The sequence below is a fragment of the Protopterus annectens genome, chromosome 6.part0 (genome assembly GCF_019279795.1).
Source record: "Protopterus annectens isolate FY-2018-M chromosome 6.part0, PAN1.0, whole genome shotgun sequence".
Lineage (NCBI taxonomy): Eukaryota > Metazoa > Chordata > Ceratodontiformes > Protopteridae > Protopterus > Protopterus annectens.
The window spans coordinates 163171561-163243649 of NC_056737.1; positions in this window are offsets into that span (position 1 = coordinate 163171561).

Below are 72089 nucleotides of genomic sequence, written 5' to 3' on the forward strand. Positions count from 1 at the left end.
TCCTAAACTCAATTAAGCCATTTAGAATAAAAGTACAGTCAAAGGAAAAACCATACACAACTTCAAGTTGCAAAGCCTAAAAAGTAAAATACTAGAAATTATACAAGCAAGAAAATATAAAATATTATGTGCATATATATATATATATGACATTGTACAGAAATGAAAGCTAATGTTTCAGTGGACGTGCTTTTAGAAATGGTTTGAGGCTAGATGCCCCATTTAAACCAGGTGGTTTCTCTGCATTAAACAGTAAAATCCATTTTTGTTCTGCAATTCCTGTACGGTTAACAACATCGCCCCCTCCAAACTTAAAATTATGTCCTGGGCCATGCTGAATTATGTCCTGTGCTAAAGCATTGGTCTCTCTTTTGTTTCTAATATCCCTGTAATATTCCAAAATTCTATCTTTCAAAGACCTATTAGTCATGTCTATATAAAAGGCATGACAAACCTGACAGCTACTAAAGTAAACGATGTTGGTAGTTTTGCAGTCAGCATAGAAGTCTAACTCAATTTTAAGATTCACATAGGGATTTATATAAACTGAACCTGTAAGAATATGCTTACACGCTGCACAAGACCTACAGGAAAAAGTGCCTTCCTGCTGGATCGAACAGTTCCATTGTGATGCATTGATCTATAACACAAATGATTCTTAAGTGACTTGTTGTTTTTAAAAGTAAAGTGTGGTGGAGTATCTAGGATGCCCTTCATTTCTTCTACCATATATAAAATATTCTAGTTTTTCTTATAATGTTGCAGTAATTATTAATGTCACTGGAATAGGGTAAGGATACCCTCAAAGTATCAGTCATAGCAGATAACGTCTGTGGACTATGGGGTGCCTCTGAATTATTATAATAGGTCTTACATCTCCTTTCCCTTTCTTGCCAAGCATTGATGATACAGGCATCAATGTCTTTCCTCTTATAACCTATGTGTAAGAAATCATTCTTAAGAGAGTCAAGCGCTATACGTAGTTAGGATTCATCATTGTGTAACCTCATCATTCGATAAACCTGGCCTTTCAGCACATTGCATTTAAAGTGCCTAGGGTGTATACTATTTTTATGCAAAAAGGTGTTTTTCCTAGTCGGTTTCCTAAATGCACTAGTACATAAGGTATTAAGTTCTGTTTTACTGACCTTCACATCTAAGAAATCTATCTCTACAGAGGAGTAATTGTAGGTAATTCTAAGGAAACTATTGGTACTATGCATGTAGGTCACAAACTCTTCCAGTTTTGACTGAGTGCCTTGCCAAAGCAAAAACATATCATCCACAAAACGCACATACACATAATATAGTCTAAAAAGGCATTATTGTGCAACAAAAATGTTTTCTCCCATTGAGACAGTGCCAGGCTGGCGTAGGTATTGGCATAGGCAGTGCCTATGTCCACGCCAATCTTCTGCAGAAAATGTTCATTTTCAAAAATGAAAACATTATTCTCTAATTCAATTTCAAGAAGCGTGCATAACAAGTTAACCTTGTCGTTGGTGAAACATTTCTTGTGGTTCAAAAATGCTCTAACGTTCTCAACACTCCATTCATTAGGAATAACAGTGAACAGCGATGCTATATCCAAAGTAACATATGATCAGTAGATACAGTAGAAACCTTATCAGCCAATCTAGATAGAAATGATTTAGTATCCTTTAGCACTGTTTCACATTCATCTAATAATGGGTGTAGATTTTTCTCGATAAAGATGGATAGTGGCTCCGTACTCCAGCCTTTACCTGATACAATTGGCCAGGAGGACACTAAAGGAGACTAAAACATCTTTTAGTAACATGACTTCAGAAGACAATGATGCTCTTGTTTAATTGAAAAGCATGTACTTAATAGAAGTTAGACCAGCTGATAAAGGTGGCAGTACTGTAGTGCTAGATAAAGATTTATATATAGCACATATGAGGAAGCTACTGTATGACAAGAATACTTATTCTTGTATTCGTAGAATTTATGTCATGGGTATTCTTGAGAAGTTTCTTTTTTGATTTTTGACTTATTAATGATGGGCCTTATTACTGAAAGTTTATTTAATTACTTTAATGTGGAACACCCCTTCATTCCCACAATCTACGGCCTTCCTAAAATTCATAAGAACTTACATTGTCCCCAATGAGGCCAACTGCATCAGGTAAAGGCTGGAGTACGGAGCCACTATCCAAGTTTATGGAGAAAAATCTACACCCATTATAAGATGAATGCGAAACAGTGCTAAAGTATACTAAATCATTTCTATCTAGATTGGCTGATAATATTTCTACTGTATCTACTGATTAAATGTTTGTTACATTGGATGTAGCATTGCTGTTCACTGTTATTCCTAATGAATGGGGTGTTGAGAACATTAGAGCATTTCTGAACCACAAGAAATGTTTCACCAATGACAAGGTTAATTTGTTATGCATGCTTCTTGAAATTGTATTAGAGAATAATGTTTTCATTTTTGAAAATTAACATTTTCTGCAGAAGGTTGGCGTAGCCATGGGCACTGCCTGTGCCAATACCTACTCCAACCTGGCACTGGTTCAATGGGAGAAAACATTTTTGTTGCACAATAATGCCTTTTCAGACTATATTATGTGGTATGTGCGTTTCATGGATGATATGTTTTTGCTTTGGCAAGGTACTCAGTCAAAACTGGAGGAGTGACCTACATGCATAGTACCACCAGTTTCCTTAGATTTACCTACAATTACTACCCTGTAGAGATAGAGTTCTTAGATGTGAAGGTCAGTAAAACAGAACTTAATACCCTATGTACTAGTGTATTTAGGAAATCGACTAGGAAGAACACCTTTTTGCATAAAAATAGTATGCACCCTAGGCACGTTACATGCAATGTGTTGAAAGGCCAGGTTTATCGAATAATGAGGTTACATAATGATGACTCTCAACTACATATAGCGCTTGACTCTCTTAAGAATGATTTCTTACACAGAGGTTATAAGGGGAAAGAAATTGATGCCTGTATCACCAATGCTTGGCAAGAAAGGGAAAGGAGATGTAAGCCTATTATAATAATTCAGACGCACCCCATAGTCAACAGGCATTATCTGCTATGACTGATACTTTGAGGGTATCCTTACCCTATTCCAGTGACATTAATAATTACTGCAACATTATAAAAGAGAACTGTAATATTTTACATACTGTAGAAAAACTGAAGGGTGTTCTAGATACTACACCACACTTTACTTTTAAAAACAACAAGTCACTTAAGAAGCATTTGTGTTATAGATCAATGCATCACAATGGAACTGTTTGATCCAGCAGGAAGGGCACTTTTGCCTGTAGGTCTTGTGCAGCATGTAAGCATATTCTTATAGGTTCAGTTGATATACATCCCTATGTGAATCTTAAAATTGAGTTAGACTTCTACGCTGACTGCAAAATTACCAACATCGTTTACTTTACTAGCTGTCAGGTTTGTCATGCCTTTTATATAGGCATGACTAACAGGTCTTTGAAAGATAGAATTTTGGAACATTACAGGGATATTAGAAACAAAAAAGAGACCAGTGCTTTAGCACAGGACATCATTCAGCATGGCCCAGGACAATTTTAAGTTCTTAGTTCTGCAGGTATTGGATGTGGGAATTAAGAGGGGGCAATGTTAACAGTACAGGAGTTGCAGAACAAAAATGGATTTTACTGTTTAATGCATAGAAACCACCTGGTTTAAACAGGGTATTTAGCCTCAAACCTTTTCTGAAAGCACGTCCACTGAAACATTAGCTTTCGTTTCTGTACAATGTCATATATATATATATATATATATATATATATATATATATATATATATATATATATATACACATATTTTATATTTTTCTTGCTTGTGTAATTTCCAGTATTTTACTTTTTAGGCTTTGCAACCTGAACTCGTGTGCAGTTTTTCCTGTGACTATACCTTTTATTCTAAATGGCTTAATTGATTTTAGGAATTCATTGATTAGTTTAATTTAAAATTAAGTACTGTTTCATTCAGTTTTCAGTCTGATGAAGTAATGTTGTCATCGCAAAAGTTCTTACTTTTAACTTTTTATTTTATTTTGAATAAACATGTTTCAGTACTCAGCCATGTCAGTGCAGTATTTGTTATTCTTATTTTTGTTATTTCAGATCATGCACCAGTAATTACCAAGAGAAAAATGCAGGGTAGTGAAGTCAAGATGAGACACTGGCATTTCCCCACCTACCTTTTAAATGTAAAGAAATTTAGTGAATGGGAAGTACAAATTATCAAGGAGTTATTAGGGAAGATAGAAAGTACTCCAGAAGTTATAGCTAGTGAGTGTGATAAAAGGAAAGTAATGTTTAAAACTGGATAGAATAAAAAAAAAGAAATCTGGTTAACAGTAAAAAAACAATTCAGAAGGGCTTACAAAGGTTAAAGTATTACAAAATAAGGGGAATCTCACAGAATAAGAAATGCAATTGCAGAGTATTAAAGAGAAAATAAGGGAGTATGTGGAAAATATGCATGAGTTTAGAATGATTGCTGTTAAACAATTGCTTTTGATAATAACTCCAGAGCACATAAACTTTTGGCACAAATACTTAGCAACAGAAAGTAGAAAGGGTTGTTGCCAAACTTTGGGAGCCTATAACAAGAAAAATAACCAGAGATCCTGTAGATGTATTAGAGACATTTTAGAAATTTTATGAAAATTAGTAAAAAAACACAGAATTGTGGAAATCAACAAAGAGCACAAATGGAAATAGTTATGGATGACTTAAATATGCCAAGGTTATAGGAAGGTGAGGCTCAACACCTAACAATTAAGACAGGAGGAAATGAGATAAAAATGGTGATATATAATCAATCTGCCAAAAATTCTCCAGGAATAGATAACATTCCGTTGGATGTTTTGAAGCTAGGAGGGAAGAAAGGGATAAAGAGTTGGAAGCTTTTGTTTAACAGTATTTTAAAAGGCAGGGAGGCAACAACATCCTGGAAAAAAGCTGTGCTGGCTGGAATCCATAAAGACTATAAAGACCCATCTGATCCAGCTTCATGCAGGTTAATTTCAATTTTCATGACTATAAAGAGTTTATGTCTATAATGGCTAAAAGAATGGCACAGGTGATGCCAAAATTGAAAGATATGGACCAATGTGGTTTAGTAGTGGGCTGGCGAACATTTGATAACATTTGATAACATTATTAGAACAATGATGATCCAGAGGGAAGCAGAATGTAAGAAAATGCTGCCGTTATTGGTGTTTGTTGATGCAGAGAAAGCATTAGATGGAGTATGCTTGGAGTTTTTGAGTAGGGTAATGGAAGTAAGATGCTTCAAAGTATTAGTTTAAGGGTGTGCACACTTATGCAACCAGCTTATTGTACGTTTTTTATTTTTTATATTTTTTCCCCTAACAGATTTTTGTTTTTCAATTCAGTTGTACAGGTTATAGGTCACATTAAAGGTGGGAAAGTTTTGAAATGATTTATTGTAGTTTCATTTTTTATATCACAAAAACCTGACATTTTAACAGGGGTGTGTACACTTTTTATATCCACTGTTGTGTACACTTTTTATATCCACTGTATCTATGTCACATTACTGAATATAATTCTTTATTTTGTTCATATAACGCAGGAGATTTATTCACTCTTGAGGGCATCCAGCTTAAGTTTACAAAAAGACTTTTGGATGTTAAAAAAAAGTTGTTCGTATTATTCCAAATTAGTGCATCTTGGACTTTTTTCTACGAGTTTTATATACTTGTGGGGATGAGATTTGTATACTTTACAGGGCCTTACTAAATAAATAACTTTTGTGAGATTTTTTGGGGTGAAAGCTAAAGCTTTTTTTTATTTTGCAGTCTGCATTTTAATTTGACCTTTGTGATAATACAGCTACCACCTGAACTATGAACTATGGTCTTGCCAAGCTGTTCAGGGAAAGCCAAGATGCTCGTGTAAAAAATTTCAACTAATGAGACATTATGGAACAGGACACAGAAATAGTGAATGTTCTCATGGAGTTTGCAGGAAAAGGTCTGCCATATTTTTTCTGACAGAAAGTCAATGCAGTTTGCTAACCCTCTGGAAAGGGTGGATTTGGCAACCTTAGTGCCCAGTGAAGGCTTTTGTGTTATCCGATTGCTTCAAGGCTTGCTGATTTAAAAATAGTTTCTATTTGTAAATTCTTGCATACACTGCTGGAAACTCCTGGTGTTCTAGCTGGTGTGATTCTCAAACAATCTGGAAATATATAGCTGACTGATAAGTATATTTCTTGGCTTTTTAACCTTTCAGAGTTCTGCATTGTCTTAATTTTGCTTGACTGAATTATTGTTTGCCTGACTGAATTATCTTATATATTTTCTGGAATTGTTTATGTTTCTCATTTGTCCTGAAACTGCTTACCCCCTATTTCTGAGGTGGAGTTTATAAAACTGGTCTAACAGCTTTTGTGTTATCTGATTGTTTCAAGGCTTGCTAATTTAAAAATAGTTTCTGTTTGTAAATTCTTGCATACGCTGTTGGAAACTCCTGGTGTTCTAGCTGGTGTGATTCTCAAACAATCCGGAAATATATCGCTGATTGATAAGTATATTTCTTGGCATTTTAACCTTTCAGAGTTCTGCATTGTTTTCATTTTGCCTGACTGAATTATTGTTTGCCTGACTGAATTATTTTATATATTTTCTGGCATTGTTTTATGTTTCTCATCTGTACTGAAACTGTTTTCCCCCTCTCTCCCACCCTGTTCTTGTAGAGTTGTTATAGTTGGTGGCTTTGCAGTTGCCTGCCCCCTACTGTAAATTTGATTTGGGACACCCCTCCCGGTTTGGTGTTCACTCTACTTAATACAGAGAGAACATCTGAGAAGGCCAACCCACTTAGGTTCTTAACCTCTACTCCTCCTTCCTCTCTCCTTGCACTTAATTAAAAAAAATTGCACTTTATTTTGTTTTTGCCTCTTCTTAAAAGTAGTTGTATTTATTCTGCTGCATTTATTACTGCTTAGTAGTAGCCTGATTAAATTGTAACTGTTATTCTAAGCCTTTCGGTTTAAGCACTTAGGCTTCAGGCCAGTTGTTTTACATTAAGAAGGTCTGTAGTCTGCACCGTTGTGGCAGGACAGGTAGCTTACACCCTTCTAAATTGGGAATTGCTGACTGAAGGCTCAGTGTCTGTTATTCTAAAAGTATATTAGTTCTTGTTTAAGCACTTGGGCTTCAGGCCAGTTATTTTACATTAGGAAGGTTTGTGGTCTGCTCTCTTGTGGGAGGAGAGGTTAGATTCTACCCTTCTGAGCTGTGAATTTCTGGTTAAAGGATTATTGTGCCTGCTAATTTGAACTGTTTCCTTCTGAAATTGGTGCGCCTTGTTTGCTGTAGCATAGACTAGATTCAGGCATGCTGAATCTAGCTTTGTTTGTATAACTACAGCACTAATCCAGGCTATCTTTTTGGAGAAGGTTCCCCTGCACCATAGTGGCAGGAGTGTGCAGTTAGAACTTGTCTGATTGAAGACTGCTGGACCAGGGCTCAGTTTTGAGCTTTTTTACTGGTTAATTGGGTAATTTGTTTAAATAAGTTTGCTTGTTTTCTATTGTTATATAAAAAAAATTGCACTTTATTAATCTGCTTTTACTGTATTTGTGTTTCTTCCTGTTTTATTGCATTTATTCTACTGCATTTTTTACTGCTTGTTAGTAGCCTGATTAAACTGTAACTGTTATTCTAAGCTTTTGGTTGAAGCACTTGGGCTTCAGACCAGTTGTTTTACATTAAGAAGGTTTGTGGTTTGCACTGCTGTGGCAGAATAGGTAGCTTACATTCTTCTAAGTTGGGAGTTGCTGACTGAAGGCTTAGTGTCTGCTATTCTAAGAGTGTATTAGTTCTGGTTTAAGCACTTGGGCTTCAGGCCAGTTATTTTACATTAAGAAGGTGTGGTCTGCACTCTTGTGGGAGGAGAGGGTAGATTCTGCCCTTCTAAGCTGGGAGTTTCTGGTTAAAGACTTATTGTGCCTGCTTATTTGAACTGTTTCTTTCTGAAATTGGTACACCTTGTTTGCTGTAGCATAGACTGAATTCAGACCTGCTGAATCTAGCTTTGTTTGTATAACCTAAGCAATAATCTAGACCATCTTCTTTTGGAGAAGGTTCCCCTGCACCCCAGTGGCAGGAGTGTGCAGTTAAAACTTGTCTGATCAAAGACTGCCTAAATGGGGCTCAGTGTTTAGCTTTTTATTGGTTAATTTGTTTAAATAATTTTACTCAATTGCTACTGTTATATTAAAAAAATATATATATATATATATATATATATATATATATATATATATATATATATATATATATATATATGTATATAGATATACTTTATGCATGGCCGCTTAGCTAGGGTTAAACTATTCCTGGTGCCATAAAGTCTGCTCTTCAAATTTTCCCTTTGAACTAGCCTTTTTTTTAGTTTTAGCACTCAAATATGTTTCTTTGAGCTCAGCACCTGTTTAGAACTCATTGTAAGCACTAAATAAGCTACAAATTACTACAGCACTCAACATTTCTCACTTGTCTAGAGGTAAACAGTTTTTAGTACTTAATAAATAAGCACCTATCCAGGCAGTCTAAGGGTCAGCTCCTGGTTCTCCTGTCTACCTGATGAATCTGGGCATCTTGGGGCAATGCAGCAATTGCCTCATGTACACTGACAACCCTCTCCTCCTACCACCCAACACTACAACCTGTGAGAGATGCACTTCTATAGACAAACTGGAAGCAAAGCTCTCTTTACCCAAGACTGGACTAGACAGTCAAGAGGAGAAGGTAAATACTTGCACCACACCACACTCATCACATAGTCCCTCAAAACCTATACCACCAAAACACACACATAGCAACACAAAACACACACCTACATTCGCAGAGGCTCTCAATAAAAATCTGCTTAAGCAATAGAGACCTCCAAAGCAGAAACGCATGCAACCTCCACCCCCCAACACAACCTAAATGACACATAGCCCACAAACACAGTGTGCCACTCAACCACAGCCCATAAAGCATAAAAATGTACCCAACACTCTAGTCATAGGTGACTCTATAGTCAGGCACACTGATGTTCCGCTCACCAGGCTAAACAAGGAGAAAGTTACTGTCAGCTGCCTGTCAGGTGCCAGGATCTGCCACATAATGCATGTACTCAGGTCACTCCACAACAAGTAAAAATATGACTCTGTCATTGTCCATGTCAGTGTGAATGACCTGAGACGTACCTTCCTGGACTACATGAAAAGAGACATGGAGGAGCTCTCCAATCTTATAGCCCAGGCAGGTATGACCCTAGCCCTGAGTAGCATCCTACCATCACCCAGAATGATACCACAGTACAAGGACAAAATGACTGACTTCAACAATTGGCTAAGCTTCTGGTGTAATTCTAAGGGGATCCAGTATCTGTCTGCCTGGGATGACATGATCGACAGACTACGATGCTTTGCCAGAGATGGCCTGCACCTGTCACCCTTGGGATTCCGGACACTGGCTAAGGCTCTTGACACCCCTTTAGTGCCTTTTTTAAGTAAGGTTCAAATGACAAATTCACCACCATAACAGGTACAAGCAAGCAAAATCTGAGGGTAATGCTACTCAATGTTACAAGTCTAAACCTCAAAATGCATTCACTCAAGGCACTCCTTAAAATGGAGAACATCGACATCTGTGCAGTGACAGAGAGCTGGTTCAAGGCTCCAGAGAGCAGCCCTACATTACCAGGCTATAATTCATACCACACCTTTCGGCCACCTAACCTGGATCGAAACACTAAAGGTGGATGCGTGTCCATATTCATTAAGGATATCCACATCTCGCCTCCACCCCCCATTAGGGAAAGCACCGTAAAAAATTTCTCCAAAGACAACTTCATGCTTCCTAAGACAGAAGTGGCAAACTTCATGACACCCATGCAGACGGGCAACAGAGGTACGACACAAATGCACTTTATAAGCACTTACACGAGTGCATGGATCGTGCTATCCCTAACAGAGCCAAGATGCTATCCTCCAAAAAAATGAAGCCAATCTGGTGGTCCCCTGCCATGAACAAACTCTACAACAGAAGAAAGAAACTGTTGAAAAAAAGAGTAAAATCCCATGACTGGAAGAACTCACTGGTTAGCCTCAGTAAGAAGCTGAGATTCCTCATAAAATCCTCCAAAGCTAGTTATGAAAACAAAATCGCCATTGATTCTAAAGAGAACCACAAAGCATTCTATAGCTATGTCAAGAATCTCAAAGGCAACACTCAGATCTGATCTGAGTTACAGCACAATGGCACTAAATATACAGAACCAACTGATATTGCAAACATCCTGGCAGATAGGTCCAGTGCTAACTAACCCTCTCACCCCCTAAAGGGCCCATCTCTATACCGGAAGAATGCAAAGTTCCTGTAATCACGGCTACACAGGTAAAAACCACACTCTCCAAAGCCAAGAACACAACATCCATGGGACCTGACAACATCAGAGGCTGTGTTCTACATGAACTACAGAATGAACTGGCACCCCATCTAAGCACCATGCTCAATCATAGCATCACCTCAGGCTTTGTGCCCACTGAATGGCACACAGAGATGGTTATCTCACTCCACAAAGGGGGAGCCACCACAGACCCCGGTAACTACTGCCCCATAAGTCTAACGAGCCTGGTCTGCAAGACCATGGAACGTATCATCATGGAACTTATAAACAATGACATTGGTAATCTCCAAACTCTGGACCCCACCCAGTTCAAGTTTGTAAAAGGTAGATCATGTCTCCTAAACCTGACTGACTTCTTTGAAGCAGTCAACAAAGCCGTAGATGAGGGTAAAGTGGTTCACACAGCCTATCTAGAACTTACCAAGGCTTTTGACACCATCCCCCACTCTGGAATTATAGATAAACTCACTAAACTAGGTATAAATCCCTATGAAACAAGATGGGTTGCCAACTGGTTCACTGACAGAACCCACACTGTAAAAGTAGCAGACTCCAAATCTGACTTCATACCAGTGACAAGTGGAGTACCACAGGGTTCAGTCCTGGGTCCTCTCCTGTTTGGTATCTATTTTTCTGAAGTACAGACTAACACAGAAGGTCTTTGGCTAACGAAGTTCGCAGATGACTGCAAACTAGGAGCCATAACTGAAACTCCTAACGATGTGGACATACTACAAAAGGGCCTCACTGAGACAGATGCCTGGTGTCAAAGGCATGGCCTCAAGCTCAATGCCAAGAAGTACACTGTCATCCCCTTTGGTAAAAAATCTGTACCCATGAGCTACCACATAGGTGGTAGTCTACTTAACACTGAAAGTGTGATAAAAGACCTTGGAACACAAGTGGACAGTAGTCTCTCCTTTGATCGCCAGGAAATCCTTCTATGTGGCACACATCATCACAAAAGGTTTCTCATCCAGGAAAAAAGACGTCATTGTTCCCCTCTACTCGTCACTCATTAGACCTATTATAGATTACAACGCCCCTTTTGGTATGTACCTCAAAAAACATCTACAACAACTGGAAAGGTCGCAGAAATACCTCACAAAGAGGATTACCGGCCTCAAACAGATGCCCTACGGTGACCGTCTCAAAAACCTCCAGCTTTACTCCGTCGCATATCGCCTACTCAGAGGCAATCTCTGCCTAACATACAAAGCTATGTCAAACCCAGAGCTGTTGGACATGCTCCATTTACAGAAATCCCAATCCCTCCGAGCTACATGCTCTAGGAACCTAAACCTTGTCACCACAACAAAACAGAACATGCTGGAGGGATACATTCCTGTCCCAGAGACTTCCCATACTCTGGAACAAACTACCTATCTATATCAAACAATGCTCATTAGCACTCTTCAAGAACAATATTGATGATTGGATGGGAATTAGGAAATTCACCCCAGGGATCACCTCTGTGGCTCTGCTCAACAGGGGCACAGGAAAATAATTTTCTTGGGTGGCGAAAGCCAGGGTACCTTTTTGGCTAGGCTTGTATAGGCCCTAGGGCAGATAGCCTAGTACCTACCTATGAACCTATATACAGTATCATTGTGGAAAGATTGGTTCTGTCAATCTTCCCACATAAAATCCAAGCTGACTGTTGATATCCATAAAATGAAACATACTAAAACCACAAAACAGTATCATATGGCACCACAGTAAAAAAAAAATAAATGTGAATGGGTGTTAAAAACTTTTTTTATTATATCACATAAAGATTAAGCACTTTAGTCCTCTAAACAGGACTTCTTCAGAATCAGTTACCCAAGATCAACAAGATATTTATTGCAAACTAATTAACAATATTAAAGACATATCATACAAAAAACATCCTATTCACGCCACAAAAACCAGCACGGACTATATCATACTTGAAATTCACTACAACTAAAGTAAAACATTCCTATATGACAAATGATAAAATTCCTATGTGACAAACAATAAAATAGTAATAAAATAGCCAATATAATTAACATCATTGCATAGGCATTAATGCTCTCGTGTTCAGAAAGTGTTGCAAAGAAATTTTATCATTCAAACTAGGGAAACTCCGTGCATTTAACTTGATCTGCCATGAAGCTTCTCTTACATCCAAAAAAGTTTGTAAATCTCCCCTCTTGGATTCACATTCACTTGTTCAAGAATGGCAAACTAATAGCCTTTATAACTAGGACACTCCAAAAAGTGTCTATATAAGGCAATATTTACATTTTGCCTAGAAATTTTATATAAATATTAGTAAATTCCTTTTCTTAGGCATCTTTCAGTTATGCCCACATAAAATGCATTGCAAGTGCAACATACAGCTAAATAAATCACATTTTTAGATTGACAGTTTCCTTTTACAGATCTAATTACTGACTTAGCATCATTACTGAAGACTATACTACCAGTCTCCAAAGTATACTGGCATTGGGAGCAAAATCCACATTTTGAGGTCTCTTTGTTCTTAGTGTTCCATTTACTATTATTAGTTGTACATTCAACCTTAGATTTCAAATTAGGGCCAGTCCCAAAGACAAATGTTGGTTCCTACCCAAATATATGAAATAACTGAGGGTTACTCCAGTTTTTACTAAATAATTATTTAATTCCCTTGGGCCATACTGCACCACAAATGCCCTCTTGAAATTCACTTCACCACTGTCTTCTTTGATAGCTGTAGTATCAGATCCCAGTGGAGGTTTATATTTATGGCCCCATTGTTCCAAAACATATACACAAGTGTTTTGGACCATTTCAGGGGAATATCCACGATCCAAAAACATGTTCCTTATATACAATAGTTAATTTACAACATCCTCAAACTGGGAAGTCATCCTTAATGTCCTAATACACTGTCCCTTTAATATACTCTTTTTTTGGGGCTAAAGGATGACAACTAGTGAAATCCAAATAACTATTACTAAATGTTGGGTTGGCCTCCTAAAAACTCTGGACTTAAACCCAGACTGGATATGCTCAATGAATGCATCCAGATAATTGACCCCATCTTTATTAAAATCAAATGTAAATTTCAGAAATTCAGAAGAACTGTTCAGGGAGTCAACAAAATTACTGATCTCACTCTCTGGACCATCCCATAAATTAAAAATGTCATCAAAAATTCTAGTATATAAGGTAATGTACTTGGAAAAATTACCACCAAAAACATACTGTAATTCTCAGTCGGCCAAAACTGGGTTGGTGTAAATGGGGGTGCAAGACGCCCCCATCGCCACACCTTTGGTTTGTCTATGAAATTCCACCTCAAAGTAATAAAAATTATAATCTAGAACCAAAGCCATTAATTCAACTAATATTTTAATCTCATCAGTTGGAAAAGAAGAATATTTAGATAAACTATTAGAAAAAAGCTTCAATCCTTCATTCTTAGGTATGGATGAAAATAAGTCTACCATATCAGTTGTGACAAATATTAGATCCCTGGAGCAGAGATCAGTCTTAAGTCTCCCTAGAACGTCCCAAGAGTCTTTAATTAGGTAGTGTACTTTATTAAGAGTAGATTTTTTCAAACATCTACATATATATATATATATATATATATTTTTTTTTTTTTATTTTTTATTTTTTTTTTATTTTACATTTGATGACCAGGAAAGTCCGACTGGACACAGGTCCATTTTCAGCGGAGGCCCGGAGAGAAAAGCTCCACTTAAACAATTGCTGAACAGATAAATTTACAAGCTACAGCACTGTATTCTTAATTCACACAATATAAACATGATATCTAATACTGCTTCACAGACTTATGTAAAGTACTTAGCTGTATTTATGAGACAAAACATATATATATGCCCCTATCAGACAGGTTTTAGAGCTCCTTCCTGAAACTATGGGTCTAAAAGGGGGACACTCTACGTTCTTATGGACTTTCGGGATTCCAAACATAGTCGCAATCATAGGATTTTTAACAATTAAAAAATTGTAGACTTCCATAGATACTCTTTGTTCCAATAAGTATTCATTTAAGTATGAATCAATTCTCTGGTAACTGATATGAATTTCATTAATAGAGAAAACAGAACATGTTGAACCATCATTTAGAATATCAAACATAGCCTTTACATAATCAAAGGTGTTAAATAAAACAATACCTCCACCCTTGTCTAGTTTCATTATTCTGATAGTGTTATCATTCTTTAATTGTGCCAACAAGGCCTTCTCACCTTAATTTAAATTAGAGTTATTAAAAATAATTCTTCCTGTACACAGTCTCTCTCTCTCCATTTTATATAATTCATCTGTTAGAACTTTTTCAAATACACCTAAAGTGGGATTCAAAGGTGGATCAAATATACTTTTCTTCTTTTTGACCCCAATGGCACTATCATTCTTCATTTCTATGTATTTGTTTTCACTAAAAATAGCCAAATTTCAATTTCCTAATAAATAATTTAACCAAGTAAAGTATCTATTAAATAAAATCTTTAATGGGAACAAAGGTCAAGCCCTTCAAAAATAAGGAAAAATGGTCTGGGGTAATCTACACTTCAGCATAACTGTATGTATTAAAACCCTTATATGAAAAATAATGTTGCCATGTACGTCTATTTGTGAGTGACCCTGTTCCAATTCATCTTTCCTTTCCCCCAAACCTGTTGGGGCTCTTGTTGTCATGAATCCTTTCCTCCTGTAATTCCCTCTTTGTTTCCCACTCCAAAAAAAATTATGTTTATCATTATTCCAATTACCAGACCTTGCCGGAACTGCATTAAAGCTAACCTGCTTATTAGTTTCAGACTGTTTAAAATTCATTTTTTTTGTGGGGTACCTGCTTATTACACACCAGAAACTGCCAAAGCAGAAAATGAAGAAAATGAAGAAAAAACACACTCCGGAGCCACAATTTACACTATCCAAATAGTTTACTGATGCTACTAGTACCTCGGCTGTAATGCCTTCCAGGGAACAATTACATCAAATGGATAGAGTTCTTATATAATCCTTTCAATTACAAAATCAACATTGATTAACATTAATTATTACAGTGAATTGATGAACCATCCAAAGATATACAACCTTTAAATAGACACCACTCATTGCACCATAAAATGCAAACATCATGTAATGTTATGCCTTTAAATCCATGTTAAACTTGTTCAGTGGCAAACTGTATTTAATAGCAAGGAAAATGACTTTGTATCACTAAAAAAAAAAATCACCATCCTAAATACATTAAATATACAAACATGTACTACATTTTAAACTGAAATTCGAAAAAAGGAAAAAAAATGAATACATAAGAGACAGAACAATGTGCTGTTTTTAAAAATTACACATTTAAATCCAGCCCTACATTCAAGCCCCTGGGCCTTAAAGTTTTATAACAAGAAGTTATGCAATCACCATAACGTTCTATGTTTGTTGTCCAACTTGCCTATATTCTTGCTGGTTAGGTTTGGAGTAATTCTCGGCACGGACTCGGACGAATACTAAAGCTCGAGAGCTTCCACTAGCTCGAGGCTAACCCCTAGCCCATGATGCTCTGGGCCAAATCCCCAGATCTTGTTTGCAAGTAAAAGACAATCACAGAAAATCTGTATATATATATATATATATATATATATATATATACATATACATATACTTTATAAGGACAGGAACAGAGGCTCCATACCATCAAAAAACTATGTGCATTGTATATAGTTATCCACTAGTTCCTTCAGGAATACAGGATGGGGGAAGGAGGGTGGGATGCAAGTATACAGGCGAGAGAAACAACAAACATAGAACGCTATGGTGAGTACATAACTTCTTAATGTTATGTTGTCCTATCTTGCCATAGTCCTTGCTGGTTGGGACAGCATTCCTAGCACCTTTATTCTAGGGTGGCTCAGGAAAAAAGACTCCTCAATACAGTGGATCCAAAGGAGGACCTGTTCCAGGAGGCCACATCTACTTTGTAATGAATGATAAAGGTATGAGGTCTCACCCATGTTGCGGCTACACAAATAGAATCAATAGGAAGTCTAACTTGAAAAGCAGATGTTGAGACTGCTCTAGTGGAATGTCCTCTTACCTTTCCTGGTAGATGCTTACCCTGCTTATTGTAGCAGAAAGAAATGCAATCAGTAAGCCATTTAGATAAGGTTACCTTGGAAACTGGCAATCCCTTCTTTTTGTCCGAAAAGGACACAAAAAGCTGGTCGGACTTCCTGAAATCTTTTGTCCTGTGCAGGTAAAAGCATAATTGTCTATGAACATCCAGTTGGTGCAATTTATATTCTGCCCTATCGCTATAGTTTGGAAAAAAGACTGGCAATTCAATAGAAAGGTTCAAATTATTCTCTGAACAGACTTTGGGAAGGAATGAGGGATTAGTTCTCAAGACGCTATCCTTGTGAAAAATGATATACGGAGGACAAGTAGAGAGAGCTTGTAACTCTGATACCCTTCTGGCAGAGGTTATGGCTACTAAAAAGTGAGTTTTCCTTGACAAATATTTCAAATCGCAAGATGATGCGGGCTCAGAGGGTGGTAAAATTAACAAAGTTACTGCAAGATTTAGATCCCAAGAGACTAGAGGTTTTCTGATTGGAGGTCTGAGTAAGAAGATACCTTTGAGGAAAGCCTTGCATAACCTATGAGACATAATCGGAACTCCCATTTCTCCAGTATGGAATTAGAAATGGCTGCCAGTTGAACCCTAATGGTAGCTGCAGCAGCTCCTTCTTCAAACAGTTCGGTAAGAAAGTCTAAAATTGCAGATATGGAAGCTGTAAAAAGCTCTATGTTCTGTTCTGCAGCCCAACATGAAAATCTTTTCCACTTACCGGAGTATAATTTCCTCACGGATGGTTTATGGGAAGAAATGAGAATATGACTCACTGCAGGGGGAAAAAGGGTAACACCTGGCTTTGAGTGGAATTGGAGCAGCTATGTTGTCAACTTGAGGGTTTGGAAAGATGGATGGAATTCCCCCAAATAATGGGTCAAGAAGTCTGGAATTGGATCCAGAATCCAAGGTTCCTCCAGCAGATGGGTCCAGAGAAAGGGGAACCAAACTTGACGAGGCCAGTAAGGAGCAATGAGGATCATAGTGCTTTTCAAAAGTCTGGCTTTCTGAATCACTTTGGGGATTACAGTGAAGGGGGGAAAGGCACAGAGTAATCCCGGGGGCCAATCGTGAACCAGTGCATCCCTTGGTGACTTCCCCGGAGTGGGGGAATGAGGGCAAAGTAGTTGCTGCATTTGGTATTCATGGAAGTGGCGAATAGGTCACAGCAAGGCTGGCCCCATTTCTGGAAGATCACTTCCACAATCTCTGGTTTCAGGGACCACTCGTGAGTCATTAGAATCGCTCTGCTGAGCTTGTCCTCTATCACTTTGGATTCCCCCAGGATGTGCGTTGCTATCAGAACATGTTGAGAAGCAATTGCCCATTGCCAAACTTGTTGTGCCTCCTGACATAGTGGGTAAGATTTTGTTCCTCCCTGCTTGTTTATATACCATACTACTGACATGTTGTTTGTCTGAATTGCAACCGTTCCCATCGGAAGAGAGTCTTGAAATGCCTGCAATGCAGAAAGCACAGCTCCCATCTCCAGAACGTTTATGTGCAAGTGGCTTTCATGATCTTGCCATAGGCCTTGGACTGCCATTCCCAGATAATGCCCCCCCACCCGATCTGGGAAGCATCCGTGGTCAGTACTGCGTTCTTTTAAGGAAAAACAAAGGGGTGGCCCTGATACAATTGATCTGTCTGCAGCCACCAAAGAAGATCTTTTTTGCATGACTCCGTGATGATAATCTGGTGTGACAGAGGAAGATCTTGAATTGACCACTGAGCAAAAGCAACCATTGTAGAACTCTCATGTGTAGAAGTGCAAGCGGGACTAGGAGGATAGCTTCTGCCATGGTACCCAGAACCTGCAGCACCAATCTGGCATGAACTTTTTTTCTTTGACAACAAAATCCTGATTTGCCGGTGAAGGGACTGAATTCTGTCTGGGCTATGTTTTGTTGTCATGCCTTTTGAAACCAGATCTGTGCCTAAGAAGGTAATATGTTGAGATGGCGACAAGGCAGATTTTTTTAAGTTTACTGTGATGCCTAGTCTGGCACAAAGTGTTTCGTCCCTCGTTTGAAATAGTAGATACCTGTTGGTGGCAGTGAGAAGCCAGTCGTCTACATATGGAAACATCCAGAATCCCTGACGTCTCAAGTGAGCCATGACCACTGCCATGCATTTGGTAAACACTCTGGGGGCTGTAGTGAGACCAAAAGGCAGGGCTCAAAATCGGTAATTACTGGCTCCCAGCCAAAAACGTGTCTCCTGGATTGCCTGTCCATCTTTATATGGTAGTACACATCCCGGAGATCCACTGAGTATATCCAATTGTCTTTCCTGATAAACGGGAAGATTGACTGCAGAGTTAACATCTGGAACTTTGACGTCTTCACTGATTTGTTTAGTTTGCTGAGATCTAGAATGGATCTCCAGTTCCCTGTCTTTTCTGGAACTAAAAAGAATCTTGAGTAATCCCGGATCCTATTTGGTCTGCGGGGACCTCTTGGATGACTCTTTTCTCTAGCAACGAGATTACCTCTTGTGTTGCATGGTCCTTTTGGCTGGGTGGGACATCCGGTAAGAACCAATTTTTTGGTGGGGAGGTAGAAAAAGGTATGTAATAACCTCTGAATATTATTGTTTGTACCCATTTGTCTCAGGAAACTTCTTGCCAGGCATTTGGGTACAGTGGCAATCAACCCCCGACTGCCTCCAGGGAAAAGCAGACAGGCCTCCTTTCAGGAGCACTGGAAGGGCCTGTCAGAGACTGTATCTCTCTCGCCCTGGTTTTGCAGACCTCCTCTGCCGCGAGGTCAGTGTCTTCCATTATAACTTCCCCCTCTGCTCCTGGGGGAAGAGTCACCATGTGCATCAGAAAAACCTTTTTAGGACTTGCAGAACCACATTTTACTGCCCTTTTGACCTTTGGGATAAGGTCTAGACAGGGCAGAAAAATGGACTCCCACGGCAGATAAGGTTTTCCCATCCTGCTCACACTTGGTTAAAGTATCTTTCACCTTTGGTCTAAAAAGGGGTGAACCATCAAAGGGGGTGTTGGTGAAGGAAGACCTAAAGGGTTTGGCAAAATTCCAAAGGTGCATCCAGGAATGTTTCCTGAGGGAAATTCCTGCTGCTGCCATCCTACTCACTCCATCTGCTGCAGAAGATATCAGTCTCAAGTAGGAGTTTGCAATGGAAGTGAGGGTGGAGAGCTGTGAAGACACTATCTCTGGACCCCAAAGCTACTGTACCCTGAAGGGAATCTCCTAGCTCCTGTTGGAGATCCCTTTGAAGTCTCGTAAAATGGGTAAGTTCAGCAACTGTAGGGTAAAGGCTGCTGAGGAGAAGGTACATTTTCCATATCTGTCCATAATCCTAGACTCTCTGTTAGGAGGATGAACAGATGAAGAGGTCTCCAAGAGTTCCTTCTTGGTGACCACCGCTTCCACCACCATGGCATCTACAGGGACACCCTTTCGTCAAAAATTCCTTATCCGAGGGGGGCGGTAATAAACTTGTTGGGCCTCCTCGCAACAGTCTCCATGGTATCAGGCGATGTCCAGGTCTTACAGGATATGACCCTAGCAGTTTGTCATACGGGGGAGTTACCCAAAAGTTGGAAGGGTGAGACCGAAAAGCCTCCAGGTATATTGATTCATCCTCCGAAGGGTTGATGGGCTGCCAGTCACCCCTCTGCTTCAGGATTTCCAGGATGTCAGCAAAGGATACATCCTCAGAAGGGGACTTTGGGGACCCTTCAGACTCATCCAAGTTGGTATCAGAGGTGACAGACTCAGGGGAGTCTATGCGCTTCCTCTTGCACAGTTTCTTCCAAGGGACTTCCTCGGAGGGGTAATCTGGGGAGGTTTCAGAAGAGACAACGCTGCCAACAGTGGCTCCATGAAGCTCTGGGTCTCTACGCCTAGGGAGAGGCAGAGGTGAAGAGATTATCACTGGCACCTGGGAGGGACGAGAGACTGGATCTGACAGCGGGGTGGTCTGGGGTGACAGCACCTTCTCCATCAACTCAAAAGCCTTCCCATCATTCCTATTTCTACTCTGACTGCCCTGCCTTGTTTTTCCTGGTACTCGCTGTTTCTGCAAAGTAGCTCTCCCACCTGATCACAGTGAACTACACCCTTGAACTCAGCTCTTTGAGAAGCCTACCCAGGAACACTGTATTCTGAAACTCTGTGTTCCTACTTCTACTCTGACTGCCCTGCCTTGTTTTTCCTGGTACTCGCTGTTTCTGCAAAGTAGCTCTCCCACCTGATCACAGTGAACTACACCCTTGAACTCAGCTCTTTGAGAAGCCTACCCAGGAACACTGTATTCTGAAACTCTGTGTTCCTACTTCTACTCTGACTGCCCTGCCTTGTTTTTCCTGGTACTCGCTGTTTCTGCAAAGTAGCTCTCCCACCTGATCACAGTGAACTACACCCTTGGACTCAGCTCTTTGAGAAGCCTACCCAGGAACACTGTATTCTGAAAGTATGTTTTCAAGAATTAACTAAACTCAGTACTCATTTTAATACTTATCTACTCTGCTAGGTTAGTAGAGTCTCCTGGGTTTGATACGACAGCAGCCTACCCCCCCCCTCCAGAGGTCTCTTATATCCCCTCTACCAGCCTAGCACCCACTCTATTTCTATCTGTATTGCAACCTGTCTGCCTAACTTTTCACTGGTTCCTCCCCTCCTGCTCTTATTTCTCCTCAACCTGGAGTATCTCAGTATTGGCTGACTCCATACTCTCAGGTGTCTGATGACTTGTTGGAGCTCTCTACTTGCTGGCCTACTTTTTCCTCTCTTTCTCTCATTATACTTCACTAACTACCCCTTTCTGTTCCCTACTACAGCTCTTCCTGCTTTGGGATACCTTACCAGACTCCTTCTTCTTGTTAAACCCTGTGTCTCTACAGCTCATCTGTCCCAAGGGTCTTTATTCCTACCTACCTCCTACACATCCTTTAGCTTCCCCTGGTAAACCCTTACCTCCCTCTTCACTCTCTCACCTACACACTTACTTGTTTCCTCTCTACCCTCTCTGCTTATCCAAATTAATACTAGGGCTCTGCTCTACCCAACCTGTATCCTTACCTTAATGCCTATCTTTTCTCCTTTCTACAGTCCTCTGCTCAACTTAGCAAAACCTGACTGCTTTTTTTAACTTTTATACTGTCTCCCTCCTCTATATATCTACTTCTTACTTCTTCACCTATCTCTCTGATTGTTTCCACTCCTCTCTCTCCTCTGTGGTTTCTACCCGCTCCGTTCGCCCTATGGGCTCACTCCACTCCCCTCCCTACCCCCAATTCCCACCCATCCCAGGGGTCCTAACCTTATAGCTCACTGGCCACACCCCCTATCCATACATTCTAATACTTCTCCTTCCTACTCTTTCTTCCCCCTCCTCCTCACACAACCCTTCTTCACCACACACTACCTCTTTACTTTTCCCATCCTCCTCTTTGTTGTCTTCCAGTTACCACTCCCACTATACCTACTCCTTTAATTTTACTCCTTTCACTCTTCTTTTTCCTTTATTTGTTTCTTTAATTTACTTAACAGTTGAATACCCCCTTTCTACTTCCTGCTCTCATACTTTTCTCATCCATCTCTATTACTCGCACTCCTCTTACTATGGCTCCCTACCTGCCAACCCAGCTTTCACTCTCAATCCTGCTTTTATCAGCCCTTTCTTTAGTTTACCTGCTGTCCTTCTATGAGAAATCACTTTATGTCCAACCTTTCCTTCCACACAAACACACTACAACATTTATCAACCCACTTAAATCACATCCATATATTTCTTCTACCCCTAACTATCAACAAGCTAAATTCCACAGACTCACACATCTCAACTATGTCTTGCCTTCTGATTACAAAGCTAAAATACTAACCCTTCTAAAATGTAACCTCATAAACAAACCCAGTAATCCTATCCTACAAGATGGTGATATCCACCCCAACCCTGGTCCAACTTTCACTTCTCCCCTAGTGTCTATACCCAAACTCAATAACACCTTCCTAATAGGACATCTTAACACTCAAAGCATAAACAACAAAGTACCTTACCTGCATGCCCTCCTTCACACACACTCATTTGATATTCTCTGCCTCTCAGAGACCTGGTTAAAACCTATCACTAAAGACACTGAGATTATTCCCCAAGGCTACAATATAGTAAGACTCGACCGTCCCAACCGCAAAGGAGGTGGAGTTGCAATCCTCTTTAAAAATCATCTGAATATCACTACCCTCCCAGCCTCTCCAACTCAAGATAGCAAGGTAGAAGCCATCATTACTAAACTCCTATTAAATTCCAAAAAATCCCTTTATATCATCTGTATGTACCTGCCACCTGGTAACAATATACCTATCCTAGAAAATTATCTTAGTTGGGTATCTGCCACTTACCCCCAAGAAACTATTATGCTAGGCGATCTGAACATAGACTGGAATACCATTAATGCTGAAAATCTGTCATCCCATATCAACCTGCATGGTTTTACCCAAACCATTACCTCAACTACTAGGCTCAACAAACATAGTAATAGAGAAAGCATATTAGACTGGATACTTACAAACAAAGTCAAAAATACTTACAAAGTAGGAACCTTACCAGATTATGTTAGTGATCACTCCTTAACATTCATAACGAGGGAAAAGGCTGATTGTATAAATCCAGGCATCACAAGAAAAATACGCACCATCAAACATTTTAATGTGGAACTGTTTCAATCTGAACTTAGTGCACGTAACTGGAACCCCTTAGAAACACTTCCTCTTGAAGATGCAGTATTTTACTTTAACACAACTTTTTTATCCATTCTTGACATACATGCTCCTGAACGTACTATTAGAATGAAATCTAACACAGCCCCTTGGCTCTCCCATGAAACCAAAAAACTTATCCTCAATAGAAATAAAGTCTGGGCCACTTGGAGAGCCCATAGAAAGAACCCTGATCTACTACATTTCCACCAGCTTAGAAATCTAACTAAAAAGGCAATAATAACTGACAAAAAAAATTCTACTGCGAACTACAACAAACTCATCTTAACAATTCTAAACTTTTCTGGTCATCAGTTAATAGACTCCTCTCCCCAGGAACTTCCAAAACACCTCCCCCACTTAATGCTGACCCTGATACCCCTCAACAAACTGCAGATGCTTTTAACTCTTTCTTCACTGAAACTATACAAGCTCTTGCTAAACAACTTAATGCCAACAACTTCCACCCAGCAAGTAACCTAACAAACTCTGCCTTTAAATTCTCTCTACAACCTATCTCTACATCTTACATATACAGACTCCTTCTCAAACTAAAACCTTGTACCCCCTCTGCTGATAAGCTCCCTTCACTTTTTCTTCAAAAGGCTGCCAAGGTTATCGCATACCCTATATCTATTCTCATAAATAGGACAATCAAAGAAGGAACCATCCCAGATATCTGGAAGGTCTCTCACATTATCCCACTTCATAAAGGTGGAAACTCCATTGACTACTCTAACTATAAACCTATTGCTCTCCTCTCTCCTCTAGCTAAAATTATGGAGAAATGTATCCATCATCAACTTGTACAATACCTCTCTCTTCACAACATAATTGCAAACTGTCAACATGGCTTTAGACCACATCACAGTACTACTACTGCCCTGCTGTCCTTTGTAGACACCATCAATCATAACCGTAACAACAACCTACTCTCTTCTGCCCTCTTCACTGACCTCTCTAAAGCATTCGATATGGTCAACCACTCTTTATTAATTAATACTCTTGAATCCCTCTCTTTTGATACCCCAGCCACTCAATGGTTTAGTTCCTATCTTACAAACAGAAAACAGGCAGTTCTCTGGGATAACCATATTTCTTCTCTTTTGCCTGTTTCTATTGGAGTTCCACAAGGCTCTATTCTTGGCCCACTTCTCTTTTCCCTCTTCATTAATGATCTCCAAACAATAATCCCTCAAGCAACCTGCATTCAATATGCAGATGATTCTACACTCATCTGCTCAGCATTCTCCACCCCAGAACTCATCTCTCTTACTCAAAAAACCTTTAACACTGTGGAAACATGGTTCTCCAGCCAGTTCCTCCTACTAAATGCTAAAAAAACCAAACTTCTCCTCTTCACACCCACTTCCAGGAAGTCCCCCTTAAACTTCACCATCTCTTCTAACAGTGCCACTGTCATCTCACCTGACTCCACAACTAAACTTTTAGGTATTACCATTGACAACAACCTCTCTTTCAACCAACACATTAACAACACCATAAAACTAGTCAACAGAAAAATAGGGTCCTTATATCGTATTAGACCATTTCTTACACCTACAACTAGAACTAGGATTGCTCACTTCCATCTTATATCTACTCTCCTTTATGCTTCACCCATTTTCACCAACCTCAAGAAAACCAACCTCAACAAACTGGCAACCTGTTATAATAACATTGCCCGTTTCGCTACCGGTAACCCCTACAGAACCCATCACTGTCTCAACTTGAAACTACTAGGCTGGCTAGAGCTTCAGAACTTTCTTGCAATCCCTCAACTCACTATTGCCCATAAAATATTGTACCAACCAAATAACACCCCTATACTCTCTCAACTCATAACCCTTTATAACAATCTTAACTCTCTCCGCTCTTCTAATAAATTCTTGGCTAGTTCTGTAAAAGCAAATAACACTTCTGGTGACTCTCTATTCACCATTTCAGTAGGTACAAAATGGAATTTGTTACCTAGGAACATAACAATGATCACATCATTGCCTCTCTTCAAAAAAAATATTAAACTGCACTTCCAAAATCACTGGCTTTGTCCCTGCAGTAAACCTGACTAACCTTTCACTCGGAATACGCAACTTTAATCCACCTCTTACTCATGTGTGACTCTTTCCTCCACTTACCTTTCTTTTCTTATCTCACTTCATCTTACCATAGCTTCTTTGTCTGTTAACAGTCTTAACTTGATCTAATTTTCAAAACTCTTCCCTTCTTAACTTCTCCTTTTCTTATTACTCTCTTTGTCTTCTCCTTCTTAGCTTCTTTCCTTTGTTACCTCTATCAAACTAGTATTTTTATCTTTGGGTAATTTTATTCTGGACTGTAACTGACTTTAGTAACTAATTCATGTAGTAATAATTTTAAATTGTAGAGTGTTAGTTTTTTACTATTTTTTTACTAATTCTAGTACTTTTACTTATGTTGGTTTTATGCCTTGGATTTACTTCTGTGGAGCTTTTCTCCCCGGGCCTCTACTGAAAATGGAAATATCTCCAGATAGACTAGCCCGGTCAACAAATGTAAAATAAATAAAAATAAAATAAAAAAAATCATGCCCCGAAGAGGCCCTCAGCTCAGACACAAGGCAGATGGCTCCAAAGCTGATGTGGGTGCCGAACTCAACTTAGCCAATGCACTGAGAGAAAGAGCCGGGTCGGACATCAGTCTGCACCGACTCTCCCCCTGTACTCGACTGGAGAGCATCGGCTCCCACACCCCTCGACTTCCAATGGAGCCAAGGAAGTTAGAGCAGTCTGCACCAAAGATTCTAATGGGGTTCTCAATGCCGACGGTTCCACTACTATCGGATCCACGCTCTTGGGCTCCAAAGACGCTGATGTGGTCGGAGGAGGAATCACAACGGGGCATGAAAGTATGGACAGCTCCAAAATCTTTGGGTCCGGAGACGATAAAATTTTTGCCAGGGCTGGTGTTTTGAGTAATCTCTTCACCACCTGCTCCACGTCTTTGTCAGATAAGCTCCTGGAGGAACAGGTGGATAAGGAAGGAGATGCTTCTGCCTGCTCCGAGTATAACGTTGGAATCGCAGAAGTAATGGTTGTGTCAGAACAGAGAGCCCTTGGTTCTGAAGTCACAATCTTTTTAGGTGGTTCAGTCAATGGAGCCGAAGAAGCCAGTCTTTTGGTAGACTGTGTCTTAGAGGAAGAAGGGGAGGAAGATTTGGAGCTCTGTCCTTTGTCTAAAGACTCCTGAAAAACCCTTTCATTAAACGCCTATCAATTAGTTTCCTCTTCCTTTCACGGAGCACCCTGCTACTGAAGGCATGACAGATAGTGCAGGGATCCTGTAAATCTACCTCACTGAGGCAGTAGATGCAGCTGTTATGGCTGTCAGTGATAGACAGTTTCCGAGTACATCTATCACATTTTTTAAACCCAAAAGGTCGATGCTCTTTTTCTCTTTCTTTAGACATTATTCAAAAAGGAACCACTACTGACAAGTAAAGTGAAAACAACTACTACCGCAGAAAAGTATCTTATAGGAAAGATGGTTTTTTTTTTTTTTTTTTGACAGAAGAAAAGAGGGAAGGGAGCGGCCCTCTAACTTAAACAGTGCTCTCTAAACTAGGAAAGAATAAAGACAAGACCAAATGCAGACTCATGATAACTGTTAGAGTGGAAGAGAGAGGAAAAATCAAAGAAATAACAGTGAAAAAATATAAATTTAGTCTTCTTAGCCAACAAGCCAGCCAAACAGCAACCTCGATGCGTGAGCGGCAAACGAGATCTGGGGATTTGGCCCAGAGCATCATGGGATATGGGTTAGCCTCGAGCCAGTGGAAGCTCTCAAGCTTTAGTATTCGGCTGAGTCAGAGCCGAGAATGGCTCTGAACCCAACCAGCAAGAAATACGGCGAGATATGACAACATAACATTTAATAATTTATTTGGTCTCCATCCTTAATACCATTTTAACCTGTTCTGTCCCCTGTGATACATTAGGTTTCACCAGAACACTAAAAAACAAACTGTTTGCCAAGCCCTCATGTACAGAATGGAAGTGTTGGGCAACAGGGTTATCTAATCTGCTATTTCTGATATCTCAAAAAATACCAAAGTTCACGAACTGTACAACCACAAACACAGCAAAGGAAGCAGTAAACCAGATAAATTTGTTGAAACTTGTTTAATCCACAATAACCACGTTAAGTGCTTTCTTCCCTCTAGGATACAAGGGACTTCATCAGAACAATGTTACACAAATCAACCCAGCCTTTTAAACTTATTTAATCCCATTACTAATTGGATAATTAAAATTAATTAAATCAATTGTATACTTAAAATCTGCAACTCATATTGCTAGGTAAAACAATAAATGCACAATTTAATAACAAATACACATAAAACATTAAACACCACTGTACTATAATTTCAAAATGTTTGAGTATGTGTGGTGAATAAAGAAATAACATTAATCTAAAATATTTTTTAACTTCAAAATACAGGAAATGTTAATAACTTTGTTTATTCCAGGATAAACTGTTGCATTGCATCGCAACTGCCATTTTAGTTCACACACGTCCAAATGTATATCTATACATTTCCCTTATGGGTCTATTCCAATGTGTTGCACTACCAACAATTTAAATTGGTGATCTTTTTTTTTTTTTTTATCCTTAACGTGCCTAGCAAGAGCATTTGTGGGCTTTTCATGTCTGATGTCTAACAAATGTTCCCCAATTCTATTTTTGAATAGCCTGCAAGTTTTTCCTATGTAAAATATAGGACATTGTTGACATTTGGCCAGATAAACAACATTCGACATATTACAATTATAATGCCCACCGATATTAATAGATCTCCCATTCAATAAAATTTTAAGTATACAATTGATTTAATTAATTTTAATTATCCAATTAGTAATGGGATTAAATAAGTATAAATGGCTGGGTCGATTTGTGTAACATTGTTCTGATGAAGTCCCTTGTATCCTAGAGGGAAGAAAGTGCTTAAATTGGTCATTGTGGAATAAACAAGTTTCAACAAATTAATCTAGTTTGCTGCTTCCTTCCCTGTGTTTGTGGTTATATATTTCTGATGTCTCCCAGATGTTCCATGATTCTTCTCTTAACTGCTCTCTTTGTCTGTCCAATATACCATTTAATGGGTTCACACCCACATCCTACGATATATATTACTCCACAAGTGTTACAGCTAAAAAAATTCTGGGCTTTGTATCTCTTACCATTAATTAAGATATCTGATAAATGTTTCACCCTATTGCACACCCTGCAGTTATCACAGGAAAAAAGTTCCAATTCTCCTCATTACTTTTCGATTAACCCTCAAATTCAATAACTCCTTTCATCCTGTTTAATCATCGGCCAAAACCTATACACCACTTCCTTAAGAATGTCAGTGAAAAGGGAAAACTTGTTAACAAAAAACAAGATCTCTTCCGATGACTCACCCTTTTTCTCTCTCATGCGATTCTCCTACTAACTTGTCTTCTACTTCTTGAATGTGAACTGTTTACAATGCAAATGTTCCATGCTTTCATCTCATCTTCCTTTAAAATCCTTGTTCCATACCCCCTACTAGTCAATTTGTTCATAACTTTAATAAACTCACTATCTAACTGTGTCTTGTCAGAAGTGTTGCTGCTAATGCGTTTGTATTCTCCATATGGTAGAGAATTAATCAAATGGGGTGAGTGCATACTATCTGCACTTAAAAAAGTTATTAACTGTTGTTTCCTTGAAATAAGGCTTAAAACCAACCTTCTCATCTACCCCCACAAAAAAATCAATGTCCAAAAACTGCATGACTTTTCTATGAGTTCTGTGTGTAAACTGTATCCCACATGCATTCAAATGTAAATCTTCCATTCATTTTTCAAATTGACTCTCTTCACCCCTGCAAATAAATATTAAATCATCTATGCAATGTCTGAAGACCACCACATGCTGAGAATAAAAACTGTTATTATAGATGAATAGACTTTCAAACAATCCCATGAAGATGGAGCAAATGATGCCCCCCATGGCCGTGCCTGCTATTTGCAAAAAATGTGAATTCTCAAATACAAAATAATTGTGGATGAGAGCAAATTCAAGTAATTGTAATACATATCCGATCTGGCACCCTCTCCCATCATCCTAGCTATTGCTTCCAAACCCCACTTTCTATCTATATTCATGCATAGAGATTTCACATCCGCAACTGCCCAGAAAAAATCGTTTTGCCACTGCATATCTCCAATAAGATCCGAAAACTCCTTCCCATTCTTAATATGTGAGGGAACTTTGCCTAAGAATGTCTTCAAATGAGTGTCCAAAAATATGCCTACATTCTGAAGATAAACACCTATACCAGGCACTATGGGCCTGCCCAGGGGATTCAGAAGATCTTTATGAACCTTAGGAATCAGAAAAAACTTTGCATTTCTGGGATTCTTGATATAAAGCTTTTTCACGTCCTGAGAGGAGGAAAAAGACCCATCTCTCCACTCTCTATAATAACTCCAACAGCATGTCATTATATTCCTTAGTAGGACTGTGTGATAGTTTTTGATACACACTTTCATCCTGCAGTAACATCTCAGCCATTTTATTCTAACTATGCCTTGACATAATGGCCCAATTGCCCCCTTTGTCAGCCTGAACAAATACATACTTATCATTCAAGGAACAAAGTTGTTGTAAAGCTTCCCATTCATTCCTATTTAAATTATAAACCCTTTTCTGACTACAAAAATTCTTCATACTTTTGTTCAATTTCTTTACACACTGCCTTTTCAAGCATATTAATGGCTGCAGATGTCCTGGGGGGGTTGAAAGAACTGCTATATGGCACAAATGGCACCTTTAACCTGCCATCACTGTTAACATCACTTTCATCATTACTAGCATAAATGTCCCCCAGTTCATTTTCATAGATAGATGCATCCAAAATTGACTCATCATTAGACATTGTATTGCAAGCATTTTCTGAGAATCTTTACAAAAAAATGCTCTAAGATGTAGTTTTCGACAAAAACAGCCTACTTCCAACAACACATCTGCAAGACTAGGAAAGTATGTAGGAACAAATTTCATCCCCTTTATCAATACACTGTGCATATTCCCATCAATCTGTAAATCAGACAAATTAACAATATTTAATTCAGTAACATTTTTACTACCATAAGAAACTTCTATAACATTTTCAACTTGTGCACTGCCCTCCACATACCTGAGAGCTTCAGAGCATCTATCTTGTGAAAGTCCCAACAAAACATCAGAATAGTCCAATTTTTCAAAGACTCTTTTATTTCCTTTTCGCCTGCCATTTTCTACCACGTTTCCTCGTTGTCTGCTGTGGACTTGACTGTGATGCTTGTTCCTCACCCCCTTTACTCAAGTCCTCAAACAAAATGCTTTTCCTTCCATTTGAATTGACCTCCATAAAAGAAAATGAAGAATCTCGCGAAGTACAACATCTCCCTTCCAAGCCTCTTAAGGTAGACCTGCTTTTTCTCAGTTTTCTTTGCCAGGAAAATATTAAATTGTTCTTGTAATCTTTTATGTCACGATCCAATTAACTTCTTTTCCTTTCAACAACTTCCCCTTCTATTTTGCTAATATGAGCATGAATGTCTTTCATCCTATTGGAAAATATGATCTCTGACGATTCCGCCTTAAGCTGCTCCTGTAGCTGTAAAATGGAGTTTCACACCTTCTCATGTGAGCGGTTATGTCTCTTAATCAGAACTTTTAACCACCCCAACGTACACTCCAGCGAAACATTCTTCCACTCATCAAATAAATCAGATTCCTCATCCAAGAAATCCGACACTGGTAATCTGCTCACCCTGGGAGTTAAATTCAAACTGACATACTTTTCCAGCAGCCTGGTATTGTAAAAAAGTGCAACCTCTTTCACCAGCAAACGTTCCAGCTGCTCATACCTGGCTGAAGACTGATCCCCCACCTCTTGGGACCAAGATCAAGTGATGCATATTTTTCTTCCCTCTCCTTCCAAAATTTAGCAAAAGTAAAATGATTCTGCTCCAAATGTAAACTGGGCACAACTGCAGAATTTGAGGCTCCAGAAACAGACATCTCTCAAAACAAACCAGAAACTGCCAAAGCAGAAAAATGAAGAAAATGAAGAAAAAACACACTCCAGAGCCACGACTCACACTATCCTACTGATGCTCCTAGTACCTCAGCTGTAATACCTTCCAAGGAACAATTACATCAAATGGATAGTGTTCTTATATAATCCTTTCAATTACAAAATTAACATTGATTAACATTAATTAACACACTGAATTGATGAACCATGCTAAAATATACAACTTTTAAATAGACACCACTTAATGCACTATAAAATGCAAACATCATGTCATTTTATGCCTTTAAATCCATGTTAAAATTGTTCAGTGACAAACTGTACTTAATACCTGCTTATTACCCATATACTGCCCAGTCAAACTGTTAACCTTAGGAGGGTAAGTTCAGCATATTGTTTTAAATCTCTATTTTCCTATGCATTTTAGAAAGAGTTTTAAGACATTGCCAATTAACCCTATCTAAATGCTTATTATAAAAAACTCCCGCTGTTTAACAATTAAATATTCGGTTATCTTGTTATTTAAAACATCGGCTTCCCTTTACAAATTATTAAACTTAATGATTTTGTTTTTTCATAAGGTCAAAACCATGCTTATTAAACATCTCAACAAACTCATGATACATCAGATCTGAATACATCAACCCAAATGGAAACTTAAAAACATGCAACCCTTCAGGCACAATATACAATATGTAGCTCCAAACATTTATATAAATAATCATTGTCCATTTACAAAGTTTTTAATCTAAGCAATTTCTTTTCCAAATTAAAATAAGCTCTTTCAAACTCCTGATACTGTCTCCGCTGTTCACTGCCACACCATTGTCCTGAAAACTAAATGTTTTACTTATAATGTCATAACATCTGTTAACTTGGTACGAACTGTTAACAGAGCGTTCAACATTAGCGGCATTGCAGTTGAAATCATTAGAACCGCTTTTCTGTTTATGAGTATTAAGCACTGAACTTGCACAATTTGAGGAATGAGTTTTTTTTAGTCACACTACCTTTGTGTTTGGATGTAATAGTAGAACAACCATTCAGCGCGGTACTAGTAAAAGCCGCTCCATTAGTTAAATTCTCCTCTCCTTCTCTGGCTATTTTATTGCTATTTTATTATTTCTCACATAGGAATTTTATAATTTGTCATACAGGAATTTTTTTACTTTAGTTGTAGTGAATTTCAAGTATGCTATAGTCCATGTTGGTTTTTGTGGAGTGAATATGATGTTTTTTGTATATGTCTTTAATATTGTTAATTGGTTTAATCATCAATTTATTAGTTTGCTATAAATATCTGGTTGATCTTGCATAATAACTGATTCTGAAAAGTGCTTAATCTTCATGTGGTATAATAAAAAAAGTTTTTAACTCCCATTTCCATTTATTTATTTTTTTACTGTGGTGCCATACAATACTGTTTTGTGGTTTTAGTGTGCTTGTTTCAGTATCGGAAATCAGTATTCAATAAAATAAAACAACATACATTCATCATAATTAAAGTACTTTGGAGAAAATGCAGAAAAGAAGCTGACATTAAAAAAGGAATAATTAGCAGAACATACAAAATATTGCATAACTATAAGAATCAATCAGAGGAGGTTATAAAGGATTGGGAAGAGAGACAAGATAAGCACTTCACAAAGAAAAAATGGGATGGCATATGTATGTGTCCCAAATATGCAACAAAATTCTAGAAGATTTAGAATTTTTGCTTAAATGTTTACATAGATATTTTTATTCCTCAAATAGACAGCAAGCGTTGGAGGTGTGATGGGAAAGAAAGAGGTAATTTGGAACATATTTTCTGGGAATGCGGTGATTTGATGGATTCTAAGGATTCCCTGCGGGATACACTGTTGGACATACTAGGTGGGCAGACTGGTGTGATGAGGGAGATGATTTTTCTGAGCTATGATACAGAACTGGAATTGCCTAGACATGGTAAGGCCTTGCTGTGTCTAACTATGGTGGCTGCCAAAAAAGCAATTACTAGAAAATGGAAATCAAATTCTAAACCAACTATACTAGAAGTAGTGAGTATATTAACACAGATAAAACAACTGGAACTGAGATCTTTAGAAAACGGTAGGAGCAAACTACATAGAAAAAAAATAGGAACTGTGGGAACACTACATACAGAGGAGGAATGAAATTTAAAAGAAGGCAGGACTTAAATGATCTATGTAATGCTTGAAAATGAATGAGTAGATTATAAGTGATGTATAATGTTTGCAACTGGGAGTGTGTCTGCATGGTTTCTTCTTCTTCTTCTTTCTGCTTTTTCCCAGTTAGGGGTTGCCACAGCGGATCATCTGTCCGCTCATGATTGGCAGTGGAGTTTTATGGTGTCGAGTTGCCAGCCCGGTGCCCAACCTTCCACAGAAGGCACACACATGCACACACTCACATCTAGGGCCACTTTAGAGTGTCCAATCCACCTACTGCATGTCTTTGGGATGTGGGAGGAAACCGGAGCACCCGGAGGAAACCCACGCGACCACAATGAGGACATGCAGACTCCACACAGAAGGCACCCCAGCCGAGAATCGAACCAGAGAACCTCTTGCTGTGAGGCGTGAGTGTGTCTGTATGGTTTGTGATGTAAAAATCTTGCAACTAGGATTGTGTCAGTGTGATTTGTTTTCATTTATATAAATGCATGACTGCCTATGCTATAAGTGATGGTTTAATAAAGATGTTTCTTGTTAAAAAAAAGGCAGGAATTGAATAATTCATGTAATATTGTTTAGGTTCATAGGTGTGTACTAGGCTAATGGCCCTGGGCCCTTTACAAGCCTAGCCATAGGATTACCCTGGCATACTGCCACCCAACCTTAGTTCCCAGTGCCTCTGTCGAGTAGAGCCACTGGAGTTATCCCTGGGGTGAATTTTCTGTTTCCCATCCACTCATCAAGGTTTCTCTTGAAGAGGGTCAGCGAGGTGCTCTGCTTGACATGTATGGGAAGTCTGTTCCATAGCATGGGCAGTTTCTGGGTTATGAACCTGTCCCTAAAGCATGTTCTGTTAATTGTGGTAATGAGGTTGAGGTCTCTGAAGCATGTGGTGCAGAGGATTGGCATTTCTTTAGATGTAGCATTTCTAATAAAGCTGGGTCAGACATGGCTTTGTAAGTCAAGCAGAGATCGCCTCAAAGTAGGCGATATGAGACAGAGAATAGTTGTAGTTTTTTGAGTCTGTCCATATAGGACAAGTGTTTAAGGCCTAGGATTCTCTTTGTGAGGTACTTTTGCAGCCTTGCCAGTTGTTGCGGGTGTCTAGTGAGGTACATGCCAAATGGGGCATTGTACTCGATGATTGGCCTAATGAGGAAAGAGTAGAGGAAGACAATGACCTCTTTCTTCCTGGATGCAAAACCCTTAGCAATGACATGTGCCACACAGAAGGACTTTCTGACCACAGTGGCAATGTGGTGATCAAAAGAGAGGTTGCTGTCAACCTGTGTTCCCAGATCTCTTATAACACCTTCTGTGTTCAGTGGACTACCATCAATGTGGTAATTCATGGGAACCAAGTTTTTCCCAAAGGGGATGACAACACATTTTTTGGCATTGAGCTTAAGACCATGGTTCTGACACCAGTTGTTGGTCTCAGTGAGGCCATTCTGTAGGATGTTAACATCACTTGGGGAGTTAATAATAGCTCCAAACTTGCAATCGTCTGCGAACTTTGTCAGCCAGAGTCCCTTCTTGTTGGCCTGGACTTCAGAGAAGTAGATACCAAACAGGAGAGGACCCAGGACTGAACCCTGTGAGACTCCACTCATGACTATTTGGCAGTCTGACTTGGAGTCAGCTACTTTCACACTGTGGGTTCTATCTTTGAGCCAGTTTTCATGGCTAGCTTTAGAGGATTTGATGAAGGATCTCAACTTTTTGTTGAGGCTGATAAGGGAGTTTTTCCAGTCTTGGGACTTCACCTTATTCCGCATCAGTTTCCTCCTACTGTTGGAGAGTTTGTTTATGGCAGGGGACCACCAGATTGGCTTCCTCTTTTTGGAGGAGAGCGTCTTGGTTCTATTGGGTATGGTGAGATTCATGCATTTGTGTACGTGTTCATACAGTGCCCTGGTGTATGATTTTGTGGTCACGCAACTATACTCCATTTGCATGGGTACCGTGAAGGGGTCTATATCACATTATCGAAATTACAAAAGATCGAACACCATAAGCAAGACCTTGGAATCTCGAAATGCGATATACTCGAATGCTCACAACAGCTAACCTTTTCCAAGGGAAAAAACTTGCTGTTCCAAGAATACACACACACAGCACAAGCACACCAAAATGCATAATCCACACATACACACTTCACAGAACCCTACACTAAACTGTACATACATTACTAGCAATCCACTTACCTTAACCAAACCCTAACCCTAAGGTCCCTAACTAACGCACTAACGCACACTCAACTTACCCGCTCCCTAACCCTAAGGTCCTAACTATCGCACTCAACTTACCTGCTCCCTAACCCTAAGGTCCCTAACTATTGCACAATCACCTTACCTGCTCCCTATCCCTAAGGTCCTTAACTATCACACACTCACCTTACTTCAGCCCATTCGCACACTTACCTTAACCCGGTCCGTGACCTTCGCACGACAGTCGAGGAAATAGCGAAGCTGCAGAAATGACCCACCGAATACTTTCCCTAGGAAAATATTTGGTGTTCTGCAGTTTTGCTATTTCAAGCGTTCGCTGAATAGGGGTCGATATTATAACATTCGAAGTTTTAAGACTTCGATGTTATAATATAGACCCGCCGTGAAGTTAGCCACCTCTGTTTTTAAGAGCTCAAAGTTAGCTTTGGAGTAGTTTTTCATGATGGTTACCTTTTTGGGGGGGGGGTGGATTTCCAAGGTGATTAGTTTGTGGTTGGATCTAACCAAGGAGGAGCTGACTACTGGTGTAGAGCAACGGTCGCCCATGTTAGTAATAACCAGGTCAAGGATGTTGCTACCTCTAGTGGGGGTAAGAACGAGCTGGTCCAGGGCACTGGAATTCATGAACTCCAGGAAACATTGGGCAAGTGTATTCATACATGAGTAGTTTACCCAGTTAATGGAGGGGTAGTTGAAGTTGCCTAGTAAGAGATTGTCAGGTTGGACCCTAATATTCTCCTGGGTGTTTAGGAATGTGGAGTGAGAGTCTTGGGACATGGTTGGGGACCTATAGCAGGCTAAGACCTAAATCTCTGTCCTACCCAATGTTAGCTACACCTGAAGTATCTCTGATGCATTATGTTGGGCTACCAGTCTGGAGGTGTGCAGATCCTTTATGAATATGGAAACACCACCGCCTTTGGAGCTTTGGTCCAAGTTCTGGGGCCAAAACGTGTGGAATGAGTTATAGCCTGGTAGTGCAGGGGTGCTTTCTGCTGCCTTGAACCAGGTCTCTGTTACAGCACAAATGTCGATGTTCTCCATTTTAAGGAGTGCCTCGAGCGAGTGCATTTTGAGATTTTGACTTCTAGCGTTGAGCAGCATGACCCTCAGAATATATTAGTTTGTAACTGTTATGGTGGTAATTTGGTCTCTGGAAGACTGCCTAAAAAAAGCACTATAGGGGTAGCAACAGCCTTGGTCAGTATCCAGAAGCCCAGGGGGTGACAGATGCAGGCCATCTCTGGCAAAGCATCAAGGTCTGTCAATCATGTCATTGCAGGCAGACAGATACTGGATCCCCTTAAAATGACACCAGAAACTTAGCCAATTGTTGAAATCAATCATTTTCTGCTTGTACTGTGGTATCATTTTGGGTGATGGTAGGATGCTGCTCCTGGCTAGGGTCATACCTGCCTGGGCTACATAATACAAGAGCTCCTCTGTGTCTCTTTTAATGTAGTCCAGGGAGGTACGTCTCAGGTCATTCACACCCACATGTACAATGACAGAGTCATACTTGTACCTGTTGTTGAGGGACCTGAGTGCATGCATTATGTGGCAGATCCTGGCACCTGACAGGCAGGTGACTGTTACTTTCTCCTTATTCAACCTAGTGAGTGGGACATGTCCCCCCCACTATCGAGTCACCTATGACTAGTATGTTGGGCATGCTGTTTTGCCTTAGGGGCTTTGTTTGAATGGTACACTGTTTAGGAGAGTTATGTGTCTCGTGATTAGTGTTGTGTTGTGGTAGTCAAGTGCATTTCTGCCTTGGAAGTCTCTGCTGCTTGGGTAGATTTTTATTGAGAGGCTCCGCGAAGGTGGGTGTTTGGTTTGTGTTTTTATGTGAAGGCAGTGCTGGTGTGTGTTTTGGAAGGCTACGTGTTCCATGTGGTGTGGTGCAATTGTTGACCTTTTCCTCTTCACCAGCTATTCCGGTCATGGCTGGAGAGTGTGTGGCTTCCAATTTGGATATATAAGTGCATCTCTCGCAAGTCTGAGTCTTGGAAGATAAGAGGAGAGGGCTGTCGGTGTACATGAGGCAGTTGCTGCATTGCCTCAGGGTGCCCAATTTCACCAGGTTAACAGGAGAAAGCATAGGGAACTGACCTTTAGACATGCCTGGAGGGGTGGGCATTGATAATAAGTACTGGATCTGTTTCCTTGTCGAACGTTTAGTGCTGGCAGCACTTTTGTGTGCTACAATAATTGCTACAAGAAGTCTGGTAAAGTGCTAGACTAATAAGCTAGTATACGTGCAGGAGATCAGAGAACTAGCAGATCTAAGGTAAACAGTGGGGTAAGCAGGCTGTACATGTGAAAGTAAAGTAATGATCAATGATGCAGCTTGTCAGTGGGAATGCAAGTTATATGTCTGACACTAACCATCTGAAATGCTTTGCCACTGCACTAGGTTATTTTCAACTCATCACAAACATCAAAAATGTTGATAAACTGTGGCAACTTTTGGGGGATTGATGGGGTAAATAATCTTTGTGTATAAAAGCAAGGGCAGTTATCACTTTTAAAACCATGATCTAGACGGCTTGTTGTGTGTGTGTGTGTGGGGGGGGGGGTTTCCAGGGCATGTGTTTGAGGGCAGTTAGTTGAAATACATTTACTGTAGCTGGAATGTTTTCCAGTGTAATCATAATCAAACATCAGAGAAAGTATGTCTACATTTTAGGGGGCTGTGGAGTAGACAGACTATGTGTATTAAAGCAAAGGCAGTTACAAGACCAATATTAAAATTACTATTGGTACAGACAACTGTGACTGGCTCTCCAATCATAAGCAAGTTGTTATGTGTTCAAGACATGATTGTCAAGAAATTCACCATGTCAGAGCAGTGAACAAAAGTTCAAGAGGTGAATTCAGTGACATTCATGTTGAGAACACAAAGCAATTGAGCCATCCAAGAGCCCCAGGCATAACTCTTTGTAGTACACTGGGCTTCAGCTGCTCTGATGTAGTGTTGTTTACTGAAAAAAAGAACTTCAGCAGGACATAGGCAGAAATCATTAATTGTGTGGGCTATGGTAAAAAAGCCCTCTTTCCATAAAGTGGTATTTTGCAATGCAGACACATTAGCTGCAATGAGGAAAGGCATCGCTCTTGATTAATCTGCATCTCTATGAATCACAGTTAACTAGCAGAAAGTGCATATCAGCACTTCCCATGATAGTTAACAGTAGTGGTCGCAGCATGTTAGCACAGGTAACCCTCACCCCTTAATCACTCACTCACACACAAACCAAGTAAAATAAATACAAACACACACAGACACACACACACACACACACACACACACACACACACACACACACACACACACACACACACACACACACACACACACACACACACACACCATGCCTATTCCTTTTGTCATAATGTCTACATTGTCTCCTTTTCTCCAGCCCTGGTAATTCACACATTATTACAAGCTGTCCTTAATGCCAACATTAAAATTTCACACTTCAAATCCTTTAGTAAATGCACGCTAGGGCAAATGCTATTTTCCTACAAGGTTGAGATATATACCTAATGTTTCTTGTTCCTCACTTCCTTGTCCTATCACACCACAAAAATGTTGCAAGCACTGCATAATGTACAAGATCTGTTAATATAATCCTGCTACAGTAGCTTATCAGTTACTGCAGTGGGCTAATGCAGAGATTTACTTTGTCAAGGGTGCATGGTTCAGATCACTCCCCCCTTGTATTTTGTTTTTTATTATTTTTTTTTTTTAATCTGTTTCTGGTGTCTTGTGGTAGTGCACATGACTAATATTATCTGTGAAAGGGTACAGGGTTTGAATTATGTTTTGTGCCTTTTAAGGCATGCTACTCATCCCTGTTGACTAGTGGTTCCCCACGTCTTTATTTTTAAATATATGCCTTGAAGGCACTCTATATTGAGTATTCTTAGTTTCTAGTATTCCTCCCATCCTCCAATCCCCATCCTGTTTACATGCTGATCAGGCACCCCTGTAAAGAGTTACCCCTGGTGTACAGTGGTTCCCCCAATCCCCGATCCCTATTCTGTTTGCGTGATGCTTAGGCACTCCTGTAAAGAGTTATCCTTGGTTCTCCCCATGCAATACTGCAGACTCTGTTCATTAGTCTAGGGGTGTACGGAAGTAAGACAGCCATCCTAATCCACACCCTACACACACACACACAAGTGCACGCGCGTGCTGTTGCACACACCTGCCTAAGTTACTCCCTAACACTCCTACCACTATCTCCCAGACACACACACACACACACACACACACACACACACACACACACACACACACACACACGCACACACACTCATAAATGAACTCAAACATGCTGTCCCTCATATATATTCTCACACACACACACACACACACACACACACACACACACACACACACACACACACACACACACACACACACCATCTAACCATAACGTATTACTAAACTCCCCAGCACTTACCTCTACTGCAATGAATGAATATGGCCTTTTGGTAGTGTTCACTACAAGAAGATATAACGAGTGGCCATGCTACTAACACCGGCTGAGCAATTCACAGTCACTTGGTGCTGAGATGCCTTCCAGAGACAGTTCCAAGGTAGTGGAGGGCATTTGGCTAATTAGCACATGCCTCTCCATAGACTACCTCATTAGTATCTAGCATTGCTGCGGAGACAGCCCATTGCAGTGTTGCATCTCTCTGTGCAAAAACCCTTTGGCAGGGTTGTTTATAAATTCAAGAAAATTACCTTGAAGTGTAGATATACTGTATACTTCACTGTAACCTTTATAAATTCCCATGATGTTTTATAGCTCTGGAAACAGTGTGGCACTTACTGCTGCCACACAGACAGCAGCCAAAAACTAAGTATTCGCTAATGAGCAAATGATTTTAAATGTTGTCAGACATGTCACTCTGCCACATTTCTGTCTGTGTGGCACCAAAGTGTATTACAGCTTTTAAATATATTTTAGCTTCCCTCTGCTATTCTGTGGTAGCTAGCACTAGGTATTGTTATGCTCTGATGCAAGACAACAGCTTAAAAGTGCTGTGAGGTGTTTAACAAAAGTATGATAAGCACCTTTCTTACATCAGAAATGGAATTAACAAAAGTTGTCTTTTTCCCAAATATGGAGCTTAATTGTGGAACTTCATGTAGTACATGGCTTGTCAATGTGTGTGTTTGAGAATTGCAAAACTAAAACACATTATCATTACACTATTTGATTTCATTTCAGCCAAATTTTAGAGGTGCACCTATCAAAGTGGTCAGATATCTGTTCTTGTTCTTGGACTGAGAAGCTACAGTACTTTTACTGCTGGCAAACAGCTCCCTATCTTAACTGCAAGTCACACAGCAGCTTCAGAAACTCTGTAACTGTAAAGCTGAGTAAAGCTCAAAAAAATTTAAAAAGGAACCCCTCAATCTGATGTTAGGGACTGTGCACCCCAAATCCCATATATGTATATGTATATATCTACATGTGGCTCTACTTTACAAGCTCAACGTTTAAAAACTTCGAACTGCAAATTGTCGAGACCTTAAGATCAAAGTTTTGAAACTTCAAAATTGTAAAAAAAAAAAAACATTTTTTACATGTTTTTACAAGGGGGCAAGCCCCCCTGCACACCCCACACTCCATGCTAAATAAATATATCAACTCCGAGATTGCACTACAGTGAGGAAAACGGCAAATTCCCCACTCCATGCTATCTGTCGATCTCCATTCAAAATGTTCGAAGTTTTAAAACTTTAATCTTACTGTCTTGACCATTTGCTGTTCAAAATTTTTAAACTTTGTGCCTGTGAAGGGAATCCCTACATGTATATACACACACATCCTAAACTCTAACACTGCTGTACTTGGAGTACACAGAAAAAGATCTGAGTTTCTTCAACCTGACTTTGAAAGTATTTTGACTAAACTATCATTTTTAATCTCAGTCTTTATGGACTTCAATTTCAGCCTTCAAAATATTGTCAGACACACATATAGAGCAGAGATGCAGTGAGCAAAGGAGGTTAGTATAATGGTTAAACTGTTTACCTCACAGACACAAGATACAGGTTTTGATTCACACCTTTGGTCACTGTCTGATTATTGGCTAGGTGTGTAATAGTCTGCAGATTACTTGCCTAGTATTTATCTATGAATGTGGTCCTTCAAACCTTCCCATGTATATGTGGCCCTGAAGCCACAAATGTTTGTCACACCTGAACTGTGCATTTTCCTGGGTAGTTCTGATTTAGAAGGCTCTCTTTGCAGGCTGGGAAAAGAAGGTCTTAGGAGGGGTCCTGGGTTCAGAAAATGGGTGTGGTCTGTAGACCATGCAGCCATGAAGTACATCAGGTGGACTGCAGGTGGTCTTTTACTGGCCTAAAAGCATTGCAGGAGGGACCTGTTAAGGAACCAAGAAAGACTTAAAGCAGGGGTAACAGACCAGGCCAAGTATTGCCTGCACTACTGGTTGAGAAAACTTAGTATACTGGTTCCCAATCACTGGAAGGCTGAACAGCAAGGCAAGTGATGAAGGAAATGCAGTCATTAAAAAAAAACAACAAAGGCATGGATGACTCAGGTTAGTACTGCACCACAAACACCAGCACTTGTAGAAAGGATGTCAAAGGTGGAGGGGCCGAAACCAGATGAAGGCAGCTAGAAATGGTAAGACAGGCACCATAAGGCTAAACAGTGCTGTATACATGGGTACTGAAAGGATTATTTTTCACAATTACTGAATTATATAAGAAATAACATATAAGGAATGTAGTATAAACTTACAACTTTATTTCTTCACTCCTGGTGGCTCAACTTTGCATGTGTCAAAACTGATTAGCAGATGAAACCACACTTAACAGCCCAATAACACAATCAATTCAGAAACAAAACACACTCAGTTTAGAAACACCAAAAAGAACACTTTAGTAACAAAGCTGATATTTTTCAGTGTAGCACTGCGCATACTAAAAACTTGCTCTTCTGCCCTGCCTCTTTGGCACAGATGTACAAGACCCTGACTGTGGACCAAATACAATAGTCTCAGGTGCTAGAGGAGACAGAAGGGGGACTGTGGGAGTGAGTGGCCAGTATCAGCTTGCAAATACTGAGCAAGGGAGATAGTCCAGCCTACTGCAATGCTGGCATCTACTGTTGAAGAGCTGCAGAACATAGAGCATATGGGATTAGGATATAATATAGGAAATATGTGCACTCAAACTGCAGCCTTCATAGGTTCATAGGTAGGTACTAGGTTATTGGCCCTAGGGCCTATATAAGCCTGGCCAAATGGTATCCTGGCTTTTGCCACCTAAGAAAATTATTTTCCTGTTCCCCTGTCAAGCAGAGCCACAGAAATGATCCCCGGGGTGGATTTCCTGTCTCCCATCCAGTCATCAAGATTTTTCTTGAAGAGTGTTAATGAGGAGCTTTGTTTGATATAGATAGGTAGTTTGTTCCAGAGTATGGGAAGTCTCTGGGACAAGAATATATCCCTCTAGCATGTTCTGTTTACTGTGGTGACATGGTTTAGGTCCCTAGAGCATGTAGCTCAGAGGGATTGGGATTTCTTTAAGTGGAGCATGTCCAACAGCTCTGGGTTTGACATAGCTTTGTATGTTAGGCAGAGATCGCCTCTGAGTAGGCAATATGCAACAGAGTAAAGTTGGAGTTTTTTGAGACCGTCTGCGTAGGGCATCTGTTTGAGGCCGGTAATCCTCTTTGTGATATATTTCTGTGGCCCTGCCAGTTTTTGTAGATGTCTTGTGAGGTACACACCAAAAGGGGCGTTGTACTCTATAATGGGTCTAATGAGTGATGAGTAGAGGGGAACAATGACCTCTTTTTTCCTGGATAAGAAACCTTTTGTGATGAGGTGTGCCATGTAGAAGGATTTCCTGACTACTGTGGCAATGTGATTATCAAAGGAGAGACTACTGTCCACCTGTGTCCCAAGGTCTCTTATCACACTTTCGGTGTTAAGTAGACTACCACCGATGTGGTAGTTCATGGGTACAGAGTTTTTGCCAAAAGGGATGACAATGCACTTTTTGGCATTGAGCTTGAGGCCATGGCTTTGACACCAGGCATCTGTCTCAGTGAGGCCCTTTTGCAGGATGTCCACATCGTTAGGAGTTTTGATTATGGCTCCTAGTTTGCAGTCATCTGCGAACTTTGTTAGCCAAAGACCTTCTGTGTTAGCCTGTACTTCAGAGAAGTAGATACCAAAAAGGAGAGGACCTAGGGCTGAACCATGTGGTACTCCACTTTTCACTGGTCTGAAGTTGGATTTAGAGTCTGCTACTTTCACAGTATGGGTTCTGTCAGTGAGCCAGTTGGCAACCCATCTTGTGACATAGAGATTTATACCTAGTTTAGTGAGTTTATCTATAATTTCAGAGTGCGGGATGGTGTCGAAAGCCTTGGCGAGATCTAGAAAGGCTGTGTAAACCATGTCACCCTCATCTACGGCTTTGGTGACTGCTTCAAAGAAGTCTATCAGGTTTAGGAGATATGATCTGCCTTTTACAAACCCGAACTGGGTAAGGTCCAGAGTCTGGAGAGTACCAGTGTCATTGTTTATAAGTTCCATGATGATATGTTCCATAGCCTTGCAGACCAGGCTCATCAGGTTAATGGGGCAGTAGTTCCCAGGGTCCGTGGTGGCTCCCCCTTTGTGGAGTAGGATAACCGTTGCTGTGCACCATTCAGTGGGCACAAGGCCTGAGGTGAGGCTATGACTGAACATGGTACTTAGGTGGGGTGCCAGTTTGTTCTGTAGTTCATGTAGAATGCAGCCTGGGATGTTGTCAGGTCTCATAGATGCTGTGTTCTTGGCTTTGGAGAGTGTGTTTTTTACCTGTGCAGCCGTGATTACAGGAACTTTGCATTCTTCCGGTATAGAGATGGGCCCATTAGGGGACGAGAGCGGGGTAAAGTTAGCACCGAACCTATCTGCCAGGATGTTGGCAATATCAGTTGGTTCTGTATATTTACTGCCATTGTGCTGTAACTCAGAGCAGATCTGAGTGTTGCCATTGAGATTCTTGATATAGCTATAGAATGCTTTGTGGTCGTCTTTAGAATCAGTGACGATTTTGTTTTCGTAACTAGCTTTGGAGGATTTTATGAGGGATCTCAGCTTCTTACTGAGGCTGACCACGGAGTTCCTCCAATCATGGGATTTTACTCTATTTTGCAACAATTTCTTTCTTCTGTCGTAGAGTTTGTTTATGGCAGGGGACCACCAAATTGGCTTCCTTTTTTGGAGGATAGCATCTTGGTTCTGTTAACGATTGCACGATCCATGCACTCATGTGAGTACTTATAAAGTGTAATTGTATAGGATTCAGCAGTCATACCTCTATTGTCTGTCAGCATGGGTATCGTGAAGTTTGCCACTTCTGTCTTAAGAAGCGTGAAGTTGGCTTTGGAGAAATTTTTTTAAGATGGTTTCCCTAATTGCGGGTGGGTGTGGGATGTGGATGTCTAGGGTGATTTGCTTGTGGTCAGATCTGACTAATGAGGAATTGACCTCTGGTGTGGAACAGCGGTTGCCCATGTTAGTAATGACCAGGTATGGGATATTGCTGCCCCTGGTGGGGGTGTGGATAAGTTGATCCAGGGTGTTGGAATTTATGAATTCCAGAAAATGTTGAGCACAAGTGTTGGTTCATGAGTAGTTTTCCCAGTTAATGGTGAGGTAGTTGAAATCGCCCATTATTAGGGTGTTAGGTTGTACCCTAATATTTTCCAGTGTATCAAGAAATGAGGAGTGGGAATCCTGGGGCATAGTGGGGGATCTGTAGCAAACTACAATTTGGATTGTGGTCTTGCCCATAGTTAGTTGCACTTGGATAATTTCGGATGCATTATGCTGAGCAACTAGCCTGGAGGTATGGATATCCTTAATGAATATGGACATGCCTCCGCCTTTAGTGCTTCGGTCCAGGTTAAGTGGCCGAAAGGTGTGGTATGAATTATAGCCTGGTACTGCAGGGGTGCTCTCTGGAGCCTTGAGCCAGGTCTCTGTCACTGCACAGATGTCGATGTTCTCCATTTTAAGGAGTGCCTCGAGTGAGTGCATTTTTAGGTTTAGACTTCAAGCATTAAGTAGTATTACCCTCAGATTTTGCTTGCTACGGTGGTGAATTTATCATTTGAATCTTGCCTAAAAAAGGCATTATAGGGGTGGCAAGAGCCTTAGCCAGTATCTGGAATCCCAAGGGTGACAGATGCAGGCCATCTCTGGCAAAGCATCGTGGTTTGTCGATCATGTCATCCCAGGCAGACAGGTACTGGATCCCCTTAGAATGACACCAGAAGCTTAGCAAGTTGTTGAAGTCAATCATTTTGTCCTTGTACTGTGGTATCATTCTGGGTGATGGCAGGATGCTACTCAGGGCTAGGGTCATACCTGCCTGGGTTACAAGATCGGACAGCTCCTCCATGTCTCTTTTCATGTAGTCCAGGGAGGTATGTCTCAGATCATTCACACCAACATGGACAATGACAGAGTCATATTTTTACTTGTTGTGAAGTGACCTGAGTGCACGCGTTATGTGGCGGAGCCTGGCACCTGACATGCAGCTGTTTGCAGGAACATGTACACCAACAATGGAAAGCACTGAAGGCCCTTGAACAAATAAGCATGAATGAGTCAGTGAAGTGCTGATGTTAGCAGGCAGCAGGAAGAAAAACAATCCAGAAATAATAGGTCTTCTGTTCTACTCTATGACGCTTGCTACAATGTATGGCTACAATTATGTCTGTAAGTTCATACAGCATTTCATCCCTAAGCAAGTTTTACAGCCATTAGAATGAGGATTACAAACAATGTAAACATTCCACACATGCCCAGTCAAGGATGGAATGGCCCAAACAAACAGATATTTTAAAAGTAAAGGAGATGATGTCACAAGCTATATAAGTGGCAGCCATAAAACCAACTTATTGTGAAAATATAAAGGAAAATTTCCCATAGAAAATATGTTTCCGTGTTGCCTGCAAACAGTATGTTACAAAAAAAAAATACATGCTGACAAGCAATCATTTAGACAATATATGCCTGCAGGCTTTCTGTCCAAGATTTGCTTTAGAAAATGAGGGAAAAGGCTAGTAACATTTGCATGCAGTTTTGGTCCTATCAATAAATAAACTAAACTGCAGATGCATGTCCGTGTAATGCAGCAGATACTCTCCCTGACTAAAATGTTTAAGAAAGAAAGAAAATAGAACTGGTGGACCAAATACAATATCTGAGAGATCATGAATCTTGAAAATTCTTCTAGTGGATACTACTGCTAACAGAAATTGTTTTTTAAGATAGGTAATTTAGCACTGGAAAAGGCTTTCCACAGATAATTTCCAAAGCCCCTGCTTCTAGAATTCATGGGGTAGTTAACTGTCCCCATTTTACTTCTTGAAGATTAGTCATTTGACAGTACTTAATCTCCCCTAAAAAAATCCTCTATCCAAATGCACTACAACAAATAACACTGCATAATTCATTTTTAGGCTGGGATGTCCTGTACTTATCTGGCCACAGTAGGACTGCCCAACATTATCCATCACTTAAAGTGATATCTGCAGGTTTTAGAGATTTATAAAGGATGGGACATGGTATACAACTTCTAGGATCAATGAATCTGATTGGGAACCATATGTACTGACACAAAAATCTGTCCCAATGCCTTAAGGTAAAAATAAGCTGAAGCAGTGTCGGAATTCAGAATCATGGATGCCCGAGTCTACACAGAGTATATCTGTTCCTGAGGTAGATGTGCCAGGCAATGGACTATATTCAAATGTCATTATAAGAATGTCAGCAACTGAAAAAGTATCAAATGAGACTTGCAGAACTGACTGTTATACCCAGTATGAGACTCCCTGGATGTGGTCAGAGTCTGAACCACCAAAGCATCCAGAAGCTAGCCACCTATGAAAGTATGGAAGTAGAATGACTACCTGTAGCCTCTGCTTGGCTACAACCACAGACATGCATGATATGAACAATGCAAAGGCTGATGTGAGATCAAATGTCAGTATTCATAACTCCTATCCCAAACTGCAAGTGCCTCCTTGACTCACCTGATGTGTAAGTAGGCATCTTGGAGGTCCAAACAGCGCATCCAGTCTACTTCTGATTAGCAGAGAAGGATAACTGGCACCATAACCATTTAAACTGTTTTCATATGAATGAAAGTGTTTAGGCTGTTAAAGTCTGCAATTGTTCTGGGGAGTCCATCTTTTTGGGGACAGAAAGGAACATGAAGAAAATGTAAATCCTTTCTAATCAGTGGGGCATCATGTATTGCAATTTTAAATAAGGCGTTGGATACCTCCCACAATGCAGCATTTGTCTGATAAGGTGACACGTCAGACAACGGTAGAAATGATAGAATGGGAAAAGTTATAAAAGAGATTGACTATTCTATGTCTATTATTATATGATGAATGTCTCCTTGATGAAGGAAGTCTAAGCAGACAGGTAGAGGGAAAGATGGCTCCTGACTCCCATCACAGTGAGACAGTCAGGGAAGGCCTTAGGACTGCTGCTGTCCTCCCATGAATGAATACATCCTCCAGGAAATGTCAAGAGTCTTTTCCTCTGTGACTGCTGCCCTGCTGAAATTTTGCCTGAGTATCGGTCCTAATTTCAGTTGCCTCCTGCTTAGGCTCGAGCTGAATGCAAAACAAAAACCACATATGGTATTGTCTCCTTGGCATCTTAGAAAAGGTACTCTGAGGAGACTGAAAGTTCAAATCCACAGTTATGATTGTCGTATCTTCTTCTTTTCTCACAGGCTCAAGGTACATCATAATCCCTTACTTAAGGACCAGAAAAATGGGGAGATGAAAAGGTTGCTTTATTGTCCACAAAGAATGTCAACTTGAGCCAGACGTGCTTGCAAACTGCTCAGATGGATCCAATGGCTCTGACATTTCCCTCAACAGTGTTATAAGAAAGAACACCATAAGGTTTCTCAAGTTTGAGGTGGCTGCCACTTGAGACAAAAGTTTGTCTTTTAAAGGCCCATCTGGCAACCCCTTTAATGTATTGTGCATTTTGTCTATGAAGTCCACTCTCAAAATACACATATCAGTAAGGTTCTAATATTCAATATTTTAAATATCATAATAAGACTATGTAAGTACTTCTGCTCTTCAATGCTACAATCTAGAACTACATTATTTCTTTCTTTTTATTTCTGCCTTTTTATATGGATTTATTTCTTCACTTCTTTTCCTTCTCTTCTCAAGTTGTACTATTTTCTGTATCACATGCATTTTCCTTCAGTACATTGCAAAATGTTTCACTAGTAAAGTCTCTCTATGAGCTTTTTGTTAGAAAAATGGGAAGCAGAATTTCTTTCTGCTTGATGTCTCACTTTTTGTTGAATCAACGTTATTTCCTCCATAGCCTATTCTGCATCAAAAAATGTTTTAAATTCTCTAGGACAAATACTCTGAAGACAGCTGGATGCAGCAGTTTGAATCTCACACCTGCCTCTCAACATTCCCTGACTGCTGGGATAAATTTATTTATCTTCTGCCTGATGTATAGTGAATAATCATTTTGCTCAAACACTCTGGTGCCCCCAATTTTAATAACTTTTCCCTTCTGCACAGTTTTGTGAGAAACAACTCTTTCTGCTATTATGATTGCATGTTTACTAATATAGGGCTCGGCTACTTTCTGGTGGCCAGATTTGGACACATGAAGTGCCTTCTCAATTAATAATCCTTTATGTAGAGCACCAAAACCAGCTGCTTATTTGTATTTTCATTAAAAAAATGTGGTCTATTCCTTCCAGTTTCTCTGAGAAAAAAAAAATCTCAGGTATACTCACTGTGCTCTGTCCTCTTCTTGTACTATTTTTTGAAATAGTACTTCTAGAGAAGTCTCATTTTCAGCCAGTCTTTCCTCCATTTCAATCTCTGTTTTCCACTGTTTTATCTCTTCATCTATATAACTACTTAAACCTTTGTCTACTTTTCCTTACCTTTGTCACTTTATCTTATTTCTCCAATGTCTCACTTATTTTAAACTCCTCTGAGTGCATTTGAGTTATTTCTCCTCTAACTTACTGCTATTTCCTGTACTTAAGCTGCAATGCACATGCAAATGGCTTTTTGCTAAACAGCTGCATGGTTCTTCCAACATAGCTTCTCCTTTTCTTGTTGATTTTTCCCTTTCTTTCTCCATATTTCTTATTTGTTGACATCCAGAGGCAGTTCAATTACTAGTTAATAACTGAATTTTACTCAGATTGGTAACTTGTATTAGCTTTTTCAACAATCTCAGTTTTCAGACCGGGAGAGGTCTAATAAGTCAGTTACTCACTGTGCAGCCATCTTGGAATTCCAAACTGAAGCAGACTTTTAATCAAAAGCTGAAGTAGAATATGATGAACGAAAGCTATCATTTTGTGCTTTTAAGTCTTGCTTTGACTTACTGTTTCCTGGAAGATTGCAGTCACAAGGAAAACATTATTTCTGCATAGTCTTTAAAAGTATACTTGTGTTCAGTGGAGACTTTCCTACACTCCTGAGAAGATACACTTCAATGTTTTCAAAGTGTGACTTCTGAAGTGCTGGTACAGATACATATCTGCATCTATGTCAGCAAGGTGGTATTTACAAACTGACATGATTTGCTCAGCATGGAAAGTAAAACTGTCAGCAGAGAATGTACTAGGCTGGAGTTGTTAAAGAGTGTTTGTAAAACATTATGAAAAATATGACCTTTTCAATGTTTACATTGATAATACAAAAATGGAAATATAATACTGTTATGATGGGGTGATAGGAAAAACCTCAACAGTAAAGAAATCCTAACACAGTAGAAAATAGTCAGGAAAACTTAAGTAAACAGTACAGGTGAACAGTCTAGCAAATGAACATACAACTAATAGAAGCAGAGATGTTAACAAGAAAGATAAAGAATAAGGCAGCCTTAAACCTGAACCCTACAAATAAATAAATATATATAGTTTTGTCAGGAAAAATATTTTTATTTTGTGACAGACAGACAGGTCTGGAGGCAGGGTGCAGACATGTCAACCAGGGTTGCCAGACATCCCTATTTGATCGGGACGGTCCTGAGATCAGCAACCCAATCCCGAGTCCTGCACTGCCTCTGAAAATCCCAGCGAAACAGCCTGCTGTTCTGCATTGAACAGAAGAGGCTCCACTTTGTGATTTAGCCCATATACCTGCATATAACCAATCATAAATCGCAAACCGGAGCCATTTGTGTTCAATGCAAAACAGCGGGATGATCCGCACTGAACAGAAGTGGTTCTGCTGTGCAATTTTTGATTGGTTAATAGACCAGCATACACGTCAATGAAATAATCGCAAAGTGGAAAGACCTTTTTTTTTTTTTTTTGGACTTAGGCCCACCTGTCCTTTCAGAAATTTGGCAACCCTGATCTCAACCCTGGCTTACCAACTTTTATGTCGCCTTACCTTCCTGGGTGTGGTTATGCTTCAAAGAGTTAAGCAGTCTAAATAAACAAACTGAAAAATGTAATACTAGCTCAGCCTCTGAGCTGATAGGGAGGAGCCAGAGATCTCAAAATTAGGTGGGTTGAACAGACAGAGACTACTAGAGAAGCAGTCATTGCTATTTTGTTCTGTGAAAAGCCATAAAGTATGGGAGTTTTAAGAAGGACTAGCAATGCTTGGAAGTTTGCTATACGTTGCCTAGGACTCTGTAGTAAATACCACAATATTCTATATAGGTGTAAGAATTAACTGTCCAAAACTCAAGACATTGTATTTGTACTACTGATTCATTAAATGATATGCTGCTCTAGAAGAACATTTGAAAATGGATCTATGACCTTACCACAGCTGCCTTAACTGACAGGCAATTTTTTTTGCCTGTCTTTAAACTCTGGACTGTGTTATGTTTTTTCTGGGGCTGCTTCTTCCTTAAACTGAGAGAAAACTAACTCTGCAAGCAAGAAGATAGTCACCCATAAAACAACTGATATGTACAGAAAAGACTCCAGAAAGTCCTTTACTATAATATACATTAACTCAATTCTGTTAAGCTCTGGAGTAATTTTTGTTCTTATAAACACCTTTTTCTACAAAACCATGAGACTGATGGCAATTCCTGACACATGAAAGCAGATTTTTGTGCTTTATATCTAAACTGTAAAAAGTGAAGATAATTAGCCTTAATATCAATAACCAAAGCAATGAACAAGAAAAGGTTTACGTATGATCTTCACCTTTCTGACACAATAACTAACAGTCTAAGGCCATTAGGGACAAAAATTGGCTACTTAACAAGGTAACAAAGAGCTGAAGAGAAAGAACAACTTAGTGCATACCTCTCAACCTGGAAACATCAAAATTCTGGACAAGGCCCATAAAAATAGGTACAAATCTGTATGCTGATTAACATATCATTTGCATACATAACTGCTTAACCCCACCCACTCCAATGGAATTGTGGGATACCAACTTTCAAACTTAAACTGAAGAACAGACAAGCAAAATATGGCACCAGAGTCCACCTGCAGCCATTCCAATGTCCCATTACCTGGCTATTTCTCCCCATTTACCATACACACTAATGTGTGCATACTGCTTTACTTCTACAATGATTATCTGGATTTTATTTTTACATTTTACAGCACAGTGCACAGACACTAATAGACATCTGTTAAACAAAGCAATACTGTCTCACAATGAAAAGAGACTTGGCATTAAAACTTATCTGCCCTTGAAACTCACATTCATTGAAACAGCATTGAAACCCACACCACATCCAAAGAAAATGCATCTAGCCAGTGGCGGGTAAAGATTACCTTTGGGCTACACACAAAACAAGAAATATACATGTGTTCTTTTATTTGATACACTTTCCTGACTTTATTAAATTATATTCCTTGTATAATACAGCACACTTGTTAGACAGAGCGCATTTTAAATTTATTGTTTGAACGTTTTTCCAGAAGACTGTACTGTAGGCAATGAAACAAAATGCATTAACCAATAATGACAAAACTGCCCAATTCAGAACATTTCTATCATAAAAGACTACTTCCATACCCACACTATAAATAGAATGACAGTATTGTAAGCCATAGGCATCTTGCACAGCTTTTTGCACTTATTTTCAATTTCAGCTTTTTTTGCTTTTGTTTTTGCTTTTTTTAGGGGGGGGGGGCAAAAGGCCAAAAACCAGGGACACATTTTAAACATTGCTTGTATAATTTTGGAAAGTTGCTAGAATAAAATGTGTTACCACCATGCATTTCACTAGCAAGTCTTGAACCCTGGACCCTGTGCACTATAGTCAGAGCAACATACCACTATGCCAAATTAGCAGTTTCCTGAAAGATAGGAAGACTGAAACTTAAATGGCTATCATTTAGTGAATTCAGTTCTTACTTCTTACCATAGCTCTCAACCTCTTAGCACAAAAAGCCTGGACAAAGTCAATAATGAGGGAATACAAATTCCATTCTCACTTCTAACCATAACTCTCAACCTCTTAGCACAAAAAACCTGGACAAATCCAATAATGGGGGAATACAAATTCAGTTCTCACTTCTCACCATAGCTCTCAACCTCTTAGCACAAAAAACCTGGACAAAGCCAATAACGGGAGAATACAAATTCAGTTCTCACTACACACACACACACACACACACTGATAATTTAACAAAAAATGTATTTTTTATCTTATGGAAGAATGTATAGATATGACTGTTTAGTTTCTTTCCTTTTTTATGTTGTCTCCATCCCATTTGAAAGCTTTGCTGGAAGAACTGTAAATTTCCTAAAACTTCTCATCAAAAAATATGTCCAGATACAATTTCTGTAAAGAAATAATTCCACAAAAATACTTTAATTGTGCCATTTTATTTCCATGGAATCAGTTATGTTTATTAGCTAACAAAGACCTTATTAGAAAATGCCTCAGGGAAATAAAAACAATCATACTGTAGTGACATCCCATGATAGCTAGAATTCAATGGCACCACCCAAGAGCAAAGGGAGTGACTTCAAATAAATCTTCACAGCCACCTGTTTTACCATTTACATACAATGCTGAATGAAATGCTTTTTAATGTTCTAACATATCCTAGCATTGTTAAAGAGTACTGTTGAATAAAAGTCCATGGCCAATACTGTTGAAAGAAATGTGTTCTGTATGTTGCAATGAGTGACTGACTGGACTTGATCAATGTTCTTATGTTCTATTGTTTTAGTGAATATAATCAAAATGGGTTTAGCTGCCATTCTGACTCATAACTGTGAAAAAATGCAAATATTTGCAGGATTCATTTCTGAATACAGAATCTGTTTACGGCACCTTTTACATCACATTGTTTTTCTTTAGCTTGAAAAGAATATAGCTAATTATACATGCTAATTGATACAGATTTATATGGTTATATATGGTGACACACACACACACACACACACACACACACACACACACACACACACACACACACACACACACACACACACACATGCACTCTTCCCTGAACCAAAGTTTCCTTACTTGCCGATTCCTGTTTCAATACTGCAGGTCTGTTCCCTGAATATAATCCATTAGAATTCTTCATCCTTTCTGTCCGGAGTGCCATTGCCGTTCCCCGAACATAATCCATTCATAGTTCAGAATTCTTTGGAGTGCCGTTGCCGTTCCCGCAGATCTGACCCCGAACATAATCCATTCATAGTTCAGAATTCTTCATCCTTTCTGTCCGGAATGCCGCTGCTGGTTCCGCTCGCATTTGAGCAACCAGGCCAGTTGGAAATGCGTGCATGACGTGAGCTCCTTGAGCTCATTTCCGACAGGCTGGTAGCCCTGACAGAGCTGATGTCATCACATACGTGATGACATCAGCTAAAAAAAGCGAAAAATAAAAAAAAGGAAAAAATCTGAAATGAAGGGGTGCCACTCGGGAATCATGGCACCCCTTCATTTGGATCCCGAAACTCGGTAAAAATTGAGTAATTCGGTACAGTTGGGAGGTATGACTTAGTGAATTATGGGACAGAGGAGAAACTAAATAGCCTCAGAAAGTCTAGGGTGCTGATCTGAGGTCCTACTGCTACAGGGCCCAGCAAGCAATGAAGATGCACCCATGATTACTATATCAAGATGTTACAAAGTGAATGATCCAACAGGAATGTGGCTAGGTTGCACTCATACCTTTCAAATGCCAGAATTTAGCAGAATGTTCCAATTTTTGTCTCAAATTTTTGGTTTGTTCTACATAAAATGTGTGTTTTTCAGGCAAATCTTTGAAGATTGAAGTCAGTGAATAATAATAGACATTTCAGTTTCAGACTTCATATTCTTCAGACAATGTATACTAATGCAAAACTTGTTTTTCTGGTAACTTTAAAAGTTTATAAGCACAACTGTTAAAATGTATCCTTGGTTTTGTGGAAATGACTCCCCACTGTTTCTAAGTATGTTCGGAATTCATGTGCTAAGAGGATGAGGGGTATGGTTCGACTGCACTGGCAAACAACCTTGAACATGAGCAATCTTATATATACCCTCAGGATAATTTGCTATTTTGCCAAGAGCCATATAACCACTTTTTGGTTATTTTGCAACAAAACAATATTGTTACAAAAAGAAATCAGGAAATGTAATCAATCGTAATCATCTTAAAGTGAAATGAGACTCTCCCTCTCAAAATGTAGTCTTACAGTGAAACTCATTTGACTTTTGAAGAAATGTATTTGAAATTTTATTCTGTATATTATGAGCTTTCTCAGTGTAATATGCATTACAGTTTTAATGCCATTCCACAGAACAGATACACATTTTGTCTTCAACCTTTTGCCTTAGTTCATTATTAGAATATTTGTGCTCTAGTATATTAGAATATTTACACTGTGATGTCTATCATTTAGGTGTCACTAAAACACTTTTCAGTGTGGCGAAGTGGTAGATGAAGGTCTTGGGTCACCACAGGCAGTTAAGGTAATTCATTCAACAAAGTCATTTCTCTGTATATACACTAGTTCTATGGGTTTTACAGACATCTAAGCATATTACTTGCTTACTTGTAGAGGATGTTAAAATACAAAACACAATGCCCAATAAATTAAAAATACTAATGTAAGTAAATATACAAGCAATGTGTATTATAATCCAGAAAATGAATATGAGACATTTGCTACAATACATTTCAGACAGGCCTAGTGTGTGTGTGTGTGTGTGTGTGTGTGTGTGTGTGTGTGTGTGTGTGTGTGTGTGTGTGTGTGTGTGTGTATATATATATATATATATGCATGGGCACTAGTAAAACTTCCCTTTACCTAAACTGAAATATTAGTATTTCAGTATACAATTATAACACATTGTAAAAGGAGATGTCTGACAGTCTTGGTGATTTTCATTATTCAAAAAAAGTGAAGCTGCAAAGTTTCTTCTGTTTAGTTAGTATGTGAGGGGATCCTAAATGTACCTTAACAGTGAGCACAATCAGACTTCAGCAGAATGAAGAGAAAATGCAAACAATCAAGATATTTTTATAAATTACAATATCAGCCTCAATCCGCGGTGATGCAGCGGTAGCGTTGTTGCCTCACAGCAAGAGGTTCTCCGGTTCGATTCTTGGCTGGAGTGTGGGGAGTGCCTTCTGTGTGGAGTCTGCATGTTCTCCCCGTGATTGGGTGGGCATTCGAAAGACATGCATAAATGGACGTGCCTTCGTTGAAGGTTGAACATCGAGCTGGCACCTCGGCGTTCGTGAAAATCTACTGACAATAACTAACGGACCGGAGTTCCGCTGTGGCGACCCCTAACCGGGAAAAGCCGAAAGACAAAAACAACAATATCAGCCTCAAAAGGCAACCTTTTAGTAACTTGCTTACATTTTCATAATTCATAGCTTTAGTGCAACTTAATTCACTCCTCTTGCATTTATCTTCTGAAAGAAGTTAAGCTTTCATCACCTTATTAAAGCTTTTGACAAGCACCATTACCAGGGTTTTAGCAGCCTGTGTATTGGGGAGGGAAAGGCACAATGAGGCACAGCCTGCTCACCTTTCTTAGGAGAGTGTGGGACATGTGTCCAATGGCACATATTCTACCTGCAGCCCACAGTAAAGACTGGAGAAGGATGGTAGCAAGCATCTGCCTTAATGGGAGGTAGTGTCATTTGCTAAAATAAAGAAAAGCCATCTCACTGCCCCATTAATTGCAGTTGTTGGAACTTGAGGAGCATGTGCAAGAAATAGTACGGCTTAAGTAAAAAATTCCTCTGACGACTTCTGTGACTGCTGTGCTATAGCTATGCTCTTATCTCATGAAGAGGTATAGGTGGGTGTCAGAAACTATGGTATTGGCTCAGTGGTCAACAGGCATGGGGTAGAAAAAAATAACAAAAATGATTAATAGATTCCAGAATGTTACTGTTCTCCATCACATTTTAGTGAACTCCTTAAAGGGATGTCCTGTAAAAAGGATAAAATTCCTCTGCCCTCCTTCACCTTCCATTTGAGAGTCTCATACAAAATGCATGCACCCAATGGAATTCTGTCATACAGTGTATCACTGTTGACGTTGTAGTCTTTCTGCATTTCGTCATAATCCTGTAAAAAAGAACTTCCTCTTGCCTACTAAAAAATACAAGTTATATATGACTGAAGAACTAAATAATTTTCTAAAAAAGTGAAGCCTTTGCTAAACAGTTCTCAGTCTACTGAATACTAGACCTGATCTTCCCTACAAATGAGGATGAAAGGTGATTAGGAGATACAATATCATGGTGAAAACAATACAGACTTATAGTAAACCCTATGAAATCTGTGAGGTTGGTAAATTCTCGTGGTAGAAAAAGAAAGCTCACCGAGTTTTTTTTTCTACAGTACACAGTGAGAACATCAGTTTATCCCTGATAATTTTATAAAGGAATTCTCTGGTGTTTTGAAATATACAGCTTCTGTAGTCTCAAAGGAAGACCACATTTCTGATTAACGTTTTCCCCTCCTTTTCAGTTTAAAAAAGTGTCATCAGAACAAGTAATAACTTTTTATTAAAGGACTATCATTAAAAGACAGCCCTATAAAAGTGATGGTTTCTGTCTATGTTTTTCTGTTTTTAAAGTTTAAATAGTTTCTGTAACTGCATTTCTGTGAATTTGTGCAAAGCTGATACAGCAGAGAGCTAAATTCTCCTGACTGTGAGCACAGTTGGAATCTTTTCCCATCTGATATTCCAAACTGATAAGTACACTTTTTGCAATTCAGTCTGCACTGTGCTGTATTTATACATCTGCTTTATTATTTATATATTTGCTGTATTGTTTCTGTCCTTTGCTGTTGTCTGCACTTTGTTTCTCAGGGTAGCTCAGAAGCTAGTTTCAGGTGGTGGTTGTTGAGCCAGCCCGTCTTAGCTGTTATTCATTGCCTGACTTGTATTTTCTGTGTTGTACTTCCATTACAAACTGCATTTCTGTGAATTTGTGCAGAGCTGATATAGCAGAGAGCTAAATTCTCCTGACTGTGAGGAGATTTGGAATCTTTTCCTATCTGATATTCCAAACTGATAAGTACACTTTTTGCAACTCAGTTTGCACTGTGCTGTATTTATATATTTGCTTTATTATTTAGATATATGCTGTATTGTTTCTGACCTTTGTTGTTGTCTGCACTGTTTTTCCTGCACTTCCTTCCAAGTGTTCTTGTAGTCTTAAACTTGGTGGCTTTGGATTTGCCCACCCCTGCTGCAAATCTGATCTTGGTCACTGCTCCCAGTCCAATCTCATTTAATCACTCAACATACTGCAGTGAGATTATTTGGGAAGGACTACCCCCTTGCTTCTTTGACTTTGAACATTTCTGTTTTCACCCTCTCCACTTTAAGAAAAATAAATTGTACACTTTATACATCTCCTTTTACTGTAATTGTGTTCTTCATACTTTATTACCTTATTTTTGCTGTATGCTCTTATGTGTTCGAGTGTTTTTTCTGCTGGATTTAATACTGCTTGTTAGTAGCCTAATTAAATGTATCCATTATTCTAAAGATGTTAAGCTTTGGTCTTAGCACTTGCGCTTCAGGCGAGATACTTTACATTTAAGAAGGTTCTTGTGGTCTACACTCTTGTGGACAAACCCTTAACAAAACCTTCTCTTCGTAAAGTCCTGCATACCATTACTAGAATCTACTTGTGTTCTGACTGCGTGTGCTTCTCAAACAATCTCGAAATAGAGAGCTGATAAGTACATTTTATGGCACTCTTTAACTGTTCAGAGTTCTGCACTGTCTTAATTTTGCTTGACTGAATTATTTATATATTTGCTGGCATTGTTTTCTGATATTCTAAGTGCCTCCATTTTTATTTTTTCTTAACTTAATGCTTTTTACACTTGTTTTAGTCATTTTTTTTAATTTAATTGCATTTATTTAAACTATATTTGCTTTAATATTGCTACACATTCAGATGTGCTAGTTTGCACTGCATTTCAATTGTTTTTACTGCTGTTTTAGCTGCTTTTATGTAAAAAAAAAACAAAAAACAAAAAAAAGTTCTAAGTTTGTTTCCCACCATTCCTATAACTAGTCTAGTCCAGATACAGATCTGTTGTATCCAGGATTGTAGGTAAGCTTCTGAGCCAACCCCCCCAAGCCTTTCTGTGTTGGAGGGAAGCCTAGCTTATCAGTGGGAGTGGTAAGCACTAGGTAGCCTATCTACCACAAGAGAAGTGGTTTCTGGCCCAGAAATTGTAGTTTATTGGACCTTTGGGCAGTTTTTTCATCCCTTTCAACATTCTGCTTTAAAAGCCCATGTTTGCCCTTGTTTCCTGCCTTTCCTGTAACTAGTCTAGTCCAGATACAGATATGCTGTATCCAGGACTGTTTGTAAGCTTTTGAGCCCCCCAAGCCTTTCTGTTTTGGACGGAAGCCTTCTGGCTTATCATTGGGAGTGGTAAGCACTAATCAGCCTATCTACCACAAGAGTAGTGGTTTCTGGCCCAGAAATGATAGCTTATTGGCCACTTGGGCAGTTTTTTTAATCCCTTTCAACTTTCTTGTTTAAAAGCCTGCGTTTGCACAAATTTGCACTTGTTTAGGCTCCGCCGATCCAGTTTTGGTGTCCTACAGACTACAAGAGCATCAGAAAGGAGAATAATATACTCTAAGTATCTCCATTTTGATTTTTTCCTAATTTACTGCTTTCTGCACTTGTTTTTATTTATTTTTTAATTTAATTGAATTTATTAAAACTGTATTTGCTTTAATATTGCTACATGCTCAACTGTGTTAGCTTGCACTGCATTTGAATTGTTTTTACTGCGGTTTTAGCTGCTTTTCTGTAAAAAACAAAAAAAAAAAGTTCTAAGCTTGTTTCCTGCCTTTCCTGTAACTAGTCTAGTCCAGATACAGATTTACTGTATCCAGGACTGTTTGTAAGCTTCTGAGCCCACCCCCACAGCCTTTCTGTGTTGGAGGGAAGCCTTCTAGATTATCAGTGGGAGTGGTAAGCACTAGATAGCCTATCTACCACAAGAGGAGTGGTTTCTAGCCCAGGAATTGTAGTTTACTGGCCGTTTCGGCAATTTTTCCATCCTTTTCAACTTTCTGGTTTAAAAGCCTGCGTTTGTGTGGGTTTGCGCTTGTTTAACCTATGCACAGCAGTGCCAAGCTTAGGTAAACTATTACTGGTGCCAGAAAGTCTGCTCTTCAGTTTTTCCCTTAGCTCTTGCTAGTTCTTTCTTTCTCCCTTGCACTTCAAATAGTTTAATCGCTTTGCACTTAAACAGTTTTTTTAGCAATTATTGTAGCACACCTAAGTGCCATCAGCAATAGTCGTTCTTCACGGAAATAGCTCCAGTAATTAGCAATTATGACCACGCCTCCTGGCATGATTAAAGGGTAGTTCCCTGTGCTTTCTCCTATTAACCTAGTGCACTTGGGCATTCTGAGGTAGTGTAGTAACTGCCTCATCTACACAGACAACTCTCTCCTCTTACATCCCCACACTCAGACTTGTGAGAGATGCACTTATATCATGAAAATGGAAGCTATACAATCTCCAGCTAAGACCGGACTAACTGGTCAAGAGGAGAAGGTCAACTCCTGCACCACACCACATGGAACACATAGCCCTCCAGAACACCCACCATCACAGCTCTCATATAAAAAGACAAACTACACACCCACCTTCATGGAGGCTCTCAATGGAAATTTACCTAAACAGCAGTGACCTCCAAGACAGAAACACACTCGACCATCACAACACACTACAAACCACAGGATACACAGCTCACCTCCACAGGGTGCCCCTCAACCTAAGCCCCTAAGGCTAAACACCTTGCCCAATACACTAACTATAGCTGACTCAGTAGTGAGGCACACAGATGTCCCACTCACTAAGTTGAATAAGCAGAAGGTAACAGTCAGCTGTCTATCAGGTGCAAGAATCCGACACAACACACGCACTCAGGTCACTCCACAGCAAGTACAAGTATGACTCTTTCATTGTCCATGTGGGTGTGAATGACCTGAGATGCACCTCCCTGGACTACATGAAAAGAGACATGGTGGAGTTCTCAGATTATGTGGCCCAAGCAGGTATGACCCTAGCCCTTAGCAGTATCCGACCATCACCCAGAATGATACCGCAGTACAAACAAAAAAATTACTGACTTCAACAATTGGCTAAGTTTCTGGTGTCATTTTAAGGGGTTCCAGTATCTGTCTGCTTGGGATGACATGACTTACAGACCTTGATGCTTTGCCAGAGATGGCCTGCATCTGTCACCCCTGGGTTTCCAGGTACTGGCTAAGGCTCCTGCTACCCCCATAGTGCCTTTTTTAGGCAGTGTTCCGAAGACCAAATTACCACTGTAACAGCTATAAATAAATGCAATCTGAGAGTTATGCTGCTCAACGTTAGAAATATAAATCTCAAGATGCACTCACTCGAAGCACTCCTTAAAATGGAGAACATCGACATTTGTGCTGTAACACAGACCTGGTTTAAAGCAGCAGAAAGCACCCCTGTGCTACCAGACTATAACTCATTCCACACCTTTCAGGCCCGAAACATGGACCAAAGTTCCAAAGGTGGTGGTGTCTCCATATTCATAAAGGATATGCATACTTCCAGACTAGTAGCCCAGCATAACACATCTGAGATACGTCAGGTACAACTAACACTGGGTAAGATGGCGATCCAGGTCATAGCCTGCTATAGGTCCTCAATGATGTCTCTAGACTCTCACTCCATGTTCCTAAGCACCCTGGAATCTATCAAGGTCCAACCCAACTACTCCTCCATCAACTGGGAAAACTACTCAAACACCAATACACTGGCCCAACTCTTCCTGGAATTCATCAATTCCAGTGCATTGGAACCAGCTTATTCTAACCCCCACTAGAGGAAGCAACATCCTTGATCTAGTTATTACTAACATGGGCGACTGTTGCTCTACACCAATAGTCAATTCCTCCCTGGTCAGATCCGACCATAAACTAATCACCATGGAAATCCACAACTCACCCACACCCCCCACAAAGGTAACCACCTTGAAAAACTTCTCCAAAGCTGACTTTGGACTTCTAAAAACAGAGGTGGCTAACTTCATGGCACCCATGCCAATGGAAAATAGCTGCCGAATCATACACCAATGCACTGTACAAACGTACATAAATGCATGGAACTAGCCATACCCTACAGAACCAAGACACTCTCCTCCAAAAAAAGGAAGCCAATATGGTGGTCCCATGCCATTAATAAACTCTACAACAGAAGGAAAAAACTGTTGCAGAAAAAGATGAAGTCCCAAGATTGGAAAAACTTCCTTATTAGCCTCAACAAAAAGTTGAGATCCTTCATCAAATCCTCCAAAACCAGCTATAAAGGCAGAGTTGCAGCAGACACTAAAAACAATCACAAAGCCTTCTATAGTTATATCAAGAATCTCCACTGCAATACTCAGATTTACGCTGAGTTACCACACAATGGTACCTCCTATACTGAGCCAACAGATATTGTCAACATACTGGCTGACAGATTCAGTGCCAACTTTACTCGTAGGCTCATAGGTTGGTACAAAGGTATCAGCCCTAGGGCCTATACAAGCCTAGCCATAACAATTCCCTGGCTATTTCTTCCCACACTATTTACTTCCCTGGACCCCTGTCTAGCAGGGTGACTGACGTGATCCCCGGGGTGAATTTCCCTTCTCCCATCCAATTGTCAAGGTTCCGTTTGAAGAGGGCCAAAGAGGCACTCTGCTTGACATGTATGGGCAATCTATTCCAGAGTCTGGGAGTCTCTGGGTCAGGAACCTATCCCTCCAGCATGTTTTGTTTATTGTGATGACAAGGTTTAGATCCCTGGAGCGAGTGGCTCTGAGGGATTGGGATTTCTTTAAGTGTAGCATGTCCAACAGCTCTGGGTATGACATGGCCTTGTATGTTAAGCAGAGATCGCCTCTGAGTAGACGATATGCGACTCCCCCCCCCCAAAGGACCAATCATCATACCAGACGAATGCCAGGCACCCAGCATTACTGCAGCACAGGTTAAAGCTGCATTGTCCAAGGCCAAGGATACAGCTTTCATGGGACCCAATAATATCCCTGGCTGTGTGCTATATGAACTACAAAGCAAACTGGCACCACATCTGTGTGCCCTTTTCAGTCACAGCCTCACCTCAGACTTTGCCCCTACAAAATGGCGCAATGCTACAGTCATCCCTCGCCATAAAGGGGGAGCGACTACAGACCCTGTGAATTACCACCCCATTAGATTGACGAATCTGATATGTAAAGCTATGCAGTGCATCATCATCATGGACCTGATTAACAAAGATATACAAAATCTCCAAACTCTAGACCCCACCCAATTTGGCTTTGTGAAAGGGAGATCATGCTTGAGTCAGTCACCAGGACTGTGGACGAAGGTAAGGCAGTTCCTGTTTTTGCTCCTGGTTCGGTCTTTGGTGGTGACTACATTTGGACTTTTATTTGTATCAAATTTGGCAGTGGTTGGAGTCATTGTTGTTACATTAAGGCATTGCATACAGCCTATCTCAAATTGGCCTAGGCCTTTCATAACATTCCTCACTCAGGAATTATTGATAAACTCATCAAATTAGGCATCAACCCCTATATCACTAGGTGGGTTGCAAATTGGCTCACAGATAGAACACACAGTGTGAAAGTAGTGAGCTTCAAGTCAGACTGCTGACCAGTCATAACTAGAGTCCCACAAGCATCGGTCCTGGGTCCTCTCCTGTTTGGCATCTACTTCTCAGAAGTCCAGGCCAACACAAAGGGACTCTGGCTGACCAAGTTCACAGAGGACTGCAAGCTGGGAGCCATTATTAACTCCCCAAGTGATACAGACATCCTACAGAATGGCCTCATTGAGACCAATGACTGGTGTCGAAACCATGGCCTTAAGCTTAACGACAAAAAAATGCATCATCATCCCCCTTTGGTAAAAGCTCAGTTCCCACTAATTACCATATCGATGGGAGCCCACTGAACACTGAAGGCGTTCTAAGAGATCTGGGGATGCAGGTTGACAGCAACCTCTCCTTTGACCACCACACTGCCGCTGTGGTAAGAATGTCCTTCTATGTGGCACATCTTATTACCAAGGGTTTTGCATACAGGAAGAAAGAGGTCATCGTCGCTCTCTACTCTTCCCTCATTAGACCAACCATCGAGCATAATGTCCAATTTGGCATGTACCTCACTAAACACCTGCAACAGCTGGAGAGACCACAGAAGTGCCTCACGAAGAGGATCCTAGGCATTAAACACATGTCCTACATGGACAGACTCACAAGACTCCAGCTATTCTCGGTCTTATATCACCTAGTTAGATGCGATCTCTGCTTGACGTGCAAAGCAAGTGTGACCCAGTTCTGTTAGAAATGCTACATCTAAAGAAATCTCAATCCCTCCGAACCCTCCAGAGACCTCAACCTCATTACCACAATCAACAGAACATGCTGGAGGGACAGGTTCCTCCTCCCAGAGACTGCCCATGCTCTGGAATAGAATTCCCATACATGTCAAGCACAGCACCTCGCTGTCCCTCTTCAAGAGAAATCTTGATGAGTGGATGGGTATTAGAAAGTTCACCCGGGGATCACTCCAGTAGCTCTACTTGATGAAGGCACTGGGAACTAACGTCGGGCGGCACGATGCCAGGGCACTTCTATGGGCTAGGCTTGTAAAGGCTCCAGGGTCATTAGCCTAGTACACACCTATGAACCTATGAACCTACGCAAGGACATTCAGGAAATCTGTCTGCCAGAGTAGTGTTTTCACTGAATGGTAATCCTCACTTGCATTCCATCTACCAGAAGTTACTTCCTTTGCAGGAACTGTAAAGTTTAGACCAATTTCAAGAGCTGCTAAAAATGATCTGTCAGCAAACCATTTTTATTTGTTTTTATATTACTTTTTCTTTGCTGACCAGATTAGTCCCACTAGGCTAGTAGCCTCTTTCCAGGGGAGTCCACGCTGATATTTATACTACTAGAGGAAATTTGGCCAGGGCATCAGGGCACTTCCCCACTCGTCCTTGTTGCAAATGGGACCCATTTTGCAAAAGCACTTCCTATTTCCATTCCAGGTGCAGAAGCAGCCAGGAGAAACAGGGAGGCAGACAGAGAAAGGAGATAATGGAGTAGTGAGGAAAAATAGAGAAAAAAGGCAAATACTGAGACCGAAAAATGTGTTCAGGATTCTGAGGAGATTTTTCAAAGAAATGTTTGATGGACATGAATCAGCAAATGATGGATGTAGAGTTACAACCCTCCAGTCATTAGGGTTATGGAATGATTTACTTAAAGAAATTATGACACACAGCAAGCCAGAAAATAAAGGAGATGTTTCCTGGAGGGCACATTATGGAGAAAATACAAAAGGAGGATGCAAAGACAATCCTGAAGAATAGCGTGAGATGGAAAAGAAAACATATGCAGAGAAAGTAAAAGAAGGCAAAGGGGAAGTAGCAGAAATGAATGAGGAGGAAAATGAAAAATGGAAGTAAGTAGGAAGGATTCAAGGTAAAGAAGACAAAAATGGACAGGTATGAAGTGTGGGACATTTTAATAGCTCATTTGGGTGTAAAAGCACATGAGATAAAAGCATTTGTTCTTATTAACAAAGAGACATTTTGCAACTTTATTTTCAGTGGAAATTGTTCTTCGCACATATGAAAAATAAAAAGTCTGTAACCCATGGAATCTTTATGTGATAAAAGCATTTAACAAAGAATCAAAAAAGAAAATTTATGTACAATTTTGAACAGAGTTGGAAAGAGACTTTGAAAGGGCATTTGAAAACTTTACGTAAAGAAATACTGGACATTGCAAAAGTTTATGATAAAAAGGGTTTATGGACTGGAAAATGGGACTGTAATATTATGTTAAAAATAGAAAGAGACAAAAATTATACATATACCAAGTATGATAAATGTGGAGGGGAATGGGGTATCGTAAGGTAATGAGAACAACCCAAAACATTTTTTTTTCTGGAAAAAAAGGACACAATGAGTAAAATATATAAAAAATGATTTTTACAGTAGTAATATGTATGACAAAAGTAGAGAAATCAAAATACATAAGAACATATAACGATGCATTGGAAGACTTAGGGTATAATGATAGAAAGTACTTTGACAAAAGTAAAGAACTGTATGAAAAAAAATTAAGAAAAAACAGGAGAATTGTTATATATATGCAAATATATTTTTTACAAGGAAAAAAGAAGTACTGAGTTACTACTTAAGCAGATTAGTAAAGGATGACTGTGGGGTAATGAGAGAAATGAAAACATGGAATAGGAGAAACAGAACTCTGGAAAAGATTTTGAATATTGTAGTACAATATGTACAAGAAATGTTTAAAGAAAAAAGAAGAAAGTGAGGAAAAACATAGAAATTAAAAACATTAGCAGAAAAAGAGAATAAAGAGTTGGAAAAGGGGTTTATTTAAATGAGCTAAGTAAAGTATTAGGACAAGTAAATATAGATTCAGATGGAATAGGGTATGAAATCTGGCAAACAAATATTTTAAAGATTTTGAATGAATGGTAAAATGAAGGTTTTATGAATAAAGAATTAGGTAGTAGAATACTTAAATTCATATGGAAGAAGGAAGATAGAAGACAATTAAAACACTGAAGACCGACAGCACCGAATAATAGTGATTATGACATATTTATGAAAACAATGCTAAAGAAATCTGAAACTAAAATAGAAAATATTATGGAAGATAGTATATATAGTAAAAAAGGAAGGGTTTTAAAGAATTATTAATGATAAAAAATTGTGGATGACATTATGAATAGAAAAGAAGATGCAAAAATCTTGACAGAAGACCTTAATAAGGCATTTGATACAACAAAGGACAAATGGCCATAAGAACATATGGTAAATGTGCTCAGCTACCTTAAGTAACAGCCAAGCCTTGCATACTCAAATAAGATTTACTCATCTTGGACTAAGTCCACTGCCTTTGAATGAAGTCTTACCATCATTAATTGAAACTTGAACAGAATTATTTTGTATAAGGTGTACCACACACACAGACTTTAAATGGGTAAACTGAAAATTTCCAGCAACAAAATCTTCTCCCAAACTTTGGTAATGCTGCCACCAATTAGACAAAATGAATGGATGGGAAATAAAAAAATTACCCCAGGCCTACCCCCTATTAGATGTCTCCTAAATGCTTTATCTCATGCATGGGCCCCTCAAATTATCTATGGTATGATCCCAGTTACTGACCATGGGATGGGTAACACTAAACTGGGTGGGTTAATTCAAGCACCAAAAGGGCAACTGACAAGGATTAAAATAGCCCAAAAGGGCAGATAGCCTAGTACTTGCCTATGAACGTAAGAACCTATAAAGTGCACAAATGAATGAGCATGAAGTTTACCATAAAATCCTTAAATATCCCTGAAAACAGTTTTTAACAATTTTTCATTATAGCTGGAACTCAGCAAAATACAATGTCACTAAGTGTAAGACACTTTTTAATATGCAATTTTTATAATGACAAACATTAAAAATATAAAAAAAAGCTTAATACTCACTGCACTTTCATGATGTACATGCTTCTATCCCTTCTTCACCACATCATTATTAGCTATATAGACTTACCTGTCCAGCTTCACTACATCTACTCAATCTGCTATCAAGCTTAAGATTACATCTATATAGGCCAGATTCTAAATGTCAAAGCATCTTCACTTACACGTTTATAGGTAGTTACTTGGCTACTGATCTGTAAGGATCTTAAAAAGCATACCCTTACATTCCCATGGTAGTTTTAGTCCTTATATGTCACATACAAATAACACAGAGATAGGCTGAACAAGGATATCTAGGGACATTTACAGGTTTTGACTATCCATGAGGGACAGGATGGTAAAACAGGGCTAATTCGCAGTTATCCCTCTGTTCATCCAAATTCCATATGAACAGAGTAACAAAAACAAACCATGATAACTTTTTTTTGCATTATAATTTTCATATTTGTTTTCTTTCTTAATAACTGTCATTCACTCTAATATTACATAAATTGCTCAATTCCTATCTTCACTTAACCCTTACTCATCCTCCTGAACATTATTCTGCATGAATTTCTCCAACAAATGCCATTTATTTCTAGACATACTTCCAATTGTTTTATCTCTTTAACAATATCAAAGACTTCAATTACAACATTTTGATTTCCACTTTCTAGTCATTTTTTGGCAGAAAATACCATTAAACTTAATAAGGCTTGACTATATCCAAGCAATTCAGATACTGTGTCCAAATTCAAAAGAATAACTTCCTTAATTACAGCCTCAATATTTCTGACAGACTACTCTTTATGGTAGTTTTAAAAATCTGCCAACTCAATACACTCCCAAAAGACATGTTCCCATTTGCCTCTCTCTTTCCAACCACACCTCCAGCCAGTAGTGTAGCTAGGGCCAGGCAATGGAGACAACTGTCCTGGGTGCAAATTGTTAGGAGGTGTGATCGGATTGGCCATCACATCAATCCATCATGCCTATCACTCTTAGTGCATACCAGTTTTGCAGTCAAACCTGAGCGCTGTAGACCTCCATGTGTGGTCTGAAGTGTAGCAAGCAGTTTGCTACAGTTTAAAATTGAAACACAATATTTCTTTCTTTCTGTTATTTAAATATAACCAGAGCGCTGCTCATTATGTGAGCTAAACTGTAACAATAAGTTGGAAGGGGACATGTAACTGGTCACCTGGTTGGCGTGCCAGAAGAACAAGCAGAATGCTTTGTTGCTCTTCAAGTGAAGGGCTGGGGAGGGAGGGAGGGTGCCACTATTCTAAGCAAAACTTCCTAATCCTTCAGGACTTCTTTGCATATTTCTATATATATATATCTTTCCATTGTTCCTTTGTAAATTGTTTTTCCAGTCTATATCTTCTTGATCTTTTTTTTTTAACCACCTCTGTCTTATTCTTATAGTTATCATCAATATTATATATGCTAATATAAAACAGAAGCTTACATACTTTTGTTGTTCTTCTTTCGGCTTTTCCAGGTTACGGATCGCCACAGCGGAACTCAGGTCTGCTAATGATTGGCAGCAGATTTTTATGGTGCCAAGGTGCCAACTTGACACCCAACCTTCAACGAAGGCACGCCCATTCACACATGTCTTTCGAATGCCACTCGACTGCGGGGAGGACATGCAGACTCCACACAGAAGGCGTTCCAACCGAAAATCGAACGGGAGAACCTCTTGCTGTGAGGTGACAACACTACCACTGCACCACCGTGGTTTACCTAATTATCACATTTTAACAGTAGCTACTATTCCAGACTAGAGCTAGTTTTTTTGCAGGACTCCCCATCCCTTTCTCTTTGCCTACACTCTGACGTCAGTCCCTGATATGGAAGGCACTCTCTTACTTGCAGTCCAAACTTCTGTTGGCCTCATCCCACTCTAGTACCTTTCCCTCTCTAGTTATTTGCTCCCAGTATCTTGGTTCCTTTGCCAGTTTTCTCCAGTAAATTTCAGCCCTCTCTTGCTTAGTTTCTTTACCAATACTTGTAGTCATACCTGTTGGCAAAATTTCCTTTCTCCATTCCCATGCTGACTTTGTTCTTAGAACACTTTCTGCAGCTACAGGAATGTAATACTCTGTATGGCTGTTGCTGAGTGATCTCCTTACGGATCTGCATCCAAAATTCTATCTATCTTTATTTCTTGAACTCCACTCCTGCTTCATCATCCCTTTCTATTTTTATTTATAACATTCTGCTTATGTTATGTACAGAAGCCTTAAAGGACAACTATATCCTAAATGCAAAATTTCCTTTTCAAGAGTATATTTCTATCCCCAAAAGATGATTCCCAAACGTTCACATATTAAAAAAGTAGGACTTAGCAATTTGTCCCACGCTATAGCATTTCTATCCTTGCCTGCTTTCTCAGTGTACACCATGCTGAAGCTCAATGAAATCTCATGATACTTTCATTAGAAATTTGTTTAATGTGCTACTGCATCACGCTGCCTATTTTATCTGAAATAATACTGCTAAGAAAAACAGAGAAAAGTATTTGCACTCATTTTTTGTTATTTCACATGCATTAAGGTCATAAAGCATGTTCAGGCTCAAAATGCAGAATTTTTAGATTCTGCACAATCATAAAAAGTGAGGCCATAAATCTTTTATAGTCTGAAGACGAATAAACCTAATAACCACAGACAACAAATTCACTAATTAGCTGAGCTTTGCAAACCAAGAAATATACCACTATGGCTTACTCAAGAAAAGAAGATGGAACTAAAAATATCAATTTTAAAAATGACCAGGTTCTCAAGTTATTTCTTAATTTTTGTTCAAGAACTTTTCATAGCTGGTGTAGCACATAATGTAGGAATCACATATGTAACAGTCAAATGAAAACAGTCACTGGCCCTTTTAATAAGGATTCACAAATTTGACAGTATTTCTCACTACTTTTATTCTAAGTGAATGAGATGGCAACCTGACAACACACAGTAGGACATTCTAATCTCAACAACTGTGCCTTGACAGTGCATTACAGGCAAGAAGTGGCTTTCCAAGAAAAAAGATCATGTCAGCATGTCTGCACTATCACACCTCTCAACCAGGAAACATCATACATCTGGACAAAGGCCTGTAAAAAGTAAGTACAACTGGCAAAAAATCGGGACACTGATTAACATAAAATCTCCATACATAATCATGTAGCCCCACCCACTCTGATGGGGTTGTGGGATACCAACATGAATACTGATAAATAATGACAGACATTTGAATTTCAGCCTTTATACCCCCAGAAAATACATAATAAAGCAAAACCTGTTACTCTAGCAACTATCTGAGTTTACAGGAGCAATATTTAAAATATGGCCCTATTTCTGGCCCTTTGTCCCATCATTACGTTTGGCTTTGTCCAGATTTCTTGTTCTGAGAGATTGAAGGGTATGATGTACAGCATTAACTTAAACATCTGTCTATGTATCATAGTATCACAATGTAAATAAGTACATTTACATATTTATAAATTGTATTTTAGTGTACCTAAGAGACCAGCATAAACCTCATGTACCTCTGTTGGATAAATTTTGAATGTTAACAAGTCCTTTTATTCCATCACAGACTTTTTTCTGAAGTCATCCTTCAAAATCATGGCCAAGATAAAAATAATGTATACACTACAAAGCAAAAAATTGGATACAGTTTGCAAATATTGTCACTATTCCATTATAAACTTGAAAGAATAAGAAGATTTGTATTAACATTTACCTTTTGAAGATTAACAAGGTTATGCATTTTATGGCTGGTATTATTTTGCACTTCTCAGTTGTCACTGTTTTGTCAGAAAAAAAAAAAACAGATGAAGATTTCCGAGACAAAATCATGGATACCAGGAGTGCTCATATAACTTGTCATCAATGGCTGTTGCAGCAACTTCTGTTATCCAGGAGGGGAAACAGTAACCTTTTGCAATGCAGCAAGCTGGGCGAGGCTTGGGGCGCATGACTTCGGTGGCAGGACTGGGAACTTGTCAGCACGAAGGTGTTAATAGAGTGTCAGTCTAATGAAGACTGGCAGGCACTCAATGCTGTCATTCACAGTGCTGTCAGTCAGCATCAAGCTACAGGGTATAGACGGAGGGAGCTGGACGCTCGCACTCCCTTCTGCAGTGCACTGCCTGCTAAAATGCAAACACGAGTGGGTAGCTCATCCAGGGTATTCAGCAGCTTGGGAGCTCCATTTCCAAATA